The sequence below is a fragment of the Streptopelia decaocto genome (assembly GCF_964273445.1).
Source record: "Streptopelia decaocto genome assembly, chromosome: 7".
NCBI lineage: Eukaryota > Metazoa > Chordata > Aves > Columbiformes > Columbidae > Streptopelia > Streptopelia decaocto.
The window spans coordinates 11,337,990-11,409,370 of record NC_138661.1 but is presented as its reverse complement, the minus strand read 5'-3'; the positions used below and the strand labels follow the sequence as shown (position 1 = coordinate 11,409,370).

Here is a 71,381-nt window from a genome sequence, read left to right as displayed (position 1 = left end):
GGTTTTCTGCATACCAAGGCTATGCTGTGGCTTGTAGTGCATGTTGTGTCCTCAAAACTGTGTCAATAGCATCAGGTCAAATTAAAGCACATCTGTTGGTGAAAAAGAAGAAGAGTTGGCAGCGTTTTCCCAGCTAGGAGGTAGTGCAGACTGATGTGGGTTGCTCAACCTCAGCCATGCCGCAGCACGTTCGGTGCTGCACAAACCACACACACATCTCTCGGAGGAGTTTCCTGTGGGCTCGGGGATGATGTCACAGCTGTGCTGCCACGACACTCGGCCCCATCTTGGCAGCAAGAAGGACAAAGGTGTCCAAGCCAGGCTGCTGTACTTTGTCCATAGCAGTCATGTGAGGACTGCAACAGCGTCTGGTCTGGCAGGACACAGGGACCCTCTGACATCTGCACCCTGCCCTCTCCTTCCTTTGCAAGTGCTGGATTTCATAGAATCATAGAGTCATAGAATCATAGAATAGTTTGGGTTGGAAGGGACCTTCAAAGGTCATCTAGTCCAACCCCTGCAATGAGCAGGGACATCTTCACCCAGATCAGATTGCTCAGAGCCCTGTCCAGCCTGGCTTCAAATGTCTCCAGGGATGAGGCATCTATCACCTCTCTGGGCAACCTGGGCCAGTGTTTCACCACCCTCATTGTGAAAAATTTCTTCCTCATGTCTACCCTGAATTTCCCCTCTTTTAGTTTAAAACTGTTACCCCTTGTCCTGTTGTAACACAGCCTTCTAAAAAGTCTGTCCCCATCTTTCTTATAGGCTCCTTTTAAGTACTGAAAGGCCACAATAAGGTGTCCCTGGAGCTTTCTATTCTACAGGCTGAACAAACTCAACTCTCTCAGCATGGCCTTATAGGAGAGCTGTTCCAGCCCACTGATCATTTCTGTGCCCTCCTCTGGCCCCTCTCCAACAGGTCCATGTCTTTCCTGTGCTGAGGCTCCAGAGCTGGACGCAGAACTCCAGGTGGGGTTTCACCAGAGCAGAGTAGAGGGGCAGAATCACCTCCCTCTCTCTTCCAGAAGGGAAGAGAGAAAAGCCGGGTCTTATGTCTTTTACCATAATTTACTTTCACTTGTGCAAGATTTGCTGGGCAGCGACAGACTGACTTTCAGACCCAGAAGTAGAAGATTTCTCACCAACATGATTCAGAGAGTAAAATAAAAATAATTTTCTGCTTTAATCTTCCTCATCCTGCCAGCGCTAGAGCATTGCAGAAGGAAGGAAGCAGACAAACACTAAAGGAGAGTGAAACGTGCATTGCATGTGTTCATGTGAAGGGAGATGTGATGGCCTGTGGTCCTTTGGTGTCCACTACATACATTCACATGTTGAACACACCAGTCTGCCTATGCCAGCACATGTAGACAGGTTATAATTACAGCACACATTGAGGTGACATAGTGGCACGTGCAGGTAAGTAAAAACTTGGTAAATCTGACAGCTCTGTTTCCCGAGTTGGAAGAAAGTCAGTTTTGTCTCCCCAGGTCCAATGCTGGAGCAGATTTTTGATGCTGGAGCAAATAGAGGCAATTAAGTGGATCTTTTACATTATGGTTTTGGCTCCCGTGCGGCGAGGCTTTTGCAAGAGCACCTTGGAAGCCCAGGACACCCACGCACCCCAGTGGTAGCTCTGTTCCCAGCAGCACAAGCCCCGGGGCAGAAGGGAACACGATGCCAGGCAGCCTCTCCTTGTTTCACCCCAGATAAATCACAGCTTCCCGCTAACACAAGCACAGAATCAGCCCCGGCACTGCAGAATTACATCTGCTGCCTGGGTTTTTTTTGTTCTGTGTGGTTTGTTGGTTTTGTTTGTTTGTTTTGTTCGTGTGTATTTGTTAGGGTTTTTGTTTGTTTGTTTTGTTTTGTTGGGTTTGGTTTGGTTTTGTTGTTTGTTTGTCTGGGGGCGGCGTGTGTGTTTGTTTTTATTTTCTTCCTCAGGAAATGCGATATATACGCTTTCTTAAAGGGCCACGCAGCACATGTGAAAATCACTCACTGGGTGTGCACTAGAGCCTGATTCCGTGCGACGGCCCCAAAACACTTGCTGTGTGCATCGTCGGGGGAAATCGCTGCCGCTGGTGCTGGTGGCAGCCCCGGCTTGCGGGAGGAGGCAGGGCCGGGGATGCGGAGGCAGGGGACGGACAAGCGGTTTGCAGAGGTTTTGCCGACCGAGCGATGCCGGAGGAACCGGGATGCTGCCGCCCAGCGGGAGGAGACACGTAGGAGCCCGTGGGCGAAGAAGGGTGATCATGGAGGGTGGCCGGGAAAGGCAGTGCAAGCAGCCGCGCTCCCCTTTGGGCAGCCGACAGCTGATTGGCGGCAGGGTGGCCCATGGTCACAAAAAGCTGGTCCCCATGGGGGTGCCTGTATAGGACTGGACTTCTCCCGTGCCCCTGACACTGGGGTTCAGTGTGGCCTCAGTGGCAGGCCAGCAGCAGCAGGCACATGTCCCACCATACACTGCCTCACACCCATTCCTGCAAGAGCCATGAGAAGGAGGGACAAAATCTGTCAGCGCATGTGAGCGATTCATTGTGTCCTTGTCACCGCTTTAAACCAAATTAAACTCTACAGAAAAAGAGAAAATGGCATTTTTAAAGCAGCACCTGTTATGCTAATGCAATTAGGCCTCCATTATAGCCCCATACACTGAAAGGTTTCAAAATACAGCTATATAAATCTGCTTGGACTGAAATTAAGAAAAAAATTGCCAGTGAAGGGGTCCGTTTGGAAAGTGCTGTGGACAAACAGGACTGACAGATGGCTCTCAGGGCTGAGTGTTTTGGGGATACCAAAATTATACACCCGAGCTGCCCGACTGCACAACCGATGTTCAGCCGGGGTGTGAGCAAGAGCTGTTCCCACCGACCTCCTCGGCAGCTGCCTGTGCTCCCACTGCTCTGGGGGGGCTGGCACCATTTTCTACTCCTCTTCGGTTTTCCATAACGATTACACGTTTAATAAAATAAAGGACAAATTCCTAGGACTGGTTTACAACAGCGTCATTAAACAGAGTCCAGTCAGGCAGAAGAGCTGTCCGGTGTTTTGCAGCACCAGCAAGGGGTTGCAAATGCTCTAATAACTGGTTAGGAGCAACTGTCTTCAGCAGCTTTATAACCAGCTACTGCTTAACCAGTTTGCTCTAAACAATCAACATAATGATTTCTGTACTGGCCACATGCAGTAAGGTCTGACCACCCCACCATCGCCGCACAGAAAGGATGCACAACTCGCTGCAAATGACAGGAAAGACCGCGAGGGTCAGGTTGATTAATTGCACATAAAATAGTTTGGGGTAAATCGACCAAAGAGAGTGACCGGGGTCTGACACTCGCTATGAGTGTAGCTTGGTTATAAAACCTTCAGCTGCCTTGCATGGACGAGGTCCTCACCCACCCTTGTGGCAGTAGCTTGTTAGATGAATTATTTCCACACCAATGAGCCCCTGCAGGCATTCATTGGCACAATAGATTAGAGCAGTTTCAGTAGATTTATGGATTTAGGGTTTATGGAGTCATTGATATGTGAATTAAGCACTGACTGACTGAGACTAACTCTTCAAAAGGAATCATTATAATCTCTATAGAAATATAATGATTTCAGTGACAACATCTTCAATGAAACTTCAAAAACACTTATTAAAAAAAAAGTAGTACAGAAATATATATTTAAATAAAGCACTAGTTTTCGGTTTTTCCCAGCCACCAAAGGTAAGGGAAATTCGTCTTTCCAGAGGCTGGACATTAAGGCTTCATCCAGGGAGATGTTCAGTAAAAGCTGTTTCCCTCTTCCCTGGGGCATTGCTGTGGGCACCACAGCTCACACTGGTGTGGGCAATGAAAAGGTGTGATACATGCACCCTCTGGCACTGGGAGAAAACCATGGACTTGTAGTGTTCTACAGATAAGAACCAGCCTGCACCTTTCCTCCCTTCATCCAACCAAGCCTGGGATTAAGCTGGAAAAAGTTCAGCCAGGAAGAAGAGACCAAAGAGGTTTTCTACAACGCTTTACTGGTTTTTCTCAGGATCCTTGAAATTGAGACTATACTGCAGCAATGAAGCAAACAAATATTAACCTGGCTTTGGCAAAGTTTTCAAGCACTGTAGACTGGAAATTTTTGTGCAGTAAAGCAAACCTCCGTGATGGAGAAGGACAAGCTCCTGCTGATCTTCCTCTGCAGCAGAGGCAGCGCTGAGCTCCCAGCTCAGTCCTTGGCCTCAATGACACATTTGCAACAGCAGACATCTAGCTGTGGTGACATGCCCAGCAGGCAGGTGCCTTTGCTCCAGAAGTGGTTTGCTCTGAGCCATCTTATTTAAATAACAGAGTGGTGGAAGTTTGCTTGAATTGCTGCTGGCCACAGGGAAGTAGTCAGCCCTTGGCCACCTCCAAGGGGAAACTCATCCTGCTAAGTGCGACCATCTCCAGGTGATGGGGCTGGTTATCCCTCCAGCACTGATGGACCTCAGGCTCCATCCCATTGAAGCCCACAGTCACACCATGGTGAAAAGCTCTGGTATCAGGTTGGTGTTTTGGCAAGTCGTAGGGCAAATTACAGATGGAGTTGCAGTCATGGAGATAATCCATTATTACTGTCATGCACAAAGTGCGTTGGCTCTTTGAGGTCTGGCTTGGCATCTCCTGTGATAAATGGGATGAGGACACCCTGCTCAGTAGGAGAGCAGCTTCTTTCTGAAGCCAATGAGCAGTGACACTCTTCAGATGGCACTGCAGTGTGTCCCTGGTGCACCACCTGAGCATCCCCAGGAGCAGAGCTGCTGCGGGGGTTTGGGGAGCGCACAGGCACTGCCCCTGGCCTCTGTTGCACCATGCAGGGGCTGGTCCGTGCTGCCCTGGTGCCTGCAGAGCTGTTGTGGTGAGCGGTGAGCACAGGATTTGTAGCTCAAAAGACCAGTACCAGGTGAATGGGGAAGGCTGTTTCCAAATCATGCCATCCCCAATGACCTTGACCGAGATCTGGCACGCTTTGGCACAGCTCCTGGCATAACACACAGGACTGATGGCTTGCTGAAAGTGTTAAAAATTTTCATTATACCAAAAAATAAAAAAAAAAAACAATGTGAGACATCCTGCTCACACAGGCCTATTTCACACCATTTCTGGGAGGGGGGGAAAGGAAAACTTTGATGTTTATCCTTCAAAAGCACCTACAATAGGCTTTTGCAGAAGCAGCAGCTCTCATGGAAAATCCTCCTAGCCCAGCCTTCTGCAATGAAATGAGCACTCATAGTTTTATTTCCCAGTGTAATATTTACTAACCCCAGCGGTCTTCTTTCATGCCTACACAGAAACAGTGTAGGACACCATCACAAACACATCCCTGGGTCTGGAGCACCCTCCTCTCCTCTCAGCCAACACTCTTGTGGTTTGCAGAAATGCACCTGCTAAATGCTTCCACTGAAGCCTGAGGCCAGCATTCTCCCTTCAAAAGCCTAGTCTCCAAATCACAACCTGCTTTTTCCCTGCTAATGGACTTTCCAGCTTAAGGCTCAGCCCTCCCTCGCTTACCTCCTACAACCTAAAACCAGGAAGAAAAATATTGCAGGTGAAGCAATATATCTCATTTCACTGCAAACCACCCCCCAGGAGGCGATGGCTGCATTGGCCCCTGTAGCTTTGCCTCATCCATCACTGACGATGCTGTTAAAAATATCAGGCTAGATCCTCTGCTGCAATAAATCACTGCAGCTCCAGGGTCTCTTCCACCCATACGGGATGAGATTTCAACCCCACCACAGGGTGAGTGAAACCTGCAGAAAGGGAGTGGGTCACCGCACACCCCACCGAGGCTGTGCTGGTTGGGCTACCAAGGCGGGGAGTGGGAATCCGGCACAGCTTTCTGCAAGTGCATTGGAGCAATATTCCCCCCGGCCTCAGCAACTTGTTTTTCTCTGGGCACTTGGAACTGATAAAAACCTCCGTAGCTGAAATCTGTTATGTGGTCTCTCTTAACTACAACAACCCCACCATGTTCAATTCTTCTTGACATCCCTTATTTTCTAGATCTCTGAAAAGCTGATCTGACTCCCTGCACTACTGTGAAGTTTTCTGCACCTCCTCTATCATGCTTCTCTCCAGCTCTATTTCTTGTCATTTTTATGCACCTACAACTCAACAGAACTCTTTGCAAAGCCACGTGGAGAAGTGTGTTTGCACATGGGAGGACTTCACTGCTGCAAGACTCGAAGCTCATCAAAGGTAAAAAGAATTACATTAATCCCACTTTCATGGGGAACATCACCACATGGGAGATTCCTGCAGCTTCAGCCAGTCCTTGCTTTCAGCTGGGCAGGTTGTATTGGGATGACCCAATTTCTTTCACTGACCAGGCCCTTCTCTTCTAATGAATGCCAATGGAAAACCTTCATTTTGAGAATCATCCACTGCATTCATTGCATTGTCATTGACGTTTCACCCCATCTACACCTCTGTGTTCTTATATGACCTGTGCTTGGAAGAAGGGGTAAACCAGCATATAAGCATGAGCTGGCTTTGCACCTCAGGGTGATTTTAATGCTTTTTTTATGTTACTGTGAGCACTGCTGGGGCAGGGCACGTACTAAGGGCTCTGCTTGTGAGCTGGCAGAGGCTGGATGGAGTCCTGTCCCATGCAGGCCACAGTGAGCAGCTCTGCAGCAGGACTCAATAGGGACATCTCCTGGTATATGTCCTCTGCCATGGACCAGGCCCCGAGGGCGAGCAGACTGGGATTGTCCTGTCCTGAGATGCAGTGGCGGCAGTGTGAGAGCATGTGGCATGGCCAGGAGAACCAGGGAGAAACGTGCTGGACTTGAGGATGAATTTGCTGCAAGAAGGGAAAAAGAAGAATCCCTTTCCTCCAAACTAAGCATAATAAATAGAGAATCAGCCTGGGTCACCATGGAAACACCCAAGACCCCAAGACTGTCACTTTTTACCATGGTGTGGTGGCAATCTTGCATGTCTGAAAGCCTGTGAGGCAGAAGCCTCCATTCCAGTCCGGTCCTGGTCTGACTTCCACCCTCTGCCAACATTTCCAGAAATAGGCAGGTGTTTAGGGACATGGAGCTTGTACATGTTCCTCTAATCCTTATCTCACGCCTGGGTCTCTCCCAGCACCTCTGCATCCCCATCAGCCTGGCATCTGGACACCAGCAACTCCTTGCCATTAACACCTATCAGTAATTGGGCTAATCCTAAAACAATAGAGTGAAAACACTTTGACACTGCTGCATGATGACTTATAGTCAGAAAAAGGAGCTGAGGTCACACAGCCAAGCAATTGAGAACAAGCCTGTTTTTCCATTAAAGCCAGGCTGCAAATTTCTCATTGAATGTAGCTTGCAAAATTTTACTACTGGATTGCAGCAGCCACTTGCCACAAGTGTGCCTCACCACAGCTCTGAGGCACAGGTGCTTTCACCTGGATTTACTACGTTCTTTCTTACCTGTGATTTCTCAATCCATTTTTGCCTCCTTTTGTGTTTTCTTCTCCCTGGTTGAATTGTCCTGGTGGGCAGGTCCAAGCTTAGCCTGGTCCACCAGCCTGCTGCTAGCTCAGGCTGAAAGCATCAGTGTTTGAACCCCCAGACGATGACTAATCTGTTCTCACGACTGTGCCCAGAGACCCAAAAGACAGTTAAGCTGGTGCTGCTGGTTGGAAGGTAAATTCACGATGCTTCCTCCAGATGGCCAGATCTTTTCAGGAACAAGCGTTCCCATTGATGGCAGGGCTGAGCGACCATACAGAGCACCACATGAACCACCATAGGGCGCAGCCAGGATGCTGTGTGGCTGTCATTGCATCAGTGGGTGGATTAGCAAAGGCTGAGCAGGAGACAATCCAAAACACTGCTGGGCAAAAACAGTTGGAGGCCACCTACTGCAGGGACTGGCTTTTATCTCCAGTTTGCTCATCGACTTCAAACTAAGAGCACAGTTGTGAATTTAGAATGAGAAGGTTGTGCCTTCCTGCTGGCTGGGAGGGATGGAGGAGCATCATGGGCCTGTGGTGTCTGACAGGGCTGGCTTGGGTGCCCTATGGCTCACTGGGGACAGGGTGGTGTCCACGTGGTTCTCACAGCACTAAGGACCACTAGCTTCTTAGTGCAAAGTTCTCTGAACACTCACCAGCTTCATTGTGGTATTGCTGAGAAAACACACACCCATATGCAGGGCTGTTAGTGGTGGCATGTGAGTGACCAGGACTTCTTGAAGACTTTTCTTTGCAGGGGCTACGGAGAGTAGAAAGGGATAGATGTATTATAGGAGCACCCAGCTTCACCAGTTTATTGAACTTTACCACAACCAGTATTTTATTTTCTTGGAAGCCCCCTCCTGGAGTGAGGAGACCCTTAGGTTTCCTTTTTAAAGAAAATTAACACTTACAGCTAGCTTGGGAATTATGACCTTCTAGCAAAATTGAAGGAAAACTGCAAACAACTGCACAACATAGTAATAATATTCTGGGTCCAGATTCCTGGAATCAGGATTGCCCTAGTGGCATTTTCAGGAGCAAGCATGCTCCTTGAGAGCTGGTGCTAGGAGAGAAAACTGGAGAGAGCTGTGGGGATAGAGGTGACCTAAACTGGAGCGCAGGGCTCCCCTGGGGTTGTGTTTATTAGCGTCCAAGCAGGCCCTGGTGATAGCTGAGTTTTGGGATAGCTGACAGCTCCCAGGGAGGTGCAGATCAGATCCCATCCGTGTCGGACCTGCCGCCTACTCTGGCTGCACCCCAGCCTTAGCAAGCCTGCCTGTACAAACCGACACCCTGTAAATGCCTGGCAGAGGAGGCAACTACCATTCAGGACGGAAAGAGGTTTAGCTGGACTTTGTGTTCAAAGGGGCTTTCCATATCTCAGCATGTGGCTGAGTAAACAGCTCTCTCCCTTTGTCCCTTTGTCACCCTGCCAGAGCAGCAGAAGTGTTACCTGTTGCAGTTTTCCCCAGCATGGCAGGGCTGTCTCCGGCTTAAACATGGCTTTGGAAAGTGCAAGCATGAAAAGCTCAGCACTGGGCTGCCTGGGTGTGGGAGGCTTCAGGCAGGACTCCCGCCAGACCATGGGACATCCCAAAGTGATGCTCTTCGCCCAGTGTCATCAGTCTGTGCTACTGCTCTTCCCTGTTTAGTTTATCATCATTATTCCCAGCCCACATACTTTCCATCACCAGGATGCACAGCCTCTTCCAGCTGTAGGGAATTTACGAACCCCTCTGTTCTCTGAGCAGCACCAAGTCCAAATGCCACAGGACTTTATTCCATCAATCCCTCACTGAACCCCTTGATCTCCCCTGTCACACTGGCAGGTGATGTGCTTCCAGCTTCCTAAAGCAAAGAAGTGCACAGTATCACCTCCTGATTTACCCCTCTTGCTTTACACCAGGGTCTCAGCAGCCTGAGACTGCCTGCTTTGCCCAGGCAGACAGCCTGGCAAGCTCCCCAGGGTTAAATCACTTATACCACTCAATGACAAGCCAAGCGACTGTGTTTAATGCAGTATAAACCTTCCAGACTCTTGCATATTTTTGCTCCTTTGCTTTAAATTGCCTCTGATGTACTCAAATGCTCTTGGAATGGAAGGATCCAGGGCTAGTGTCTCCATGGAAATCAGTACCTCCAGGGCAAAGTGAGGAGTGCTGAGGTGAATATATAAATGTATAAATGCAGGATACAGCCCTCCCCATCACTCACCCATGCCTGTCAATCATTAATGAGACTGAGCCACCTGTGACCTCCAGAAATGGGGCAGAACGGGGTGAAATGCAGCCATTCCCATGCAGCGGCTCTGAGGCTACTTTTGAATCCCCACAACCCAGACACCATGGGGCTTTGGCCCACCAGAGCAGGACCAGGTGCCAAAATCTTCCTCCCCCTCACTGTCCTGGGTCAGGTCAGCCCAGCAACTCACCCCATTGTGGAGCTCCTGGTCTCACCTCCATCTTCATCTCTAGGGTAAATAATCAACCTTGAATACCTACAGCTTATGCAGCATTTCTCCTCCCCCTTCTCTTCTTTTAAATGCCTCAGCATACTGAAAGTGAAACAGTGCTGGAGTCTCTCCTGGAGACCAAACAGGCAAAGCTGCCCAAGGTCTTGGGCAGGTGGGGACACGTCTCTTTTTTCTACGTTGACCACCCTTTTCCAAAGGGCAGAGGAGTCTGGAGAGCAGTGCCATGCCCAGAGGGAGCCTCTCAAGCAGCGCGGGCGTTCAGAACAGTGCTCCAGCCAGCTGAGGTGGCAGAGAAGATTGATCCGGTCAGTATCTCTTCTCTTCCCTTGACCGTGGGCTCATATCTTATGGTTCTCCTACCCCGTCCCCCTCCACCACACTGCTCACCCCTTCAATTGCTGCTGCTCCTCTGCTCCTGCCACAGAGCCCAGATTCTGGTGTGAGATAGGGACTCAAGCCCCTTCCTACTGAAATCTCTGAAAAATGGGGTGCCCTCCTATCCCTTCAACTCTCTGTATGGCTGTGATGGGGTGAGCTCCTGGGCAAGGCAAGGAATGATTGAATATCCCTCTGAGAGGTGTGATGCAGGGTCTGAGCCCCACTGTGCCAGCAGCTCAGCAAACCCAAGGGAAGGCACAGTCCCTGCTGTTTACAGCCTGTGAAATAATTATGCACAAGAGAATGAAAATCTGGCCAAACTCAGATCAGGGAAGGCTGAGATGTATTTCCAGAGTTCCAACGTGCCCATTCCCAGCAATCATATTTCAGTCTCTGGCTCCTGTGACTGGGATGGACCTGAGGCATTTCCTGGGTGACCTCAGACAATAGCTGTTTCTAATGATTTAAGCTGATTGCTGAGCTGCTTTGAGCCTGCCATGGGGAAATGCAGCGTTTTCCATCCTCAGAGCTCTGCAACAAACAACATCCCCATGAGCAGGCCACAATAACTGATGTGGCGAAAGTCCTCTGCAAGGGAGGGAAAGGAAGGCAAAACCTCTCCCTCTGCCCCCTTCGCAAGCACCCAGGCCAGCCATCGGGGCAGGCAGAGTGGAGCTAGTCTCTCTGTAGCAGGGCAGGAGCTGATCAAGTGCAGGGATGTGCCTACAGCCCAGGAGCACTTCTGTTGAAATCTGAAATCTCCTGCAGCTTCCCCTGCAGCTCACACAGGGGCTTGCTTGGCCCTCGAGATACCCATTCTCAGCATGCCGGGGAGCCGAGCTCTGAGGCAGGATGAGCAATTAGAACCTTGATAGCATCCTACAGCTTCTTGTTCTGTAACCATGATGATTTGGAGTGAGGAGATTGCTGTGGGTTTGGATGAAAGGGGCTACAGCAGAGCTCAGCCACACGCTGGGGACCGCTGACCCCCAGGCCACCTCCCAGCAGTGGCAGGTCAGGGCTCGAGCAGGGCAGAAGCAGCAGCATGACCCGAAGTTGTCATATCCACATCAGAAAGCGACAACAACCCAGTGAGACTCAGGAAGAGTTATCATTCCGACAAGGCTGGAAATCTCTCTAGAAAAATGGGAAGTAAAAACATACGTTGCTACCAAGCGAAATGGTAAGTTTACAGAGATTTCAGCATCTCTGATGTTTAGTAGTTCCTTGGTGATGGAGAAATAGCTGCCACTTGCCTGATTTATGGAGTTCAGTAGAGCCTTCCAAAGCTAAAAGCAGGCCAGCACCTGGTGTCTGTAGGTAGGGAGATTGTGTCAGTAGCTACAAGCTAGAACAACTTGCTCTGTCCTTGGATTAAACACAGGGAAGGGATGGGCCAGAGTTTCAGTCCAGAAGTGACTTTGGAGACAGGAACACCCTGCTGTGAACCTCTCATCTAATTCTGCTGTTTTGTGCATTTCAGTGATTATCATCAACCTGTTTGGAAAACCTATTGTTGAAAGGTAGCAAGATTAATAGGAAAATGGAGTTAAACACAAGGAGCATAACCTCAGAACCAGCCTCTCCCACCAACAACACAGAGGAGGAAAAGATGGAGGTTGCTTCTGAACTGAGCAGCCCAACGATGCATAGTGGGAACAGTGGGTTCATTGAAAGACGAATTAAAACAGTGTTAAGCTTCCGAAAATCGAGACGAAGTCTGAGCATAGAGAAAGGAAAGGAAGGTACTGGTACTTGGAAACGAAAACAACTTTCTTGGCGATTTTCCAAGAGCTCTGAGGAGAATGAAACCACAATCTGTAATGGCGTGGAGGTGATTAGTGAGAAGACAGAAGCAGAGTCCATTCAAGGAAAACCTCTGTCAGGTAAGAAGCAAAAACATCACTGTAATTTGCTTGGCAGGGTATATGTAAACTTTAAGCAACTTGCTCTTTGCAAGTCTTGGGCCCAACAGGGATGCCGAAGAACCAGGCCTCCCATGACACAACAGAGATAACCGTCACCTCTTGCACCAACTCATTGGGGTGTTACCTGGCCCAGCCTGGGCAGGTCACCCATCACTGAGCAGGCTGCTTTGTGGCCTCCACTATGTTAGTTTCACCATATCCTCGACTTACCTACAATCAACCCATCAACCTGTTGGCTCACATGTCAGCAGACAGATCATGCATCGTGCACATCAGCCATCAATCTGCTGAGCACAGTTTGAGAACTGCTGCTCTGACAGTATCTAGAAGTGCAATGTGGGCTATTCCTATGCTGTTGCCTGCCTTGCGCTTTTGGACAATTTCTGTTCTCTAAGACTGATGGTCCCCAGACTGTGCTCTGCAGGTTGCTGCAAGGGCTTGAAGTGGAAAAAAGATAGTTTGGATGTGATCTGCTTCGGCACCTCTACCTTGGTTCCTAATCTTAGAGACTGCCTTGCAAAGGGACCTCTGCAGATGCTTTTACTCTCTTAAGCTGACTTTCCATCTGTTCTTCTCACAATAGCAGCACTGCAAGTATTTGTTTGGTTTGGTTTCCCTGGGCTGGTTGTTCTCATGCATTTTGTCAGCATTATAGAGGTAGGTCTTAGCTAAAGTATAAAAACCACCTTCAGCATAGCTCTCACCGTTCCACAAGTGTGGGCAGACTGCAATGACTTTTTTTTGGTTTGAGCACTGTTCTCCTCCACCTTCTTAAGGCAGAGGCACTACAATGAGTCCACCAGGAGATAGACTGAGGTGGGTCAACATGGTTTGACCTTTCCTCAGCCTAAATTTCTGGAAAGAAATTCCTGGTCTACTGCATAGGATGCCATGGGCATCAGATAGAAGTGCCAACTTTGTCTCACTGCTATGACATGCTCCACTGTGCCATGAATTTATTTACTGCTTCACACTGATATATTGTTAAGTTGATAAGCTGAGTCTGAGGCCATCTCATAAACTTTGCTCCTCTGTTCTCAAAGGGTCATAGATGAAGAGTAACACGAAATGTTACCATAAGCCCTTTCCACCTCCTGCAATAAACAAGCTGAGGAATTGCACAAATAAGACCCATCCTGTGCCAAATAATTTGTGATTAGCCTAGACTAGAGCAGCTCTGTCAGAAATACATCCCATCCCGAGAAAAATATGGCAGGCGATGGAGACTCCACCATGTGCACCATTAAGCTGCATAATGGTTAATTGCCTTTCAGTTGTATTCCTTCGACTACCAGCTGGCTGATCTTGTATTGCTAAATTAAAGATCCATTTAGCACCCAATATCACCTCCCTGAATAATTATCCTAGATGGTGATTAAATGGTGTTTTCTCACTTTGATAAACAGAACAGAATGTATTCCTTTAGTCTCTCGCTGCAAGCACTTGTGCAAACACAGGTTTTATATTAATTTATCTAGAAGAGACTAAGTTAATTGGCACAATCTCCCTTCCCTCTGAGTGCAGAAGCATCAGTAGCTCCATATAAGGACTCAAAGCTCTATGCATTGTATGTTGCATCAGTAGTTGGAGGTTTTTGTGTATATCTATCTTCGTACAGATACTCTTACACTGTACAGATTAATTGGTACATATGGTGTAAAATCTGTGTGCAAACAAGCCCAGTGGCATTAATTATGGGCTATGAACCGGTCCATATCTTTGAGTGCTCTCCAATTTTTCCATATAATTGTATATGTGTATGTCCCAGAAGCAGTGGCCACACATGCCTAAATAATACCTTTTCCCTTCTCAATTAATATTTGCCTTATGCCCAGTATCACAGAGGGATATCCTGTTAAGAGCATCTGTTATGATGCTGGAGATGGTGAGAGCTTCCTAGGGTCTCTCAAAAGCTAGCAGTGCTCTTGTATCTTCTCAACACACGGCAAGTACTTCTTACACTACTGGCAAATAGGCAGTGGTTCTTGCACCAGCAAGGCTTCAAAAAAGAAATGGGAAACTCAGTAGACCTCAGCCTCTTTGCAGGTAACAGTATTTAGTGACTGTCCCCCAGCCTCAGCCAACACCAGCCAGTGCTGGTAGTAGGTGCCAAAAGCAAAGGAGATAGGGAAAAAAACGTGATACCTGAGCACCAGGAGAAAGCACGCACAGGTCTGGATCCCCCTCCAGTGCACACACCTCCCCAAACCACCCAGAGACAGCAGTGCTCACTGCGTGGAAAAGCAACATCACTTGTAAAAGGCAGTGCTTGGCATCTGACTGCAGGGGTGTATACAGGCAGTGAACAGCCGTGTCACCCAGCTTTGAACCACCTCAGGCAGGTGAACTTCTCATACCTCACATATTTTGGTGTTTGTCCATTTCCTCCTGCTGAGACCACCATCCCAGAGACCCTCCTCACTCCCCAGCCAAAGGGTTATTGCAGATTGCAGTAACTGTAGAGCTGAGAAGCTGTAGCTTCCCAGCACAGTTTGGTTGTCCCAAAGACCCTCTTTTTGGTTGAGAGGAGGCTGAGGATGGTAAGCATTCACAGAACGTTTCCTAAATGTCTGGAACAGGTCAGAGGTATCTTTCAGAGGCCATTTGCTGTGGTAGGCACAGGCTGGAAAGGGTGGCCAGCCACGGATGGGCCAGTGTCTGCCTTGCTACCTCAGTCCCTGCATCTCAGGGAGTCCCGATAATGCAAATCACCAGCGACAGCCTCTGCAGTTTGCATTAGAATTTTGCTCAGTCCTCAGAAATGCAGAAGCCAATTTAGCCATGACATTAATTGGGAAAGTGTCTTAGGAAAACTTGATAAAGCACAAAATCAGCAGAGGAGGGGAGCCCGGAATTTGCCCAGTGTTACATCTGAACAGGGAATGTTCCCAAAAATTTATCAGGAACATTCCCAAGCCAGTATCCCACTCCCCTAGGGCCTTGGTATCTCTGGAGGACATATTGGCAGGTAGACTGGGGGCAGACGTGACACTTAAGTGAGACGTCTGACCTGGAAGCTCAGAGGGTCTGAGGGCTTCTGTCCTGCTGTGTTCCCTCCCACCCCTGCAGCTGGACCCTGGGGCACCCTGCCTGCCTCTGGGGCAACACGCTGAGACGCCTTTTCAGCCAGAGATGCTGGGGCCGATGCAGCAGCAGAGCTGTGCTGAGCACACAGGTGTGCTGGGAAACAAAGGTGTTTCTGTTAAAGAAAATCCTGCTGGTAGTGTGTATCACACTGCTCCTGCTTCAGCTCCACACCAACAGGGGGGCAGAGCCAGGGGAGATTTTACACAGCTTGAGACCCCGTTGCCCATGTGTGCCCCTCTGACGTTTTCCTGTAGAGTTATAATCAGGGGTTTTTTTTGCTATTTCCTACCGCTGAAACCAGCAGTTTAGAGATGTGGCTCAATTTGCAGTGGTTGCATTTCCACTGCTCTCCTCCCCTGTGTCAAACAGGAGCTGGAGAGATCGGCAAGGTCGCTCTCAGGGGCACTGTTGGGTCCCAGCTACTTGTAGCAGCCCTGCAAGCCACCCTGTGGGGCACCTTGTCCTGCTACCAACCTCTCAACCACCTAATGCCTGCTTTGTCCAAACCTCTTCCCTGATTCTTTCTGCAGTAATGGAAATCCATGAACTTATTCAGAAAAGGCAACTTCTGGAAGCATTTGCAAGTATCAAGTACTTGGAAGATGAACTTATAGCTGAACAAGATGCTGAGAAATACAAAGATAACCTCCAGGAATTTGTGAGGAAATACAAAGACGTGGATTTGCTTTACAACTCCATCACAAATGTGATCCAGTCCATCGTGTTGGAAACACTGGAGCGTCCCACTGTAGAGGACACCATGCTGACCTCCCTGGTGACTTTAATTGCCCGTGAAGAAGCAGCTCATCCTAACACAGGCATCAGTGTTCATTCTGGATCCGACTTGCTTGGCATACCCAGAAAGTGGAAGGAGGAGTGGATGGCAGCTGTCAATGAGAGCACTAGGAAGAGGATCCAGAGGGTACCCATGCCATCAAAGGAAGAAATGAGTTCTTGGCTTGTTCTCCACTTAGATTTACTCCAGAAACACCTGCGTGAAGACTTACTGAAAATCAAGTTATCAGTAAAAAAGTGTTATCCAGAAGAATACCAGGTGTGTGACACATATGTACAGGCTTTTCACAACGCCATTGCCTCACATTTGGAAGATCTCTCCCAGAGACCGCTGGAATTCAATGAACTTTACACCTTGCTTGACTGGGTGGCCAACACTTACCACAGGTAAGATGCTGTGACTGCCACATGGCTTCAGCCTCCTCCAGGAAGCAGCAGGTCCACGGGGTCCTTCAAAAGCACTGAGCTATTTTCAGTTTCCTGAGCAAACAAGAGAGATGCAGTCATAGAATAGAATCACAGAATATTTTGGGTTGGAAGAGACCTTAAAAGCTCACACAGTCCAACCCCCCTGAAATGAGCAGGGACACCTTCAACCAGATCAGGTTGCTCAGAGCCCCGTTCAGCCTGGTTTTGAATGTTTCTAGGGTTGGGGCATCTACCATCTCTCTGGGCAACCTGTGCCAGTGTTTTACCACCCTCATTGTCCCCTCTAGAGTAGAGACAGATAGCTAATCTATTAATATGTGGGGACAAAGGTTTGTGGATAGAACACTTGCTGCTTTTCACAGATCGAAATTACCCCATTTTCTCCTCCCTCACCCTGTTCTCACACGCCAGGAAGCTCCTCCTTGCAGCTCCGATAAACTTGCTCCCTTTCTGCAAACGTTTTGCCAGGTCCAGCAGCTGCATGGTGACTTTTCCAGGCACAGGGAGGGACCTCTGGGGGAGTCCTGCCTTCTTCCTGTTTAATTAAAACTGTGATGAATTTGGAAACAGGCCACGTTCCTCCCCATGCTCAGGGGTCAGAGTCATCTCAAGGAGGTGCCAAGACATCACCATGTGGGATTAGCAAGGTTAAAACAAAGGCTCTAGCTCAGACGTGTCAGGTAGTTTGATGGGAGGTCTGTGGTTTTTAGGAACTCTTAAAGCTTCCTGCAGTTCAGGGGTGACTAAAATACTTTAGGAGCTGTACAGACATATGAAGCACCATACTCAGGGCACCCTGGGTGTGTGGGAGTAAAGGCAGGAATTATTTGCAACAGCAATGAAAATTGTGCTGCTGGGCATTGCCTCCTTTTACAGCCAAAGGAGACATCTAAGATAGGCATCCGTAGAAGGTACAGGCATCGAATGTCAGTGTCCTCAGTTGTTCACTGGCTTAGACCACAGCCCGCTACCCCAGCCCCACAGAGCTCCCAGACTAAAATCCAACAGAAACACACACTGAGGTGGGAAGGAGAAGAGAGGCAGCATCCATGAGAGATGGCTCTGCTAATAAGCACATAAGAACAGCCATTTCAGACCAAAATTGTGTCTGCCTTGATAGCTGGTCTCCAGGAATGGCCTATACCAGATGCCTAAGGATGGGACAAATGCAAACTGATTGCCACCCCTCAATCAAACAAAAGAGGGAGTGAAAGCTGGAGTATTGACAGAGTCAGTAGGCAAAAATGCACAGGGAGGGGGCTGTGATGGTGCAGAGCAAGCAGCAGTGACACTTGCCCTGAGTACTCCAAGCTTGGGGTAGCTTTTGGCTCAGAGACGTTTGGACCACAGATGGTCTTTGTTTTGAACAGCCCTCAACAGATTTATTCTGTGAACTTCCCTAGTTACTCCTAAAACCTCATTTATGGTGTGGTGACCATGATGATGTGTGTGTAACTCCATAATTAGCACGGCACTGTCTGCCCAGTGTTATGGCAGGACTGCTATGGGAATGACACTCCCACTCATCACCCCTCTCCCTCATGTGTCCCTACCAGTCTCATCTGGAGGGAAATTCCTGCATATCCCCAGGCTCTGGGAGCTGTACTATACCCTAAAATTGCAGAAGAGGGGTGAAAAAATGAGTTTCAGCAGTCAAGTTCAGCATCAAAGAAAAGTGCCCCTGTCATATTTCTCTGACTTGTGGGAAAAGGAGCTTATTGAGAGCTTCCAGCCATGTGGGACACTGCTTGTAGTCACCTTGCTGGGTTGGGCTGTTTCCATTTGATTTTCCCACTCTAGAAGAACTTCATCACACCCTGGGACCCATCCCAAAAAAGAAGAAATCGTCTGACTCAAACTCATTATTGATACTATAATTCAAACAAATGGGAAAAGAACCAACCAACCAAACAAACAAACAAAAACAAAAACAAAAAAAACCCAACCAACCAAACAAAAAAACCACAAACAACCAAGAAGAAGATAGAGGGGAATAAGCTCCTTAAGTATACATTTGAGCCTGTCGTTTCAGTCACAGTTGAGAGTTTATGTTTATATCTGTGGTGTCCTTTTAAATGAGCGGCAGGCTCCTGCAGCGGCTGGGCTGTGTGCAATGCTCCACATGTGCAGATGCACCTCCCCGGGAAATCAGAACCGTGACCACGGGAACATTGACTCTGGGACACTATCAGCAGTCACCCTGCACCAGCCTGACCTTGAACAGTACAATCCTCACTTGGATCCAAACCTAACCGTGGGCTCAGTGCTGCTTTGACAATGGGAACCCTTTTCGGTGGTTGAACAGGCTGTGTGAAGGATATTGCAGCTGTGTTCCTTGCTAAACAGCTGACTGCTTGCAACTTATTCGAGTCCATGAATATTTTCTTCTTTCTCCTCTCTGCCTTCATCACCCTGCAAGATGCAATGTCTCCACGGTCCATGACAGATTGCAGGGGCTGCACATTCAGTTTTAGAGGCTAATTATGAGTTTCTCACCCTAGGGGGAGAAACACAAGCACTCCCTCCCTTTCCATGCCTCCCTGCTAATCAGCTGGCCTGATTACACGGCAATCCAGAGGAAAGTGAGTGATAAAGTCCTGTGTCAGCTGAGCGCACTTTGGAGTCAAACTCTGTAGCTGCACATCCACCCACCACCCACCGCTTCCATCTGCAGAGAAACCGCGGTGCTGCCATGGCCCGTGTCCCCGGAATGGAACTGCCTTCCAGAGGCTGCTCTGCACAGAGCAGGACCTGCTCTGCCACCTCCCCGGGCTGGGGATAACCCACGGGGAAAAATAACAGCCTGACACAAGCCATGATGTGACACCAGAGAGGAGCAGAGGAGATCAGCTCGCTCCAAAGCTGCTGCAGGAATTACCCTGAAAGGCATTTCGCAGGCTTGTAGTGACATGAATCAGCTTCAGGTTGTTTATTTTAAAAAAGTAATTTCTCATAGCACTTGTCATGTCCAAACAACTCAGAAGTCTCATGATTTCTAAGGTGGGCTGGAACCTTAGATCATTTTGATTTTGAATAATTAGGATTTTGAATAGCAAGGAAAGATTTTCTTGTTAAAGCTTGAAAACAAGCATCACAATTCAAGCTTTAAGTATATTTCTCACAGCTTAATAATTATGCATCTCATGCTGCATGAATATTCCACCACTTTACTCACACTCTGAGGCAACATAATTTGTTCGTTTGACTCTTTCCAGTGAACATTTTCTGGGTCACCCTGATCTCAAACCAGAAGTTAAGACAGAAAACCTGACCCTGCTGTTAACACCAGCCCATTGGGATAAACTGAAAAATGACTACATTGCTTCTGCAAAGGTGAGAGTTTTGACCTTGTCCCCTCCTGCCCCCAGGGAGGGAATGGGAGCCCCAGTGTCCCGGGCAGAGGTCTCAGGTGGCTGCATTATGGTTCCAGCCCCATCAGGTGCTGAGTCCTGCCAGCACCACACAGAACAGCCTTTAATCAAAAGCAGAAAAATCTTGAACACCAATTCTGGGACAAAATCAGGCCATGGGCCCAAACCTGGATGATCACAGAGCCACAGGGACTGAACCAGCCCCATGCAGTACGGCAGAGGCTTTCCGAAAGGTCACAGCTGGGCTTCGTTGGATTTAACGCGTTGCAGAGTAAGGTGTAAAGAAATTGTAGCTGCTATTATACTTTCCAGTTTGTAAGCTCCTCCAGCACATCTGAGGTTTGTTATAGTCAAACAACTTCGGGTTTGTCCCCAACAGAGGACCTCCCCATGATTCAGCTCCTCCTAGGAAGTCCCTTCTGCCTTTGTATTTCTGCTGTCCTTGGCTGGGACTCTGTCTAAAACTACATGCTTTCCTGGGTCTTTGGTGGGCTCAGGCATTTTCTTACAAACTGTTTCAGAAACAGGGCACTGCTGAAGGTGAGCCCAAGGTGCCCCGCTCAATAAAATCCTTATTGTTCCCTCGTGCTGGTGAAAGATCATTTTATTTCACCGACAAGATTGATTTATCAGCCAGGACTGAACAGTGCTGCCACTTACACAAGTGGCTGCACTGCCAGAAAAGACCAGTTTGATCTTTAATCCTGACTTCTTGCATTACCTGCACTAGAAGACTTTGCAATCGAGCAGTCAAACAGCTGACACAGTATTTCCCTGCCAGGAGAATGATTCTCCCTTGATTTGGGAGTACTTTGCTCTCACACAGCACAGCTCCTGTTTTTTCCCCAAATCCCAATCTGTGTAGACTGATGGGGTCTGGAGCAAGACCTTTGACTCTGGTTACTTTTCCATGCCACACACATAAGCCATAAACACTTGCCAACGGAGCAAAACATTGCAAGCTGCTTTGCTCATGCTTGCTTTGTTATCCTGAGCCACATCTTTTCTTCCTACGTTTAACATTTAGGGGAAAATCAAAAGCTATTTTGGAAACATCCTGAGACTGGAGGTCACGGAGAAGTGGGAGAAGGAAGTTCATCCAGAAGTGAAGGAAAACTTCTACCACTCCTCTCTCTCCTTCGATATTCAAACGGTACTTAATTAGCTGGGGCAAAGTGTGGGGGGCTCTGTGGCTCCAGGGAAATTGGATCGTTACCTTCTGGGGTGGAGGTACCGCCTCCTGCGATAATTTATGTTAGTCATGCACTGGCAGAATACATTAGAGCAGAAAATGCCATTTATTACAACTTTTAACTCTCCCGCTTGCCTTCTAGCTGCAAATTAAACCTGCTGTCAATTGTGTCAGCAACATAATAGGCAACTGATTTTAAAGTCCTTAAATCTCTTTGATTAGAAAGAGAAAGAGAAAGGGAAAAAAAAGGCAGAAAGAAAAGGTTTGTTAGAAAAACCCCTTGGTTGAAAGACCAACATTGTCCCGGGGCTGTGACAGCCGTGGAAAGGCTGTAGGCAGTGACAGCTACTCTAATTTAAATAGCACAAAAAAACCCAAAAGCTCCTACTAGCTTTAGGGACTACAGGGTAATAAATCCAGGAGGGGTTTGGATTCATTCTCCTCACTCAAAGGGTTGAGTCATTTCAATTAAATAATAACAAAACAAAAAAAAATAGGGAGAGAGAAAGAAATCAAAGAATTTTGAATCAAAGAATTTGGCTGCTGCCGTGACTCTTTTTCCATAGAGAAATATTACACGTCGTGTGATCACAGGGAAGGCAGGTCTGAATGGGAATAGCAGATGGGTAGGATGCCTCGGGAAGTGCCAGAGCAGGACTGCAGCCTGACTCACTCCGGGGAGGCAACCGGGATGTGGGAACGGGAATTAGGGAGCAGACCCTGTGCAAGCAAGATTTTGGAGTGATGCCTGACCCTCTGTGCAGCCTCCGTGCAGAAGGACACGGGGCCACTAGGGACGAACGATTATGCCACAAATCAGTTTGTGCCTCTTCGCCCATTCTGGATTATGATTTTCAATATGCCAGAGAATAATGAAAACCACCTGGCAACACACCAGCTGTTTCCCCCTTTGTGAGGCAAGTCATTTTTATTAACCAAAGCTGCATGGGATCCTTGTAAAGGATATTTCTCCTATGCATGTTCCATTCACTAGAGGTTTTTCGTGCCCTTTTCTAGATCATTGCGGAGCACATGAAGATATCTGGAGAGATCAGCAGAAGCCTGGGAATGAAAATGCTTGAGCTGTGCCTGGCAGAGCTGTACGAATTCATGCCAAGGTCGTTGCCACTCTGGACAGTACATTCTTTCCAAATGAGTCCCACATTGATAAAAAAGCAGGGAAAAGGTCCATGCACTGGGCCAGACACTGGCACCGAGCAGGCACAGGCCTGTTCCTGGGAGAATCAGAATTGCAGTGAGCCCAGTAGTGAGCAAACTGCAAAATAACTTGGAGAAATTCATAAACAGACCCAGATGGGACTCTTGTGAGTCCCAAAATCTGAGGTCAAGAAGGAGCTGTTGGCTGGAAAGGGTTGGGACCACTGTGGCCCCATCCAACCATCTGGGACCTTTGTGGCGTTGGGTGCTGGTCGCTTGCAGTTGCAGCCACGAGCAAGTAGCAGTTATGGACGCCCAGACCTGGAGCCTGCTTGCCCAAAATATTATCTAGGCATCCTAGGGTGAGTCCTGTCAAGAGGGTTTTCTCCTGCATCTTGTGGCTATGGGCAAAGAAATGGCTGGTGGGACCCTCTCTGTTATACCCGGGTACAACTTAGAGCTGGGCTGCCTTCTGAGACTTCTTAAAATGTACCCTGTGTCCAAAGGACACAGGACCCTGCCCCTTTACTGAAATTATGGGTTTTTTGCTTGGTAGTCCCCGGGTTACAGCCTCAGATCTTACCCCCTGCAACGTGTTTTGGGGATGCTCCAGGGAAGGTTTTTGGCTCGCAGAAGGTTCCAGCACAGTGACATGCTATCCAGCCTCTCCGGAGGGGCTGTGTTTTGGAGGGTTTGTGGCCATTCACCAAAGCAGCAATCCATGGAGCAGAAAGGCTGTTTAGTATGAATCAACGCTAAGCAAGACTAAAAATAATTTTGCATTAACCTTTGAAGTTTCCCACCTCCAGCAGGCGCAGAGTGGGGAGTTTGCTATCAGACATTCTGTAGATGCAAGGGTAGGGAGCCCAAATATTGCTTTCTGGTTGTGAACCTGGGGCATGGCCCGTGTCCTAAGTGTGCTAAATGTAGTGCTTTCCCTTCTAAACCCTCATCTCTAATCACCCAGTGATCTACACTTGTCTCCCATGCCCTGAGTGTAGTTCAAATCAGCTATTTGGCTTTGAGATCTGCCCAGGCTTTTAGGAGAAATGCGGTACTTATTGATGTTCCTTTCTTTTTTCTTCTCCTTTTTCTTTCCTTTTTCTTTTTTTTTTTTTTTTTTAACTAAAAAAAGGTAAAAAATGCAAGTTAGGACAGCAAGGGCTCCCAGCTGAAAGGACCCCTGAAACTTAAGCATTTTCTTAAACAAACCTGAGAACCAAGCAGCCAAGGCTGGCTCGAGCAGGTTCCTTTACCTTGACACAGAACGAGACCGCCCAACAAAGCCTGCCTGAGCACACAGCCTCCTGCCAGCGGTGCGGACACGGCTCTAATACAGCTGTCAAAACCATAACATCTGTGTTGCACAGAAAAGAGCTACCTAATGCACCACCTGAGGTTACGGGGAGGGGAATGTAGGTGTCCTGTTCACCTTCTGTTGTAAAATCAGCCCTGAGGTAAATTCTTTCCTTGCATGCTTAAGAGGGCACATAGTATATTATCTCAAAAGCCAGAGCAATGAAGGACCAGACTGGTGAGCCTGAGTACCATGGCTGCAATCGAACCCTCAGCACGAGAAGAAGTCAGAGATTTGCTGTGCTGAGTTCCCTGGCATCTCTCCAATAGTGCTGCATACCCACTCAGGCAAGAGCATCCTAAACCTATAATTATCTGCCATCTATTCCCCTCCAATGCTCACACATGTTATGACAGCTGGAAAAAACATGTCCACGTATAGAATGGACAGGTTGGGCCAGCCACCAGTGTCTCCTGACACCACCGTGTACACAGAAGATGAGCCATCTTTGGTTCCCCTGCCATTAGTGTTACCTGCGTGTCTTCTCCTGCAGGTTTGGGGAGGAGTTCGTGGTGTGGAGCATTGCTCAGAACAGCCCACTCTTTGCACCCTATTTTGCTGCCTACATCAACAGCTTCCATGACCTGACGTAAGTCTGCTTCCCCGAGACAAGCTGCTGCATTGCTGGGGTCTGGGAGGGTGGCAATATCTGGAAAGGAAACAGCAAGCTCTTCTGCGGCTGCTCCATGGGGTGCTCAGCCTCCAGCCCTTGATCCTCACCTCATGGCAAGGGGATGTCCCCCAAGAGATGCAGATAAAAGTCACTTTGCTGTGGCAAAATGGTGAAGAGACAGAGGTGGAGATGGATTTAGTGCAGGGATAGATCTAGTGCAGGGATGGATCTGGTGCTTATGTGAAAGCTTTATTTTTTTTTCAGCCTCAGAAGAGGGTTTGTTTTCATTTTTTGTTCTGGAGGTTAGCAGAATAAACCTGGCAACATGGTCTGAAGGCTGCTTTTGACACTGGGCTGGAGGAAACTCTGTGAAAGCACTCAGCCTGCAAATAAACCCCTGTCATTGCTGCTGGCAGCGGGAACTTCTAGGGCTTTGCATGTGTTAAGAATTCGTTATTTAAAGATGTGTTGCAAAGGCCTCTGATGAACAGGCATGCCCACCAGCCTTGACTATCAAAAAGTGCTTCCAGGAGAGGGACACTCTCCCCATAAGTAGGACAGTGCCAGTTGCTGAGTGTCCCAGGGTCTGGTCCATCAGTCCAGTTCTGTACCATATGGTGACCCTGCGCTTCCCACCCCACAGCTGCTCACACAGCCACTGTAGCCCTCCGGTGCCAGTGCTGTGGGGAACCAGGGCTGTTTGTACAGCACCTGCCCCAGGGGGATGATCTGCAGCCATGCAGAGACACAGCCCACTGAGAGACAGGTGCTCTTCAGCATCTGGAACCATCCCTGCTGTGCAGATGCAGTGCTTCAGAGGCCAAGGCAGGCAGCCAACACACAGCTAACACCTGGGGTCTGGCCACCCAAAGCTTGGGTTGTTACCTCCAGCCCACGCTGTTGCATCGCTGCCCAGCATCGCCTGCAGCTCGGATGCTCTATGCCAAATATTATTCAGGGGATGCAGAGGATTTTGCATTGCAGTGTCTCACTGGAGCCGACGGCTCCAGCCGCAGTGAGCACTACCGTCAGGAAGCCTCTAGATGGCACGGTCTCTCCAGCAATGCTAACCTTGCTGGGAAGCCGGCTTTCTCTCCCTGCTCCTGCCCCTGCTGAAAATTGCTCTCCCCTTCCCTGCTGGGGACTGGAGAGGTGGTGACAGGAGCAGCCAGCCCCAGGCAGGGAGCTGGCAGGTGCTTGGGTGGTGGATTGGCTCTGCTGGGTTTATTCCTGCATCGAGTTAAATATTTGTCAGCCTGGAATGATGAATTGCTGAGTAGGTGCCCTAACAGCACAGTTTTGTGGATGCTGGATGCAGGCTTCATGTGTTCAGCAGGAGTTATGGACCTGAGCCCCAGCCTGGGGCAAAAGAGATGCTACTAGGTGTTTTGTAGTCCTGCCTGCATAACCTCAGATGTATAAACTAGCTACCAGGCAGTGGCAGGAACCCACCGTGCTCTGTGGTCACAGCGGTGGATGTGGCACATCCAGAGCAGCTTAAGGACCACTAACATTTTGGTGGTGCTGCCTAACTTTCTCCCAGATCGTGTTACCCCAGGGCAGGGATGGAAAATGAGAAGAAAGCCAGAAGCTCACGACATCCCCAAAGCCCATGCGTGCTGCTGGGGATTTCAGTCGCCTCTCAGAAGTTGCTTTTTCTTACTCATCAGCATGAAACCTAGTGGAAGTACAAGCTATCCCTAGGAAACTCCACAGGTTTCCACCTCCGTAGTTCAATGTCCCCGCTGCTGCCAATAGGCGCTGCATGGAGTGAGTCAGATGGGCTCTGGGGGACCCAGGGTCAGCAGCTTTCCCTTCTCTGGCTTTATTATTTACATTTTGCTTATGGTGTAAGCCCCTAGGTGCTCTCTCAGGCACCTGTAGATCATTTAGCAGAAGTGTTGCTCAAGTGAAAAAGTAACCAGGCTGCGCAATTGCTCCGCATGATTGAACCGTCCCACCTGATGAGGAAATAGGTGTTTTTTTAAGCACAGTTACTCAGTTGTGATTAATTTTCAGTATATAGGATTGTGCAAAAAAGTCATTCTTTTGACCCCTTTAGTGTTTCCAAGAGGAAGTACTGGACACACAAATTTATGTTAAAATAATACCTAAAATACTAAACTGTCTAAAATGCTTAGGGCAGTGTAACAGTTTATATTTTAATATTAAACCACTGGTGGTATCTCTCTCTAGGTCAGGTTTAGAAACAGCGTTTAAAGTCAACACTGAGGAACTGCAGAAGATTTCAGCAGCTCTGACAAGGAACTTCACAAATATTTTTTGGAACAAATTAAGAACAAAAGCACAGGTAAGAGGATCTTAGCCACACTATTTCCAATATGTAAAGTGTATGTGCAGGACCCCTGCAGAAGCTGAGGGCTGTTGCCCTTTCCCTGTCTCACCAACTACACCTCATTTTGCAGCTCATGACGTTATGGTTCCTCCAAAATGCATCATGCTTAATATTCATATAAATCCTCCTTAATCCAAAGTGACACTTACAGCATCCTGTGAGTTTTCCACTGTTTGTCAAGCTGCTTGTTTTAGTACAATGGCAACCAAAAGAAAAGGGTATTTAGTGGCTTCCAACATCTCAGGCAAAGCAGTGGGGGGAAATGTCACCCATAGTGGAGCACTGAGGAAGTAAGTCACCTGGACAACTCCTGTGGGACATTTTTCTTTCTATCAAAATATTTGGATTTTTCAGGACTTTGTTTTACTCTTACTTATTCATAGATTTACCATCATGGCCTGCTATCAGCCTCTTCAGACAAGACAGAATTCATTTGGTAGGGGTGATTTTTCCAGTCTGTTTCCATGGTGAAGAAAGACTGTTTCAGTGTGTGGATGCTAAAGTTCTTGTATTGGCTGATAAAGCACTAGTATCAGCTTAACTTGTGTTAAGCGGCCTAAAAGGCAATGCAGTTTGTGCTTGCCAGGTGGTGTAAATGTAGATTTCTGCTCCGAGCTGGCTGGGGATCCACTAGCTCCAGCTGGTATAACACAAGAGATGGGAGAAATTAAATCTTTGGTCCCACCTCTTTTCACTCACCCTAATTCACTTTCTAATCACTGAGAATAACTTTTGGAAACCAAGACAGTCATGCAACTTGTCTGATCTAAGCCAAGCCTGCCTGGCCAAGGGGACTTTCCAGCCACTGCTTCTCTCCGAGTCTGAGGGCCAGGCGAGGAAGGAGTCAAGCCAAGGCATTGAGCAAGAGAGCCAAAATGCCGTGAGAACTGAGAGTGGCTGAGGCAAAGCATTTCTAAATAGCCTTCCAGCAGGCTGGGAGCACAGCAGGAGGGTACAAGTGGGGGAAATAATTGGGAAGGAGGTCGCCAGGAGTCTAATGACAGAGATCCTGAGAGCTAAGAGAAGAAAATTAGAAAGGGGATGTGCCAGAGAAGGGACACTTTGGATTTGGCCCTCAGGGGAGTCTCTTCCATGTGCCACCAGAAGCCATTAGCAGATATTGCTGTGTTTCTATGCAGAGGAACATTAGCTTCAGGGACCTGGCAAGGGAAATAGCCCAGTGGTGACACTTGGCCAGAGCACCTTGTACCCAGGGCAGAAGGGAAACAGTGCCATCACTCCCACATCATCACTGACCATGAGGCATCAATTGGGCATGCTCTCAGTTGCTATTCCCCCTGCCACCAGATCAGAGAAGAATAATCCCAGTGAGACCTCATGCAGACACATGGGTCTGCAGGGAGTACAGATAGCCTCCTGCAAGTGCTGTGAGAAAAAGGAGCTTTATTTCCTTGTGGAGAAGGCTGGAGGAGTGATGGATTACTGGGCTAGTTTCCAACAGACGCATTACCAAGTGATTTGTCATGTCCATAGCTGGTGCAAACCCATGTAACACCAGCATACATGGTTGCATGCCACAGCCTGTTTTAGCCATGGCTGAGTTTCCTCTGATTAGCATTCACATCTGCATCTTCATCCATACAGTGGGGATACCAGTTTATTTACCTACAGAAATGCAGCTGGTGGATTAGAGGAAGGCACAGAGCAACGAAATGAAGTGTCCCAAGTAAGCCTTTAATACCAAAGCATCTCCTGCTCGGGAGAGTGCTTTATCTGCCTGCCTCAGGGCACTCACCTAGAAATGGGACACAGGTCTCTGAATTCCCTGAGGGAAGAGTGAAACCCAGACTGCTCAGTGCTTCTGGTGTCCAACTCCTGATGTGTCTTCACACAGAGTGGGTGCACCATCAGTGCTCTGTGCTTTTTGGTTCAAGCCCCCTAAGCACGCAGATGTCTGGGTGAACTTGGCTGGTGCATCAGCTAGTCTGACTCGTTATTACCGGTGGCATCAGTGAGTGGGTCTTTTTTCAGCCACTCTTTAAGAAAATCCTGACCAAGGACTGGATTTTGGCAACAGAAAAGCTGGACTCACTGGCGTTGGCAGTCTCGCAGTTCTCCAAGCACCTGCAGCACATGAGGGAGCCCACGGGACAGGTAGGCGGCTGGTCCCACGCCCGGGCACAGTGATGCTGGAGGGGCTCCCACTGTCATTTGCAGGCTGTGGTCCAACCTGCAGACTTCTCCCCAGTCACAGGGGATGTTTATAACCACGGGGACCGCAGATGTGGGGGAGCTCAGCTATTTACCTACTTCCACGTGAGACTAAGCAACATCTTTCCTTTCTGTAGTATAAATACAGGAACTGATTTCTTTAAAGAGGAACAAAAAAGCTTTGGTGAGCATTACCACTGAACACTGTAACTCCACGAGTTGCAGGCTTATATGCCCCTTTCACATCTATGCAGTTGTGAAATAAATGGGTAGTTGACAACAGCTCTATATTTAAAATCTGAAAGCATTATCAAAACATACTTTTGAAACAACAATAAATATTCCCCTTTGTTACTGAGGAGCCAAACTGCTGACAGAAAATCATGGGGCACTTCAGGGTGAGTATTTCCATGGCATTCCCTTGGCACTGCCATCCTTGTGCCAGAGCAAGGGGCTGTGAGCCACCATCTCCCTTTGGCATAGGTGGCCCAGGAGGCATGTGCTGCCTTCAGGCATCTCCTCTATGCCCTACACTCCTGCTAAAGACCTGAGGGCTTCCCTTTCCCCCTCTCAATGCTGTGGCATTGCAAAAGAACAACAGAAAAAAATGTGATGTTTGCTTTTTTTTAACCAGGAACTTCTACGCAACACTCATAAATATGTGGTAAGAGAATACATCACACAGGTCATCAAACACAGACGGAAAATGAATGCAGAGACACGACAGCAAGTGAGTGAAAAGATGAACCAGGAAGCCAGAATCCTTAATAATACACTCATCGATCAGGTATGTGAGTTCCCTCCTGGCATCCCCGGTTGCCCCATTCCTGGAGGTACAATGTCCATGCTTAGTCTCCCGGGACTGAGTTGGCAAGCTCTGGAGGAGGGCAAGCCTCAAAAAATGTGAAAGTGCTTAAAAGAGAGCAAGTAAGGTGGTTACTGCAGGTTCATGGTGCAGACTTGCAGTCCGGCAGCTACTCTGCAGTGGTGGCTTGTGCATGCACAGCTGGCCGCTCTGCAATCCAGCATGCAGTGTGTAACACACTCCCAGGCCCACATGTGCTTTGTCAACCATGGGCTACATGCTGTAGCACCAAGCTCACCCTGCAGTAACTTGTTCCCTTGGGCCATGGGATACACCTTGTGTCCAAAGGTTCCGTGCCCTGAGCACAGCTCTGGAGATGACTCCGGTGAGAGGGTCCATCTGCATACAGGAGGGTGATGGGGAGAAAATCACAGCTGATGGCACGTTTTGTGGCTAGACATCTGTGCTGCCTTACACCAGTAACAGTGACCCACCACTGTGCTCTGCGCTGCAGGTAAAAAGGCATTTTGCAGGCCCTGTGCTCCCCTCTGATATCCCCCTATGTCTCCTCATTCACAGGGCTCTGACTCCGACTGGCTCCTTCCCGCCTTACACCACATTGCCAATATCATTGGGGAGAAGAAAAAAGACGAGATCAAGGAGTATGTCAAGGAGCTGTGTCAGGATTATCCAGATATCAGGTGCATGAAATGGCAGATGCCAGAACTGCTGGGCTCCATCCCAAACAACACCAGCTCACCCTGTGCTGTGGCCAAGCTCTTCAGGTTCTCTTCTCTGCTGGTAGCCACACATTAGAGGTCAAGGCACCAGCAACAGGGGGAATCCCACATTATTTTTCTTGATGGCTGTATCCTTTCTCTTTTTTCCTCTGCCTGCTGGATCTTATGATGCACACAAGTTACCTCAAAAGCCTTTTCATGTAGAATAAAATAATAGAATCAATAGGATAGGATAGGATAGGATAGGATAGAATAGAATAGAATAGAATAGAATAGAATAGAATAGAATGGAATGGAATGGAATGGAATGGAATGGAATGGAATGGAATGGAATGGAATGGAATAGAATAGAATAGAATAGAATAGAATAGAATAGAATAGAATAGAATAGAATAGAATAGAATAGAATAGAATAGAATAGAATAGAATAGAATAGAATAGAATAGAATAATAGAATAATTTCAGTTGTAAAAGGCCTACAACCATCATGTAGCCTAACTCCACTTCAGGGCTGACCAAAAGTTAAAGCATGTTATTAAGGGTAACGTCCAAATGCCTCTTAAACACTGATGGGCTTGGGGTGTCGAGCACCTCTCTGGGAAGCCTGTTCCAGTGTGTGGTCCCCCCCTGGTAAAGAAATACTTCCTAAAGTCTAAACCTCCTTTGAAGCAGCTTTGGACTGTTTTCACACATCCTGTCACTGGATACTATTTTTTGCTCCAAACGCACCTTGTTTCACAGTAAAGCTCCAGGCAGCTTTTCAGTGCACGACCAGTATTAGCCCAGCTTGATGATTTGCAGGCTCCAGCTTTGGAGCAAATGGTTTGATTCCTCTTCCCAGGCTCAAACCTCCAGGGCAGTTGCCATTGACACAGTTCAGCTGCAGTTTCTGAAAGGGTCTCAACACAACCACCGAATTTTGGAATAAATTACAAATTCTTTCTTTTGTACTTTCCATTTGCTGTTCCAAAGCAGCATCTGCAAACTTTAAAGCTACTGGAGAAGTAAACAAAGTAACTAGCTCTGTGCTTGGCTAAGCAGCTGTGTATCGGAAGTTACCTCCTCTACCACCACTCTCTTACCAACCATTGAGAAGGAATATCAGGAGTACAGCTTGCAAAGAAATCCATTTTTTCATCACAGTAATTTCAGAAAAAGAGCAAAGGATTTTGCACTGGTTACATAGTTCCTGCTGGATGACATTTATACAATCAAAACAAACTGTAAATTTAACAAATTGCTCAGAAGACCGGAGTGGACCTTCAAATATAAGAAACCACCAAAAAACCCCACACCAAAACAGATTAAATTGAGGAAGGAAGCAATGCCTAATTTGGGAAGGATGGAGGAGGTAAACGATGGCTAGTCAGGCATAGCTATTTAAAAACAATTTTCCATGCAGAAAAGCCAAGGCTGTGATTTGTGGTACCTTTTCACCATCAGCCTTAGGCCCAGGCCAGGTTTTAACGTTTGTCCTCCTGGTCGATCTATTTCCTGGCTTTCCGTTATTGAGTAATATTATCTTTAACAATTAAGTTTGGAAAACTAGGCGGAACCTGCTGGACCTGCATTGCTTCCTGTTCAGGTCTCTGTTAAGTCTTCCCATGAGCTCTTGGAGACGTTGCTGAATTTGTATATACTGAGATTACTGGAACAGGGTATGTTTCCAAGTTGGCTTTCCCAGCTCTAATCTAATTAGTGCCTGTCAGCTTCCTAAATATTAGCATTTCCATTACTCAACTCAAAATAATCATTAAATAAAAGGTCTGCAGCTTCTCAGGAAATCTTGCAGAAGGCATCACATGTGTGGAGATATGGAGGAGGAAATTCCCCGCAGCACCAGCAGCAGGAGGGTGTCTCATTAGCACCAGGTGGTGGGAGCTGATGCTCAGCACCTCTGAAGGCTGCAGCTCCCTGTCCTGGTGGCTCCTCCAGTGCCGTGAGGGGACATTCCCTGGCCCTCTGCCACAGCCTCGCTCTGTCTCCAGCGTGGTTGTTGGTTGCTTACCTCTGGTCTGGTTTTGCTCACCAGGACTGAGGGAGGTCTTGTCTGGTTTCTGCAGGAAGGAACATGTCCTGGCGGTCCTCACGCTCCGGGGGCTGGGGCGCACCAGGAGAGCAGCGATTTTTCGGCAAGTCTGCCACAGGCTGGAGAGCCCTGACGGCGGGGATGGCAGCACACTCTTTGCTGAAATCGACGCCCCAGGGATGATCAGATGCTTCTAAAACACAACCAAAGCAGCAAGCAGCATTGTCCCTCCTCCTACACCACCTCTACGGCATGATCCAAAATCTGCTACCCCACCTGGCTCCTCTGCAAATGCAACTTTTTGACTGTCATGGGAAAATGAGTAGTTTTTTCACCTTGCTACCCTGAGTCCAGAAACCAAATGCAATGGACACACCAAGACACTGACCTCCTGCAAGAGCCCCCCAGGCAGCAGCTCCAGCACTGAGTTCACCTTGCATTCAAAATATAGATTTTATGGCCTGGAGGCTGCTCTGTTGTTTGGTCCAAGATTGAATCTCTTTTCAGAGAACAGGAGAAAAACAAAAGGAGTTCATGCAGAGCTATATTAAGGCTTGGACTGTGCATTGCCTAATTATACAGCAGCAGAGCAAGAGCCTCCTTCTTAATTACTGTCCCTGAGCAACTGAGGGGCAGAGCTTGGGCAGGGATGTGGTAGTGCCCAAGCCTTATTTGCTCCCCAGTGAACCAGCTGGCTGAGTCGTCGTGACACAAGCCCTGTGACATTGTGACCTGATGCCACAGACCACTACCTGCCCAAGGAGGTTACCTTGGAGAGTGACCAAACCCCACAGCTGGGACACGCAGCACATGGACCAGCCTGCACTCCAGGATGGACCTTGTGGCCCTTCTGGTATTTTAGCAGATTTTTTTCCCATGTGGTCTGGCTTGCAAAACTCTTTTTGAACCAAAGGCCTGCTTATGCCATCACACCCCTTCTGTGTGGGCAAACATGTCTGGATCAGATGTGCCATGTGGAGAGAGGCTCCAAGTCCCCCTTGCCTCAGGGAAAAGGGCCATCATGCCCTTAGTCCATTTTCTTGTATGTTCAAAAGTGTTTTAACAAATCTGGTACAATCCGATTGCGGTATGAAATCTAATGTGCCAGGCATAGTGCTGCAGATCAGATCCTCATGTGATGTAAACCAGCATCATCCTATTGATGGGTATGGAACAATGCCGGTTTAACCCGCTGAGGGATCCAAAGCATTACATCCAGCATCTGCAGGGGAGAGTAAAAGAGACATCCAGCAGCATATGGCCGCACAAATCTAATTTCATTCAATCCAATTTATCCTTTAGGTTGCCCTCCACAGGCACTAATCCAAGACTCTGTACAGAGACATTTTTACAATTGATTAATTAATGTGATAGATGTGGACATGGCATAGCCTTGAACACTAATCTGTCTGCTGCAGAGCTTACAGCATCAGTAGTAAGACTCTTTCATTTCCTTTGCTTCAGCTTGTACTGGTGTCAATTCCAGCCGGTGTGAGCAGCAGGTGCTGGTGACAGGCCAAGGGAACTGGTCTGATGGATAAGAAATAGGGAGTGCACCTTCAATTTGCAGTCATCATATGAAAAATTTTCTGAGGTAGACTTGTTACCTTCACAACCAAGATGTGTTTCTCTAAAGATGGCTTTGAACAATCAGGTATAAATTGAGAGTGTGAGGCAGGGAAGGAATTTTCTGCCCTGCATCATTCTTCAAGGTAGCTCCTGACAATTCCTGCAAATCCTTGGCTTAGTGACTCTCTGTACTTACTACGGAGAAGTCAAATACCATCTGTATCTCCCGTTAGGTGTGCAGAGCTCAGGAGCACTTTGGAACACCTCTTCCCTCTCCTGGGGACACGGTGCAAGCAGGAAGCCCTGGATTACACCCCCGCAATGTGTGTGTGAGCTACATCCCCCATCCCAGCAGAGGAAGGGTATCAGCACTGAGAGATTTACATTTGATGTCAAAAGCATTGACTAAGTGGGGGAAATTAAAAGGGGGATTTCAACTTCTGCATTCTCAGCTTGAGAAATCTGAGACTGGATTTTCAGAGAAGCACGGAATTTGAGGCACACAGCAAAGTCAGCCGGAGTTTTTGTGCATCAGAAACTTCCCTTTGCCCTGTCTGCATCTCTGATCCCAGCACCTCATGCAAGGCATCTGTGGCACAGAAATTTTCTGAAGCGCACTAAGTGTATGCTGTTTTTTCAGTCTTACTATTTTGCTGTTGTTCTCTCTACAAAGCAGCTGCCTTTCCTCAGGCTCCAGCTGTCTGGACCTGGGATTAGAGAAGGCTCTCAGCTTCCGTTTTCTAAAAAAAGCAAGTTGCTACCCTGAAGTCAGGGAGGAAAGCTGGGCACGATGACTTGCCTTTTGTCGCAGCCTCCCCTGGGATGCGTGGGTCCTGCAGCCTGGCATCCTGTGAGCCAGCAGCAGGACCACAGCCTGCTTCCTTCAGGAGCTGCTGCTCGCCTGATGCTTGCTCTTGAGCGAGCCAGTTTAAGGCTAAACCCATTATGGCTCACTCCCTTTCCTGCTCTAACAACCATGCAGGCAGAGAGGGAGATCCAGGGTGGGGGAGCAGGGGTCCCCCCCAGGCAGGGGGATGCTCCCAGAGACACCAGAGCAAGGACAGAGGAAGGTTTGTGGTCCCTGAAATGAGCTGCTGCTGTCCAGCCATCTTCTGTTGAACATCCACTGTTGATTAGGGCCATATTTTACATTCCTATAAAAGAGAAGAAAGGCTTCCCAAGGCTTTTATTGTGAAATATGTTGCTCTTGTAGGAAAGTGCCAAGGAGCTCACTTATTACCCTGTTAACTCCTTCTGTTTGCTGTTTCCCTGTGGTTTCTACCATTACCCCTACTCCTGCCCCAGCACACAGTCACATTCCCCTCTGGGAGACACAGCTCACTCTTACCCTGGAGTGCCCAAACTACCAAGTGCAGATAGACCCTCTGGTGAATAAGGCTTTCTCACAAGAATTCAAGTACATGGAAGAGATAAAGTCTCTCCAGATTTAGCTTCTCAGGGGTGAACACTGCATTTCAGGAGGGAGATCTGACACAGTTCACAGCACTGTGTGGGTGGTGACAGATGGTTTGGAGGTCTCTGCTGTTTCACAATACTGTTTGTTTCTGGTTTGGGGTGAAAAGGAATGCTTCTAGCATTCTCTGTCCAAGGGAACAGTGCTTGCAGCCAGGACAACCCACAAGCTGGGGTTTGCAATCTGAGACTGGCCATTGGGAACCATTGTTTCAGCAATGGTGGAATTGTCCTTTCCTGGAAGCAAAGCACCACTCCACTGCTCCCCACCAGCAGCTGGAAAAGTTCCAGACTGCCCATCAGAGCGTTGCCAGCCTGCAGCCATTGGTCCGCAGGGAAGGGCTGGGAAGCAGCAGCGGAGATGGGCAGCAGCCGTCCAGGGCTGTCAGCTTCTTTCCTGGGCTCTGCCAGTGCCGGTGCCCATGCAGGACCCCAGCTGGGTGGGCTGGAACTCGCTGTGGGCATCAGCTCTGGCTGCAAGAGGGAAAGCAGGACCCAGGCTGGCAGTCACCGCCTGCTTCAGCCCATGCTCCACCATGAGCAGAGGTGCTGGGCAGCTACCGGGTTGGGCAGAATTTATGTTTCAGGCATTGAATTTGGCTCTTACTCTCAATTGTTAATTCTTCTGCAAGGAAAGGGATAAACTATGCTGCTTTAAGACACAGAAAACAGGTTCATTCCAGGCAAGAAAAGAATAAAACTAAGACATTGCAGTGAAAGCACGGAAGGCTGTCCCTGAGCTGAGGATTCTAATCAATCACTCAATATATTCCAGAAAAATCCTTTTAGAGCAGCAGCACTATAACGTTTGGCTCCCTGATGTGTGATGTCTTTCAGCAAAGAGCTCTCAATTTGATTAAAATATTAAGGATGTCCAGTGAGAAGTGGATTGCAATATTACATCTACTTTACGAGCTGGGCAAGGTGGCCTGGCACCACCCAGCAAACACAGCTGGGAAGATAAGAGATGCCAGAACATTATCTCATGAGTGGATGAAAAGTAAAGCTGTATTAGTTTTAGGTTTAACTGCTTTGGTAATTATATTTGACAGTTCTCCAAAGTACCAATGTTTAGCAAACATTTATCTTCTGCATTTTGCATATTTCTTCAGGAAATCTTGCCGTGATTGGATCTACTGTCCCAAAGCCAGCCGTTTTGGTTCTCTGGGCACTGGGCAGACACAGGAGTGCTATTCTTGGTGTTACTGTGCACTTCCACCCCTTAAGGACATTTTTATTTAGTACTGCTAATGATGACATAACATTAGCACTGGTATTGGCCGACCTGTCCCATAAAACCCATGCAAGTCAGATTGCCAGAGCATTTATTGGACATTAGCAAGTTTATTTACTATTACTATTACTATTACTATTACTATTACTATTACTATTACTATTACTATTACTATTACTATTACTATTACTATTACTATTACTATTACTATTACTATTACTATAATAAAACAGTATTAAGAAAAGGTAAAGATTGTTGTCAATTAATGTGTGGCAAAAGTGGATTAACTTTTAAAGAACTATAAGAACTTCCTCTAGTCCCACATAATTATTTTCCTGAGGACAATGAGCAAATGTGAACTTTGCCTCCCTGTATTCATTCCTGTCACACACAGCACTGCAAATAGCCTGTAACTCTCTTCCAATGTAGCACTCTCCATCTATATTTGTAAATTCATATCAAGTCATTTGAATGTGTTATCCCAGAAAATAAGTAACAGATCTAGCAGAGAAACCTCCAGGAAAAGGCTATTACAGTATTTTTGTTGTTTTGATACTGCCTAAGTGAGATTCTCAAAGTGCCTATGTAAGACTTTCTATGTGAGCTGCACAGAGATTACCCCTCTTGCTAAATGAGGCAGAGAAAGTGAATGGCAGATCAAAGATGAGCACTTAAGTCTCAGGATGCCCGGCCAGGCATAGTTTATGTTTGGCCATTAATGAAATTGTGCCATGGCCCGAGCTCTGTGACAAGCAGGGGCCTGGGGAGCTGCCATGGGCTTCATTAGCAGATGCAGGATTACGCTTCAGTTCCCAGGACTGTGGGGACACTGGCACCAGGCAAGACAGGACTGCTCTCATTGCACAAGTACAGAAAAAGCAAATGAAGACAAAAGGCAGAAAGGGATGCTTATATGACTTGCCAAGCCATCCCCTGCTGCACTCAGTCCCTGAAAGGGGCTGGTGAACTGCAGCTAGGAGAAAGATGCTGATGATCAGAAGAAAGCCCAGAAAACAGGAATGAGCTCCCAAACTGCATCCACAGAGAATGAGAGGTTTGCTTAACATTTGCCAGTGCAGAGCAGTGGCCTTTTTTCTGCCTGTGGACTGAAAAAGTACTTCCAGGGAAGGCACTGAGTGCGAATACAATAATCTTATTCCAGTCAGTTTAAAAATGGCTGCAAAAGGGAGGGAATAAGCTCCTCTCCTTTTCCCATGGGGGTCAGCCATAGAGAAAGAAGCTTCTGCCACAGCAAGTAGTGGCAAGTTAAACACAGCAAAACCTCCACAAGTGCTGATGGGGCTGAAGCACTGAGGACAGCATGGCTTCTGTAGCATCAGTGGCATTTAGCAACAGGCCAGACAAATACCTGTGAGAGATGTGCCAGCATGGCTGGTCCTGCTCTGCATTGGGAGCAGACGTGCTCAGTCCCTTTCAGCAGCACTACGTGTCCACACAGGCACAGAAGCAGGAGTGCATTGGTGACATGAGCCACCAGACTGATAACACATGGTGACACTGATGCTGTGGCTCTCTAGGGCTGTAGCAATGTGAGGGACCACAGGGCTGTAACCAGCCCATACTTTCTGATGCTGATATACAATGAGGAGCTGCATCCTCGGTGGCCCATGGTGCCAGCAGCAAGAACAAGACCCAGTAGCTCCTCTCACTTTCACATGAACGTATCAAACAGCTTTTTTTTCTGATGGTCATTATGGGTAATCCCAGAACTGAAATTAAAGAAAATCAAAGTAATCATAAAAGTCTGGCATCCTAAGCAAGGCACAAAATGCTGGGGATCATTTCCTGTGTGAGGGAGCTCACAACTTTACAATACTTTTTCCAAAACTTGGTGTGAATCAGAGAAACAGTGCAACACAATGCTTCTCCTCGGGCCTCTCTCCAATTCATTGTCCATCTGTTCTTTTGGTCTCAGCTTCAGTTCTCTAAGTTCTTGATGGCGATGTTCAGGCAAATACTGCTCCATCTTTCGGACCAACTCACACTTGGAGAACTATGCTATGAATAGAAGCTCATTGAGTAGGTAAGAGGTAATCATGGAATTAATCATCAGGGATTCATTAGGAGGAGCAAGGCCAAAAAAGCTGGTGGCTTTTGTCTCCAAAAGTGTGTCATTTGCACATGTGGACCATCATCTTCCCCTCGCAGCCCTGATTACATTGCAAGAATGCAATACACAAGCATTTATCTCGAGAGCCCTTTAAACAAACAGGCCTTGAGCCCTCCGAAGCATCAGTGAAAGCCCACGGTGCCTCTTTCAGTTGGTGATCTCAAGGCCAAATTTACCTGGCGCCTGTTCTTGCTAAGCAGCCATTAGTCACCCTCTGAAACACAGACCATGCCCTGGGCTGACACTTGTACAATCTTCAAGGAGACACGTGGGGAGAAATAACAACCCAAGTGGCCAGGCTCGAGTTGGCTGTGGTAAAAAGTTCTCCCAGCCAGCTCAGAAATGAGTTATTTGGAAGCACGATTGCTCATGGCTGCTGGAGGATACATGAGATACTGTGTTAGCTCAGACCTGCTGGATCTGATGAACCAGGTCCTGGCAGCATAGGGAGAGGAGCAAAGGGGAGACACTGGGGTGCAGGGAGGGGAAACACTGAGAAATAGTTTGTGCTGTGTGTCCCATACATCTCCTGCCCCTGACTTAGCCTGCAGCCCAGCCCTCCACCTGTCTCTGCCCTGCAGATGGTGGCTCTGGAACAGGAGACATCCACACAGCTCTGCTCCTGCATGCCCACCTACCTCAGGAGTGCCTCTGGTGGGTGTGCAGCCTTGTGCATCACACGTGAAAAGCCTCTCTGAAACTCTGTCTAATCTGAAAAAAGCAACTCTTTTTTTCTTTCTTTGTTAACCATATGACTTCCATTCATTTCTTCACTACCAGACAGCACAAAACCAGATTCAGCCCTGCTGCAAGAAAAAATAGATGTATAGGATTGTACTAAGCTGTGGTCTAAACTTTAACACAGTTATTCTGTGCAAGGACAAAAGCCAGTCTTGAGAAGATCCTGCACCTGCAGTGCTGGCCAGGGTCTCGGAGCAGCTGTGGCAGCCTCCAGGCCGGGCATGCCCTTGGCACAGCAGTACCCGGCGTTGCGGTGAGGGCTACGTACCCCACGGCAAGAGGGCACCTCCCAGGAGCCCCATGGTGCAGCCCCACACATGACATTTGTCGAGGGTTAAGATTGTGGGGTGACAGTAAAACCCTGGCAGATGTATTGTTAACCCCCCCCACTTCCCCCTTTTTCTTTGCCCCTCCCTCTCCCCCCTTCCCACTCAGGACAGGCGATTGGGAGGGAAAGAAGGACAGAGAGAAGAGAGTTGGAAAAATTAACAATGTTTTACTAATGCTACTAATAAGAATAGAGAAAATAATACAAAATACACAAAACCAATCTTGAAAGTCTCAGCAACTGCAGAGCCAGCAACCAAAGTCCTGGATTAGACTCTGCAGCCAACCGGAGCTGGATTCAGTCTGTCACTAGGCCTCAGTTCGCAGGGACGACTAGCAAGTCCTCTCCTAATGTCGGCCATAAGCAGAAGGGAAAAAGCAAAGGCAAAAGGCAAAAGGGACGAGATCCTCGTGATCTCCCACTTTTATATGAAGTATTCACGTGAATGGAATGTTATACACAGTTGGTCAGTTTCTTGGTCATGGGTTTCTCGTTGCCCCTCTCGCGAGATGTCCATCCATGCTTATCAATAAGTTTGCATTCCATTGCTAGGTTTACCAAAACATGGGTCTGGTTCTCCAGGAAAATGCAGCCAATACGAAGGCTTTAGCTGACAGGCAAAATTCACTGAAAGAGAAACTTGTTTTTAACAAAACCAGGACAACATTTCAGCACTGCCCACGGCGAGGGGTCTGAACCTGAACACACCATTTCCTCTGCTTTTAGGCACAGCCTTTGAGTCTGGGATTTTTCATTTCCACCAAAACTCCTTTTGCAAGTGATTAAATACAGAAACAGCTCAAAGTTGTTTCTTCTGAGCGAATTAACATTTTTTTAAGTATTTGGATGGCTTGCAACAGGGCAGGAATACTTGAATGGATGCCTAGTTTTGCTCTACTAAAGAACCAGAGCAGGAGAAAATCTGGAGTTAACAAAACTGCACACAGACAGGCAGCAGAACTCACAGCAATATTGTTCAACTTCCCAGAATTATTCACAATCCATTGCAAACAACTGCTACATCTCCACAATTGGTTAACCTTGGCCTGTGGTGTGTGGATTTAGATGCCATTGTTCTAGTCACGACATGAAAAATGAATTGCATTGTTGCTGTTACAGCTCTGTTTGTGGGAAAATGCTAGCAATAGGTGTACCAAACAGAATCCTCAAAGGAATATTCTTTTCCACTGTTAAAAAAAACCTGCAATTTTAATACTATATGTAACAGCCCTTTCAACCTCTTGTAAGTGAAGCTGCTTCTTCCTAATGCAGGCAGAAACCTGGAAGAGTTATAAGGCACACATGAGGCTCATATTTTACTACTGCATCCAAAATACTGCCTTTACATAGGCATTGCAATATTGGTTATCATATCCATCACTCATCTCTACTTACTTTAGAGTTCTTTCTCTGTTCTATGTAGGAGATGTTAGAAATACTACGACAACCTTACGCAATGCCAGAGTGGTTTAGGAAGGATACGTGTCTGGCCACCGCGGTACTAGGACAACTCCCAGGAGAGTTAATATGCACAAAGCACCAGTGGGCAGGCTCTGCCAGGGCAGGGGAAGGCAAAGAAAAAAGAAGAGCCAGCAGGATTCCTCAGATGTTTGTTGAGGAAAGAGGAATACTTTGATGCAAGGTCAGTGGGAATTTTCAGTCCTCGGGAGATGTATAAACTCATTCAGGAAAATGCCTCTACTTACAAGGAGATGAAGAGCCTCTCTCTGCTGCCAGTAAATTAGATAGCAACAACTCTGTTGATTTCAACACTGTGGGATAAGCGATGAGTTCCTTACTGAGTCAGAGGGTTTGAAACACAGGCTACTGAGTCCTCCCAGCCACTTGGATTTCCCCTGGAAACTTCCTTCTGTGCCACTAACCAAGCCTGAATTTTCTTGCACACGCAAGGACAACCCAGCAGGAGAAAGCCCGGGAACAGCAATGGGCAAACCTTGAGGACCCAAAAGGAAGTTCAAACCAGAAGAACTTGGTGTCTCACTTTCAAGACCTCAAAAAGAAGTAGTGCTTTTGCAGTTTCCCATGTGTTTCCCCCCGGTACTTTCCATCATGTGGTGATGGGGAGTTTATGGGCAGCCTTTCCAGCTGGGCAAAAAGAGACACCCCACAGCAGCACACCCTGGGGCAGGGAAGGTACCTGGGCTGAGGCAAAAACCACCACAGTGAAAAGACGTCCTGATCAGTCCCACTAGGTCTTAACACGATGCTGCCACCGTAATGAGGACCAGATGGGATTTCGTCCCATCCAGTGACCTTTGGGATCACTGTTGCATTCCCTGATCTAAAATTAGGCCTGTCACCCCTGCACACAGGCTGTGTGCCAGCCCCAGCACAGCCGTTGGAGTCTGGAGAGGACCCACCAGCTGCCCACTGGTGAGGACAGGCATGCCCCGGCCCCAGCTTTTAAACATGGATGGGCACATTTCTCCCACACCTGTGGGCAGCTGGTATTTGAGCAGCTCGTCCGACACGACTGAAGCAGCTCTAGCTGCTCCAGGGTGGTTTTGGCAGCACCAGGGTTCAGCTGGCATCTGGCAAGGTTTGTTTTGCAGCGGCTGTTGAGGATCACCTGACTTACAGACAGCCAAGTGCAAATGTTAGTCCTGAGCTTGGTTTTGCATTCAAGACCTGACTCTGCAGAGCAGGCATGTCAGGACCAGGAGATGGACAACTCATCCCTGTGCTGTGCAGCACAGCTGTGCTATCACATCTGGGAGCACCGAACCACATCACGGAGAGCACGGGTGTCTGATCCTGCCCAAGATCTGGCTTCTTGCACCATTTTTTGTAGCTTAATTGGTGAGGCAGTTCCCATTTGCCTTCCCTCAGCCCCTGGCTGTGCTGACCTTTGAGGACATCCAAGTCAAAAGTGGTCCCATCTTAGTGACCCCTTCTTAATGCAGGAGCATTGTGAGAAAAACCATGTGCATCTTGCACGAGCACACACACACTTGTCTACCCTTACAGAGAGCCGGTCCTTGTGTGTTCATGCTGCCCTCATCAAAGGCATCGGGAAGCTGTAAACAGAGAAGCAGTGTTATATAAAGAAGCAAGAGTAAGCTGGTAAAAATAAAGAACTATGGGTAGCAAGTGCTGGAGTACCTTAAAAAGAGGGTGATAAAAACAACGGGGGTTTTCTGTCAGAGGATTTCTGAGGCTTCTCTGAAGCAGCAGTGTTTCCCAGAACAGCTATGGTATAGGCAGACGTGACCCCCCTGACTGCCGCAGCCCAGAGCTCTTGCAGATCTGCTCCGAGTGCCTCATTCAGTCCGTCCCAGACCCAAGCCCAGTGCTGTGACCCCACAACATGCTCTCCATTTCCCAAGGGGAACAGGAGGGCTTGGAAGCATGAGTTCACACTTCTCTGGAGTGAGTTGTGCTGAGATAACTGGACTTTCACACTGGGAAAAAGCACTTTTCGTTTCATTCAAGCAAAGAGGAAAAAGCTACACCGTTCCCTTAGCACCTGCTGCTCCTCCCCAAGGCACCACACAGCAGATATTGAGGATGCCCGTCAGTCAAGAAGCAAGTCCAAAGACAGGGATGACACTGCCACCTCCACCTCACACAGGGACAGTGTGATGTGTCCCAGGCTATGAAGCCACTTGGCCAAAGAACTGGGAATAGCAAACTGTGAACGTCCGGCTGCCAGGGTGGGCAGGATGAGGGGACTCCACTTCCAGCACGTGATGTCTCCTGCCTGCTGTGAACATGTCAGGGACAGCTGGGCCCCAATCGAAAACCTCAGATATGGACCCCTCCTCCAAGTCTCCATGTCAGGGGAGGGTGTCAGAGCAACCTCAAAAATGCATGCCTTCCTCTCACAAATATTAGGGGGAGGGTGCCAGTGTGGCCTCAGAGACAGATGCCTCCTCCACCAGAAATATCATGGCAAAGGTGTCATCAGCCTCAGCAATGGACCACTCCTCAAGCAGAAATATCAGGGTGCGGAGGAAGACCATACTTGCACACAAGCCCTTGCTTTGACAAAGATTTAGGGCATTCCCTCAGATTTGAATTCCTGATTCATTACTCAGACATGCAGAATTTTTTATGCCAGTAGAAACCAAAGTCAGTAAAGTTCTGTATGGTTAGTTCGGTTCAGATGTGGCTGGAGAGGGCAAAACCATCATCATGTGAGGTTTGTACTGCTGGAAACAAAGTTCTAAAAAGGGATTCACACTTTTGAAGCTACCAAATCATAGCTTCCAAATCAAACCTCCAACACCACCCTCCCTCAAATAGATCTGCGTAAAAAGATGTGTATTGACCATTTGAGGAAGAAGAGAAGGAAGCCAGAACTATGAGAGAAGGATGAAGATACACTGCTGCAGTGGCTGTTGCTGCTGAACATGGTTGGTGAAGGCCATTCTGCTTGTCTTTCACATCTAGATTCATCAAAGCCTGAGCAGATAAATATTCTCAGTACAAGGCCCTGTGGCAACAGGGTCCATGTTGGAAAGGACAAAGGATTTTGCAGGAGGAAGGGAACTGTTTGGATCTGAGAAACACCAGTTTGGGTGAGTCCTTCAATACTTAAAAATATTCCATATTGTTTGGAATTAGGCTGTTGATTTAGATGTTGCTTTTGACCAGTAAGTTGCCACTAGAATTGGCCAACTTGGTTGTTCCCTTTAACCTCAGACTGAGCTATCACAGATGCAAGGGAAGAGTCTACTCACCACCTACCACAAAACGTAACCAGCACAAAGAGTTCTTTAGAAAAAGCTGCGAGCAGGCTTCAAACACAGCAGAAATCTGTCCCTTGGTCTGTTTCTGTCACCATTCTGAAAGCCAAGGGATGTTGTCCTTAAAATCACATAACTTGACACGTGTCTACAGACAAAAAGTAATTGCAAACGCAAAATTATCAAGGGTTGTGGGGCACAAATGAAAATGAAATTGGGCCAGGGAAATAGTTCATGAAATAAGAGGAAAAATGAGAGGTTACATCCTGCCATCTCACAGGAGGTGTCTCAGATTGTCTAGAAACAAGAGTCTCATCAGCCTGAAAGGTTTCAGACTTGTGTCCCAGGAGGTACTCTCCACTCAGTCCTTGAAGCTGAGCCCTATGACATCTAGACGAAGTCCAGTTAGCTGCAGCATGGGAGGTTCTCAGTTCGTTGACACATAGAGAAGCTGCAAGAGGAAGCGAAACTTCATCCTAGTGATTTTGGGTATTGTCTGGGAGGACAAGTCCTGGGTCCTCCGTCTTTGTTCACCACTACTGATTGATGCCCTTTACATGAAGCAGTCATTGCCTGCCATGGGAACTATTCCCACTGTGGTTAGTACTGTGTGGTTCAATCTGCATGGTGAACTCGGGTTCCCTCACTTCCCATTTCCTACGCTCTGTTCCTGCTGCTCACAACTACCCTGTTCCCGTGCTACAAGGCCAGTATCTGGGTATGTCACAGATCTTCTGAGCCTGCTCAGCTCTTGTTTCCATTACTTGCAGTCATCATAAACACTGGAGAGGAAGACACCTCAATCAATCAGAAGTATTTTGGTGAGCACATCATCCAAGCAATTCTTATATGACCTAAGTGGTCTGAATTAAAATGCACAACAAACTTGAGAGCTAGATCCATCTCCTCTAGACCTCCCACCAGTTACCAGCTGCTTTACCTCAGCTGCTGAGCAGTCATAGTGCCTTTTTGAGCCAGCAAGTTCCTCCACAGTTGACTGACCCACCATGTCCCTCCATTCAGGGAGAGGAGCCAGGGCTCCTCAAGACCTGGCTGCCATTGCTCTGGCCTGCAGATTTGAATCAGTCTTCAAAATTCCAACTTTCAGGCCTTTTGCTGACCACAAACTTCTGGAGAGAGATGGATAAACGTGGCCTGTGTGACCTTTTGGTCTTTCACCCCACAGTTTAATGAGGACCCCAAATTCTCTTCTGTTTGCCCTGTTTGCACATGCTCCCACTTCTATCAAAATATCCCACAGTGAGCAGAAATAAAAGAGGTATTTCTGTTCACAGAAGCAGTGAAGAAACCAGTTAGGAGCAGCTCAGGGCACAGCAGATGTGGTCCCCATCATGTGCTCCTTCATGTGCCTCCTCCAGCACTGCAGAGAGGTCACCCACCAGGTGACCTTCCCTGTCCCCTTCCCCAGGCTGCTGCACACCCCAGCCCACATGGAAAAGCTGCTGGACATTATCTGACCCTGGTTTTCCAGTTCAATCCCACAATGAGAGTATTTTCTGACTCTCTCAAGCTCTACTTTGGGCTGCTCTACTTGGGCTTGTGTGCCCCATCAGCTTCAGGAGATGGTCCCCAAATTCCCAGTGGAAGGTGAGACAATGGTGCCTGACCACCCGGAGGGCTGCTGCCAAGCACCTGCACCCAGACCTGCTGCTTTTCTGTCACTGAAACATGCACAGCTGGAGTCACTTGGGACAAATGAGTTAAGCTCACGGAAAATCCCACAGGAAAACTAATAGTTCTCCTGTCTGGTAATAAAGGTAATTATAACAAGCTTGAAAAATAATCTCAAATAGCATTCAATGAATAAGCATACTGAATTAATGGATTCCAGGAAGAAAACCTTTATCCTTACACAATCTGCTTTTTGCCACACCTTTAGCTGGCAACAAAGGATAACAACTCCTTGGCAGGCTGAAAGAGGAAATTTAAACTTCCCTTCAAAAATAATTTCCTTATCAACACCTCTTGTTTATAGTCTCTTAATGTTTACAGGTAAGACAATCTTTCATTGTCTAGTGCAAGGGATTCACACTCTTTTTTCTTTTTAACAGACACACATCCTTTTTGTAGGCTTCCGCCCAACTAAATTTGGATACTAGGCCTGCTAGTGGGAAATTCTTCAATGCTCAGTATAGAAGAGGTGAACAATCCATGCAAGTTCGCTGTCCAAATTTAAGGGAGCATGTGCAAAATTAAGTTACAAATCTCTGATATACATCTTGCTTTTAAGTGTAGATTGCAGCTCATAAATATATTGTGGGTATTGTGGAAGTTAAACACAAAACCCTGGGTTTCTCAAAATGACAGACTTAAGATAGCTTCTTAGCATGAACTGTGAACACAGAATATCACTGTAGCCCTATGCAAAACTCTCTGAGTAGTCACAGACTACAGAACAATTCCTGTGCAGCACTATAAGGTGTGCATCCAAGGTGCCTGTCTCAGATATCAGCTGCATCCACAATGCCATGATCAGCAGGAGGTGCAGTGATAGGTTTGTTTCAGGTAAATAATAAGGGCACCCGATGGATGACACCTAAGCTCTAGGTTTTTAGTTTAAGGCACAATTACAAGATGCTGCTTCTCTCCCCGTCTGACAGCAGAATTGCCCTGGACCCAGTGAAGTTAACTTACAGACGGTAAAGATGAGGCCCAGCAACAGATCCCACTATGTGAATCTACTTTGGATCCCATGTAAATCATTCTATACAAACATTCTTCCAAGAAGCCAGCCAAGGATGCCTGTAGATTTGCAGCTGCATTTGCTCACACCAGCTGAGCATCCACTTTCCCACATTGCTGCAGGAGCCTCCCACACTCAGGGTCTCCCATGTTAAGCCAGGGGTGAGACACTGGTCTCACAAAACAGTAGCATTGCAGCTGAGCCAAATGCAAACCCCTCATGAATATTCAAAGAGATGTTTCAGTGGGACTGAGACATGTGTCACTGAGGCACTTCCCACTGCAGATTTGCAGCACACCTGGGGACAGATACCACTGTGTCCTGCGGAGATCGCATAGCCAAGGGTGTGACAAGCGAACCCGTCCTCCCTGCATCCAGAACAGCATTCTCTGCTTTCAGACAGCCACGAATGCTGCCTGCCCAGCCATACCCAGAGCTGTGAGTGTGTGTGTAAGGAACATTTAACAAAGAACTGTTGTTTTTACATAACTGAAGACCTGGTGCCTGACCCCAGCAGGGGGGAATGACCAAGAGACATCAGACTATGAATCCTTAATGTAAAACACAGTCTTTTCCTGGAATATATACTGACACCTGTATAAATACTGATACCTGTATTTACAAGTTAATTTAGGGGGAAGGACCGAGAGACATCGGACTATGAATTCTTAATGTAAAACACAGTCTCTTCCCAGAATATATACCAATACCTGTATACATACTGATACCTGTATTCACAAGTTAATTTAGGGGGAAGCATAGCCAAAGTACCAGGAATCCATATTGATAAGGGCAAGGGTATTGTATGCGTCGGGGTAGTCTGTAAATCCTGAAGTACCCAACCAATGGGGAACAGGGCAGGGAAATTGTGGCTAGGATTTTGGGGGGTGGTATAAGCAGGGGCTTTTTGCCTTATTAGGTGTTCCTACCTTTAGGTAGAACACCCAGTCTTGCAAAATCGTTATTAAAATATCTTTTGCTGAGAGATCCTGCCTGGGCCTATTATATTTGCAAAATAATGGTTTCCTACATGTGTAATCCCTGGGCCACACCAGCCTCCCCAGTGCCTTCCAGGAATCACGTCCCTTTGTCTCCTGCACAAAAGGGTCATTGGATGCAGCATCAAGTTCACCTCCAGCTGCACCATACTGCCTCAAAACTGGCTGTAACTGCAGATGGCAAAGCTTACCTCTCCCCTTCACATTGCCATTGGAGGAGGCAATGATGCACAGAGCAAATTACTGCACTTCATGGCCAAATCTCACATGGTTTCATATTTCCAATGATTTTCAGACTGATGTGGCACCCGGCATTTCTGTCCCATGATGGTGGTTGTCTCTGGCCACCAGTTGTCAGGGCCCATGGCAATCCCAGAGGGGGACCCTCTGACCAGCTCAGCCACTGGTCTGAAGCCAAACAGTGCTTTCCAGAGGCCTGAAATCATGGGTTTGCTCATCGGGGACGCCCCTCTGCTTCTGCCTTTCTGTTTTGGCAGATATTGCTGGGGGAGGGAGGGGTTCCTATTACCACGGTCTTTTTGGGGAGTGGGTCCCAGAGAGAAAAGCAGCAGTCCCGGCGGACAGGATTCCTGCCAAAAGGCACAGACCAGGAGAAGCATGCCCGCTCAGCCGGGCACCTCCTTCTAGTAAAAACATTGGTCCTAGCCCATGTCTGCTGCTGGGGATGCCCCCGCACTGGGTATGCATAGCCCCAATGAAAAGTTGCCCATCCACACAAATGGCATCCACAGCACGATGCAAGCTCATGGTTCACTTTAAGTCTCTAAACCTTTTTTTTTTTTGCAGGATGTATTAGCTCAGAGCTACCAGATATTAAACAGAAGTTGTCCTGGGCACAGTAACCAGGCACTGGGACCTGCTGGCTGACCCCTCCCTGCCCCACAAGAGATTCCCAGGAAAGGAAAGAGGTCAGACCCTTCAGGACTACAACATTTTGATTTTCTCTCTGCAGGGCAGCTCTTTCAGCCCTGATTTCACCCATGTGTATGCAGAAGATGCTCCACATTGAGGCTGTCTAGGCAGGGGACAGTACAGCCCTGGCAGCCTTCATGGACCCTCTGCAACAGCCCCCCACAGACATTGCTGTCACCCAGCTGTCCCCTGGCCTTCCTCCAGCCCTGACGTGGCAGCACATGTGCTTCCCCAGTGTAACATGCTCACTGTGCCACCACGTCCAGTGATATTGGTGCCTGGGAAATCAGGAAAACATCCCTTCTGCAAGGGTCAAGGGTGAGGAAGGAAGCCCGTGTCTCCTAGTCCCTAGATGGTGACTCAAACCATCATAGCAAAGGTGCTTGATGACATTAGTGTCTCCTGGAAGCACCATGAGTTCCACTCCAGGGAAGGCACTTGACCTTGGCACAATGCAGAACTCCGATACGGCAGGTTGTGCTTTCAGGCATGCGCCCCATCCCTGCCCACCCTCCTGCCCATGGCACTGCCTGCACAGGCAGCACAGCTTTCGGAGGCATCTGTTCCATCCCTACCACTGGGTTTCCAAGATTGCAATGGGGGACAGACACATCATATGTACAAATTCTTGAGGCAGTGAGGCCGGGGTGCCCGACCCACCGGTCCACCAGGTTTTGACACTGGGGCTCAGCCCTTTAGCGACCAACCTGAGGCAGATGCCACCACCACGGGGGGCAGCTATTCCCCCCTCCCGCGGGGACTTGTTTCCCGTAGGAGGGGATATTTCTCTTCCCTTTGGCCTGAGCTCATATTGGGAGGGGAGGTGCAGCCGGAGTTTCCCAGCCGCCGGGTCCCCGCCTCCGCGCCCTCCCCTTATAGCCGGGCTGGCCCGGGGCTCCGCAGCCAGTGCCGCCCGCCGCCAGCGCCGCGTAGTCGCCCGGGACCCGCCGCAGAGTAAGTGCTTCGTGCCGCCCGTCCGTGCTGCCGAGCTCGGGGCTTTCCCCTTCCCCTCTAGGGCCGGTGTCTCTCCCGCTTCTCCCGCGCCTCTGCCTCCCTCCCGCCTCACTTGTTGCAAGGTTAGCGAGCGCCGAGGCTCTCTGATGTGTCTGAGAGAGGGCGAAAATAAGTGGAAGGTGCTAAAGGATAGATTCCCGGACAAAGACACAGGTTTCAGCCTCACTTTGTAACTGCCAGAATAGAGAATAAATCAAACTGATACGAGAAGGGCAGCAGCTCCAGACACATCCCAGGGCTGGGCACTGCAAGAATATGTCTGGCAATGGCACTGTGACAGCTGGGTCTGATTTCTGTTGCTTATCCCCCAGGTTTCCAGGCACGAACGCAGGCTGCAAGCGGTGACTCCTGTTACCGCCCTTCCCAACCCCTCCCCCAAAATCCGAACAGAGGTGTTGGGCACCAATGCATCCTAAATCCAAATCGGGACCAAGATCCAGATCCAGCGTGCCACTTCCCTCCCCCTTCTCTCCTGGCTTTGTCTTTCAGAGGGAAGTGGTTTTCTCCCAGATCACAGGAAAATAATTGGATTATGATTCACTCAGCCCATATGCACTGGAAAACCATGATTTCAGTGCCTGGATCCTGTACGGTCCCAGGCAGCCTCTGTACCCTGCACACTGCCGGGGTCACCGTACTGAGCTGACACGGTTCTGCATTGCCATGCTTGCCGTTTTGTGGCTATTTTCTTTCCCAGTCAGGGAAGTCCCACTGCCCCTAGGACCTTCCTTTTCTGAGAGCACTGAAGAGCATGTTGAAATTCCCTCCTATCCTTGGGCAGCTGCCCCCCATCCATCGCATCAGCTCCTTGGGCACGAATGGAAGGGTTCCACCTCAGGGTTGGGATCCTTGGTGTGTTTAACGTAGGGTTTCATCTTAAGATTGCTGCAAAGTAAGGAAGAGACTTGCTGTGACTGGAGCATATGGCTGATATAGAAGCTGTGGTCCCTCACCATCACCCAAGTTCAGAGCAGAAAATCTGAAGAAACAGTCATTCTCTAAATTACCCAACTGCTTGCTGCTGCCGAGGGACTTTGAGGCTTGCCAGTTCCAATTGCACCGATCGAACAGGAGCAGAGAGCTTTGGGAAACTCAAGTTCGAGTTTGTCTCAGTCACCTTCTCTTCAAAAAGAGGCCTGGAAAACCAAAGAGTATAAAAGTACTGGCAGGGGAGAGAACTCCAGGAACTCTAAGTCTGGTTCCTGGGGAATTTGTGTATCTTCTTGGCCACTGTTAAGTCTAGCAGTGAACTTTGCAAACTCCAAGCCTGAATAGTAATAGGAAAACAAAATCCTGGACAGCAGCAGCTGGTTTCTCCTTCAGCAGCAGCAGTTCAAAATGATAATACCCAGATTTGAAGCAAGAAGAAAAAGGAGCATATTACACCACATTTTATCTGCTTTTTCCCAATAATAATAATATATATGTGTAATTTTCTCTTCTCCTTTGCTGTTGAAAAAATTCTCACTAACAACAGGAGGTGCTGGTTTACAGGACCATTTTCAGTTTGCTTAAGCAATTTAGGGAAACCAAATTCTCATTTTAAAATGTGGCAATATCTGTGCCGTTCTCAAGGCAGGCAATAAATAACATGATTTAAGGCATCTCACACCAGTTGAGGTACCCTGGGATGGATCCTCTGCCTGCTCTGCCACTACCATTCCCCTAGATCCCTCGGGTCCCCTGTCACCCCCAGCCTCATGTGGGTGCCCAGTAGTTCTAAGGGGCATGGATTGAGTCACCAGCCAATGCTCTGCTCCTGCCTTGACTTCTTTACTGGAAACATAGGTTTTTCTTTCCCCTCAGCTTTTGACCTCATTATAAGCAGAGCTTGTCCACCATCGGAATGGTGCTGGACCACATGGAGTGGTACATGTCCCTTAGGGGTCTGCAGACAAGAGCATGAATTTGAGCTGCACAGTAAAATTCCAAGGTGGGGGTGTTGGTGGCCCAGCTTGTCTATGAACTGTTATTTCCCAGGCAGAACCAAGTGGGAGCCCCCAGTGTGTCCATTCAATACCCAATCCAGCTAACAAAAATCAGGAAAAATCCCCACCTCCTAGGAAGGCTTCCCAATGTGCAAAGATCAGGGCTGACATCTCTGTAGACATCTTTGCTTTGACTTACGAGCAGGTTATTTAGGTGTTACTGCACAATTTGAGATACACTAAACTCAGATTGGCTGCATTGCTTTACTGCTTCCAAAGGTGGTTTGATTCAGTGCAATTTTCTCATGTGGGTAGGGCTGACCCCACTTCCATGGGGAGTGAAGGGCAGGGGGATGGACAAAAAGGCTAATGCAAATTCAGAGAACAAACTTTGGATTTCTGAGAGTCTGTGGGAGAGTGGGGGATTTCCACTAAAACAAGACATAAATCCTTGTGACCTAGGATGTCAGCAGGCTGGAGAGGGCTAAAATTCCAAACAAATGCTTGTTAATACTGGCAGCAGCTCAGGAAAAAGAAGTCGAGAAAAAGATCAGCAGAAATTTCAGAATAGGGATAATCGGTAAACCTCTCCCCTGAGTGCTCGCTGGCACACCACGAGCCACCCCTCGTGAATAAGCTCATTCCTAAGCATGTTGGCTTGAAAGCTGTTTCCTTCAAGGAGGAACATGAGAAAAGGGGAAGCCACCGTACCCAGAGGTCAGGATGTGTCCTTTTGTGTCATGGCTCTGCTCCAGGTGTTTACCTGCCCGTGCTGCCCACCCCAGAAAGGCTCCAGCCCAGGGGGTACACACCATGATTGATACCATTCGGAGAGCTCGCTGGGTCCCTCTCCAGCCACCAGCAGCACCTCTGTCCTAGTGGTACAGGACCTTTGTATAGGGTAGCAGAGGATGCTGTGGGAGCTGTGCTGCTCTTCTGGTTGGAAACCAAAAATAATTGGAGCTAAAGACTCCCCCACCACAAACTATAGTGCCATATAATAATGAGGATGATGATGATGATGGTAACTGTAAATTAACAGTAAATTAGTAATAATAAGTTGGGATCTATGTCAAGTCTTCGCCTTAAATCATTAAACCATTAAATTCCCCAAGACTTGAATTTGATCTCTGTGCCTGGGAAATGATTCAGCGTTTCCCAAAGTATTAACTGCTAAAATAATTAGGAGCCTGCTGGAGCTTTAAAAAGCTTTGATTTATGAGCAGAACACAGGCATACAGCAGCAGCCTGTGGCCAACCAAGCCAGAGAGACACAATGAACAATGCCTGCACAGCATCTCCTGCCTGTGGCCTCCAGCAGTAATGGGTGCCATCTCCTTTTATCTCAGTATTTCTTGTAGAAAGTCAGTTTTTTCTATAAGAAAGTTTCTTACAGGTGTTTCTTACAGTAAGTGCTTGGCCATTTTGTGATAAAAAGAAGATAGGGAGGAGGAGGCTTTGGTGCCACTTGCTGTAAGTGAGACTGAGGCTGCATTTCAAGGCAGAACTGGGAGCTGGTGTTGACTGGTATTTCCTGATGTAGATACAAACATATGCAAACCAGCACTGGCAAACTGATAAACACTAGGCGAACATTCAAGCCGGCCAAATGTGAGTACCCATGGCAGCTATTGCATTGACAGCCTTGGTCAGATGATTAACTGCTTTGGTGTTTATTAATTCAAGGTGAAAAAGCACACCCTGACACGCCAACACTGCCAACAGTTCTCCTGCTCCTGATGTGCAGCCCCTGGGTAAAAATGCTGGAGCTGATGTTATCTTTCTTCTAATTTGTCTGTAGGACTATTTTTTGGCATGTCAGGGCATAGGGACACACTGCAGACAGGGGCTCGGTGCCCAGGCTGCAGCCTCCAGCAGCACATGCCCATCTATCTGCTTCCCCCCTGGGGACCATCAGCCCCCGCACCCTGCCCTTTCAGAGCATTACCAAGACAAAGTTCTACCAGCTGTTAAAAACTAAGCTTTCAAACAGCTTAATCATTCCCTCATGGATTCTTTTATGTGTAGTGTCATTTCAATGGTTCTCAAAGATACATGACATTCATCTTAGTATTGAAGAAAAAAAAACGTTCTGAAATCCTCCTTTCTCATCATCATTCATCAAAACAAAAGACCCTGAAAGTCACTTCAGCTATAGGAAAGAGAGGGTTACTTTATTTGTTAAAAAAAAAATAATAATAATAATAAATGCTTTGATAAATGCTTTGCTTTGAGTAATAGGAGAGAGAGAAAGGACTCGGCTGAGTCTGTGCTTGAACAAACAGGAAGGAAGGGATTTGGCAGAATTAATCTAAACACAGCATCTTATTGGGAAATGAGCCTAGGAGAATAGCTCTACAACAATTAGGAAAGTCCCAAAGGCTTACAGAGAATCCTTGCTACCATATTTTTTTTTTAATAGAAATGTAACAAAAAGGAGCTCTTTGCCACTGTTTTTAGGATTTTAATGGGGCATCCTGACTCGAGTAGCTGGAGTGAAGTGCAGGGACTTTTCTTCCCTCCCTCCCCAGTAAATGTGCTGGGGAAGAGGCAGGTGCGCAGCTCCAGCCATGACTCTACCATGGGGCAGCTCCGGTTCTCATCCCCGCTTTGCTCACCCACACCACCAGCCCCACAGCACTGGGGCAGGAGGGCTCTGCAGAGCAGCGACCTGACACAGAGACCCAACGCTCTCAGCTGTGACTGCAGTCCCGCTCAGCCGCAGCAGCACCTCAGGTTTAGCGTCGCCCTTTGCCCCAGGTCACGGACCACCAGTTCAGCTGAGAGCCAGCCAGATCGCGCACACCCGCACCCCTTTCTCTCCTTCCCGAATGAGTTTTCATCTTTGTTGTCTTTTAAAAACAATAGCATTGCTAATCCTGAGCATGCCCTGGCAGCCAAAGCATGGCGAGGGGCAGCTTTTAAACCACACCAGATGAACTGCTTTCTGAACCACCCGGCTGCTACCACTGACTTGAGCTTCAAAGCTCTGCAAGCTGCCAGGAGCCAGCAGGAGGAATCACAATTAAAACGAAAAGCCACAGTCTTCCAACCAGTTTGCCTAGAAATAACTATCAGAGTTTGTATCAGCATTATATGAATCAACAGTTTAATCCTAACAAGGGTATCTGAAGATCACCACGTTGTGGCTTTATAACTGAAGCCCAAATTCTTCCTTTGTTTACAGGCTAATTCTTCTGCCCTTACGCAGTACAAGTTAGCCAAAGCTTGTCTCACAGATCTTCATACACAAGTGCACTGGTCTCCCAGAAAGTCACTTAAACAAGGATTGAAAACTATGAGTCACTTTATTTATAATAATTAAATAATCATTATAGAAATTAATATAATTATGCAAAGAAATCTATAACAATATGTAAATAAATAATGTAAATAAATAATTCTAAATATAAATTCTAAAAAAGATGTTGTTACATTTACAACTTTATATTGTTAATTATTTGTAGTGCAGGAGCATGGGAGTCTCAGTGGTGGAGCAGGACTGTGGCAGGAAAGTGTCTGTTCAAACAAGGCCAAACCACCCCGATCCTCATGCCTTGTTCATACTTGCTTCTCAGCCACGCAAGGAGCGTTCTGGATGGGCAGCAGCCCTGTTCACTGCTTTCATTTAGCAGCTTTGGGAAAAGTCCAGCCTGGTTAGTCCCTGCTATTGGGGGTCCCTTACTCCCTCCACTGCCCCATTTCACTGGCATTTCTTTCTGCACAAGCCACGTCCTGCACTGGAGCCCCACATCTCAACATAAACAGACTGGGCAATAATTGGTCCCAGGTGTGTGAAAACACCCAACAAGTTGGAATGAAGTTGCAAGAAGCTGCGCTGAAGTTGCCTTGTTTGGGATGCTGTAGACACCCTGGGAGCATTTTAAAAACGAGATTACATAGACTGTGGGTGGGTTTGGGGGGTCTGAATGCGTCCTTGAGCTTGTGTCTGCCACTGTAGAGATGCAGACAGCACACAGAGTGTTCAAACCGTGTTTCTGACTGATGTCTTTGGCCTGAAATAATACGCCTAGTGATGTTTGTATCAGGAGATACTGCTGTGCTTCCCACAGTCCCATCCTTTTAACCATGGTTCTCACATTCCTGATGTTTCTGAACTCTCAGCCACCTTCTCTGGGAGCTAAGACTTTTATTGCTGATTTCCATGGAGACAGAGTTCAACAAGCAGGACTTTTTCTCAGCAACAACTGTTGCGTACCTGGCTTGGTAGGCTTATCTCATTTTCATGCTGTACTTGCAAAGTCAGTGTGCATGGGTGCTTCCACAAACAGATTTGCAGCCAGATGAGCAGAGATCAGCAAAACTAGGCCCTAAGAATGGTTGGAATTGATCCTGATGCCATATAAAATATGGGAGTTTGGTGGCTGCTTTGAATAGGGACAGGATGCTTGTCCCACCCCACCCGTATCATTCGTGTGCAGTATCCACGCTCATGTCTGTACTCCCACAGCTCTCCAGTATCCAGAAAAACTCAAGGTCTCAAATCAGACTATCTGCATCACCCTTAAAATCACTCATCGATTCTCTCTAAGTTATTGATTAAACCAGAGAGCTGCTTCCATGCTCTCAGTTACCTGAGGTGATGTTGCTCAGGAGCTCTCCTGCAGCGCTGTGCTCATACCAGACCTGTGTAATGCTCCCCACACTGCCCACACAAGGACAACTATTCACAGATTTATTTTTTGTTTTAATGAGAAAGCACACTGCCACATTGTGCCATGGTAATTTTTATGCAAACTGTTGTAATCTGATCAGATTTTTTTCTGAAATTTACAGGCTAGAAGGAAAATGATGAAAATGTTACCTTTTTTCCAAAGTGGTCCTATTGGAATACGCGATGGCTCAGAGGGTTGCATTGGTGCAAACAGGCAGCTTGAAAACCCTTCAACATCAGTAGCTGAACCTTCTGGAGACGAGGTCTGGTCCAAGGACCAGGAGAAGATGAGTGAAAGGCCAGAGGGAGCTTGCAGACCCTCACGTGCATCTTCAATCACGAGCAATGGGAGCTGCACCTCTGCTGGAGACAGCCTTGAAAAGGGGAAGAAAGGAATAAAGGGAATGCTCACAAGTGCACTCAAGAAGATGAAAAAGACCAAGCCACGCAGTGGTAAGCACTCCTTCTTGCACCACCCCATAGGCCATAGTTATCTCAAGAGGGGCTGCACAAAGTAGTGAATTGTCCCCTTGAGAAACAAGGGCACTGACAGATCAAAGTGACTTGGCCGAGGACCCTGAGGAAACATGGGCTGAGGGGGACATGACGTCAAGTCCTGGTCCTTTGGTACTAAGGGCACACTGGTTGAGGAACTGCCAGTTTGAAGGTTTTCTGTCCAAAACAAAACTTATTTCTACCTCTTATGGGGGCACACGGGTGGGTGGCTGAGAAACCGAAGCATCCCTCTTTGTTCCTCCATGAAACCACCACCCTGTGAAATCTCCTCTTCCCCCAGGGACAGCAGAGAGCAGCGCACTTAGCTCTTTCCTGGGGCTGATATCTGAACATACAACTCCTCCAGCCACAGGCACTGTCCCTGCAGGGTGCTGAGAGAGGCAGAAAAATACCTGCTCAGAGAAACCCAGAACTGGAGATGAAAGTGCCCCTTGACACTTTCAGGGCTCACCTGCCACCTCAGGTGACACATCTCGTTACTTGGTTCATAAACTTGGAAAGTTATACTTTAAAATAAGTTCATTTTTCAGTCCTACCTCCTTTACTGGGGACTTCTTCCACAGCTTCAGTGTTTTAGTACAAATTATCTAATTTCCAGGCAAGTCTTTACCTGGCTAATTGGCTTCTCTTTCTCCATGTGTCAAATGTTTCCCCTAAGTGGTGGTTTTCCTTCTCGGCCTTGAATTTGCTCAGCTAAATGAACGAATGAGTCTACTGAAAACAGGCCCTTTGTGCCTTTGTCCGTACTCCTGCATTGTCCCATTCCCAAAGTCTTCTTTTAATAAAGCAACCAGAATTGCAGAAAATATTCCAGATCAGATACCAACAATGCCTGGTAGAACATGTTATTAGTATCATTTTCCAATCTTAGCTGGACCTTCCCCACTGGATACATCCTCGAGTCATATCTGACATTTTTGCCATCATCTCACAGTAATGATTTACTAATTCTCTAGGCACCTCTTTTTCCTCCTCCATCTCAAGCTGATTCACATCCGTTCTGCAGCAGAAAATCTTATTTGTTGCTAAGTAACTTTTGTTCTATTCAATTCATATCTTATACTTTGTGCTATTAAATTTCAGTCCATTTGCTATTCAAGTTATCCCATTGTTCCTGTGAAATACGCCAAGCCCTTGGTTTCAATAATGTCTCCCAACTTTGTGTAATCAGAAGATGCCAATAGGGCACTCCCAGCTTTTGTGCCATGGTCTCTGAGGAGAATATGAAGTAAGATGAGTTTTGTAGATAATGTGACTTTCTCCACCCAGAGTTTTCCATACAAACCTTACACACCTAACAAAACTAATTTTGGGATATAACTTCTCCAGTTTAACTAATAATCTCCCAGATTACACCATATTGAGTAACTGGCAGTAGCTCAGATGAGATAGTTCAAATATATTTATTTTGCCACTAAATATGTCCTCCAAAAATAATTTTTTTAGCTACATCTTTCTGTCTACATTTTTTTCTAAAGCCATGCTTCTTACTTGAGGTCATATTAATGGTAAGTGGGATAATAAATAAATAAATACCCACAAATCTACATTTTGGAAAAAAATGATGCGTAGGACATGAATACCTGTCAGTATGTAACACACTGGTGATGGCTATTCAAATTACCATTGCCCCAGTTAGAGGCAGGCTAGGAATAATCTGATCTTTAAATAAATAGAAAGATTTTCTATATGGTAAAGGAGCCTAAGATGTAGCATTATAGAAATATAAACATGGATTTTTAAGTATTCCAGAGACATCATTTCATATAAAACAGAAATTTAAATCTTCACTTTTGGGTAAAGAAAGGCTGTTCTTTTTTCACCAGTCAAACAAGTCATGGATCTCCTTGAAGAGCACAAGCTTTTTGATGCTGCTCAGCACCTGATTGTCCTGGAGAAGAGCCTGTCTAGCAAAAACGAGGAGGGACTGAACACCAGCCTGCAGGACATTGAGTCTGTCTACGAAATTCTGAAGCATAAAGTCTTCAGCATCTTGAAAGACTCCGTACTGCTAGCGAAAACAAACCCCGAACTGCTGCAGCAGGCAGTAGAGGCACTGAAAGAGCAGGAGAAAGAAGATCAGAACTACACATCAGAGAATCCACCTGACCAAAACCTGCAATTTAGACCAAGAAAATGGAAAGATCTTTGGATGGCTACAGTAAAGGAGTCGGTAGAGACTCGAATGAAAGACACAAGCCGCACTCCTAGAACTGAGAACCTCTCTACAGTTGGCCAGAACCTCCTGCACATGGGAAAGACAATGAAAGAAGATTTGACAGTAGTTGTAAAGTATATTAAACAGCTTTATCCTCCTGAGTTTAATGTGTTCAGCACATATGCAGAACTCTACCACAATTATTTTGCCTCCCAGGCGAAGAAGAATGCTGAGTCTTATCTGGAAGACAAGGATATTTACCTTCTCCTCTCATGGGTGCACAACATTTATCCAAAGTAAGTGAGGCTTTTGTACATGTTTATCCCTGGTGATCAACACAGGTTCACTGCTTGCAAAACCAGACATTTGCTTGATTTATGAATTGATATCGTTGTGATGCAGTCTGGTACCCGGCTAGGTCTTGGTGTCATTGGTGTTGTGCTGGTGTACACCACTTGGCCAGGAGAGTCAGAAGGGACATGCTGTAGGCTGCTAGTTTGTAAACCAAGGGCTGACCCTACCATGCAGGCTCCTGGGCAACAGACACACACACAGATGTTTAGGGCTTCAGTTGTGGGGTAAATTGGGCAGGTTCATTGACCTGATTTCTCTTCCAGTTGCATAGCTGAACTCATTCTTGGAAAATTTTGAAATTTCAGCCCTCTGGACCAGAGGGCAGCCAATAAATTGAACAACCTGAGACACAATTATCCTGGGCACAGAGGAGGTTGTTTAGGCATCACCCACAGTTTGTGTGCTCCTCCAGGTTAGGAAACCAAAGGGTGAGACCCTGTGAGAGGGCATCATCAGCCAAGGGTTACCTTTCATCCTCACAAGCCCTGTGTGTTGCAGAACTGAAAATGTCCCTTGTTGTGGCTTATAGTACTGGGTGGAGAATTGAGGGCTCTCATTTCCTGGGTGAAAACCAGTAAACACACTAGCAGTGTTTTTTCTGCTGTCCCAAAGTCATTCAACCTTCATCTCCATTTTTACTTGTTTCAGTGACAGAGTATAATGAGTCAGTGTTGATCCTGGAAGTTTTCCAGAGCCAGTCGTGTGCTCTAGGTCAGGATATTCAGGCCTGAACCAGCATGTCTTTGGAAATCAGTAGCTGTGAAGAGCAGGGCGCAGCCAGAGCATAGAATCATAGAATGTCCTGAGTTGGAAGGGATCCACAAGTATCATCGAATCCAACTTCTGTCCCTGCATAGGACACCGCAAAGTTCACATCATGTGTCTGAGGGCATTGTCCACTGGGGACAGTGTTGGCCAGGGCTGGGGCTGCTTTGCAGGATGTTCCAGAGGGCAGGTTCAGGGACCACCTCTCTCCGTGGCCAGCAGTGAAGGGAGCAGCAAGGAGCAGCACTGGATCAGAAACAGCCCATGTGTGGGAAGCATGGTGGTGTACCCTCGTGGAGCTGAACCATGGGCAAACATGGGAATCAGGTCATTCCCAGGGTTATTTTTTGCAGCTTCCAAATCACCAACCCCTACAATTGCTGGCCCAAGCCCCCCATAGCTGGCAGGTCCCTTCCCTCGAACTGCTCAGGAGCACCCAGCTCACCAGCATGGAGGGGGGGACACGACAGCAGGGTATGAAGCCACCCACTCCGTTCCCAACTAGCCACAAAACACCAACTTTTCATCTGATCACCTCCCTATATTGACAGAGAGAGGCTGTGATCTGGGACCAGTCCCTCCTGCTGCTCTGGGTCCCCCGTACCCAGCGCAGTGGTCGGTCCTCAGGAGGTTGACAGGACATGACTCCATTCCCCAGGGTTGCTCTGGGTCCCAGCCTCACAGGTCCCACCCCTGGCACAGATTCAGTTTCTCCAAGTCCTGCCTGGGCTAAGGACAATGAAAATTTCCATCTGTTTTTTTCACTGATATCCTCAAAAGGTGTTAGTGATTTGCATCTACAGCTGTCTTGAATTATACTGCCCTTGGAAAATATGATTGTTTGGCTTTTTCATTCCAGAGATATGAGAAAAGATCAAGCTTTAGCAGAGGAGTTGGAAAAAGTTAAGCTTGGAAGCCTTTTGCCATCAAATTTGAGCGAAGAGCTTGAAAAGAAATACCTTGACAGTGAAGAGGTGAGAAGATGTTCAGTCCCTCCTCTTCCCTTTAGTGCTCCCACATGACTCCTCGGAGCTCTGACTTGTCCTGCACAGTTCTGATCTGTGAGCCACACACCCTTACAGAAAGAAGCAAAGCAAGAATGCTTTTGTTTCTTTTTTGGGGACAGGTCAGCTTTCTGCTAGATGGGACTTGCTGAGCAAACTTGTGGTTAGCTCAGCCTCCTGCCCTGGGAGTCATCAGAAAAGAACTGCTCTGTTCTTGCAAACCTTCTGGTAGGAGAGTGGGAAAAAAATCAAACTACAAATCTTTATGGGTAACTTCCCACTTGTCTATTTAATCCCCAGAGGGATTTATGCTCCCTCGCACAAATGATGGGTTCAGAATTACTTCTGATTTCTGCAGCAGTGCCAGGCCTTGGGTGAGCACAGAGCAGATCTGGTCTTGAAAGATCTGTCTCTTCAATGGAGAATCACCTGGTCTGCAGAAAATAACAGTTACTCTGGTTTTTGCATCACTCTTGCCTTAATGGAAACAAGAAGCAACTTTTACAGTACTCCCATAGCTTAGTGCTTTTTGGCATTTGGGGCTGGAATTCCTGGAAAATGAGAAGACAAGTTCCAGGTTTAGCTGTAGCCCGTGATGGTTTGCAGATGGGAGAGGTGGGTGTGAGAGCTGCAAAGCACTCAAACAAGGCCCTTGGTGATCGGAGTTTTGTGCCAGCCACCATACAGACCATCTCCAGAGCCTTGCTGCACAGTGTGCATGCACACAAGAGGGGTCAGAGCAGAGAAAACCACAGAACATTTTGTTTCACTCTCCAGAGTTCATAAGACGTCAGAAGTACTCATGCAAAACGATTGCAAAACCAGGCCCAGAGGGCAGCGCTGGGTTTACACACAGGCAACAGGCAGGGATGTAGATCTTGATCTTCATTCCTACCCTGAAATATTCAACTTGCAATTGCATAGGTGGATATTGTGAGGGGGCTGTCCTTGCTGCCACGACCTTGTGGATAAGGCATCTCCTAACAAAGAGCTTTTCACAGCCAGGGCCAAGGAAAAGGTCTGCTCAGCCAGACAAATGGTGGGTGGGTGAGTAAAACCTGCATAAGGCAGGAACCACCACATCCACTTTGTGGTAAATGCTGTTGTTCTTCCTTCCCTAAAGGCTACTATCAAAAGTTCACTGAGCAAATGTTTAGATAAAGAAATCCAAAGATGGAAAGAAGACAAAGAACCAGAGAAACTAAATGGACATTTTCAGAGCGAACTACTAGCAATATTTGTTATCCAGGTAATACATATATATTCAAAATAAGCAATTGCATCCTGTATGGATTTAGGATTTGAGATTAACTATGGTCAGTGCAGGAAAGCAAAAGGCGAAGTCCCTTGTATAGGGCAGTAGTCAAGGTGGGTGGCACAAGGGAGCCCAAACCCATGGTCTGCCATGGTCCTGGTCTACCATGTGCTGGAGACAAACAACTCTATAACCAAAATGAGCAGGAAAGCTGCCTTCATTTCTCCCTGTACAGTCTTTTCTGCACCTCCAGCTGAAGCCAAGCCGTTAAATATTGGATAATGTAACAGTGGAGAGACGAGAGACAGGTTTAGCCAAGTGAGGAAGCAGCGCAGTGCCCTGGCCCCGCTTGCTCCCTGGGGGACTCTCACAGGCAGAGATGCTCCAAGTGCTCATGCCCTTTCCTCACACCCAGCATGATCCCTCTTCTGGCAGGAGAGGATTAGTAGTTTATTAAAAAAAAAAAATAAACCCTTCACATTTTGAGGTGGTGCTTAAATTGTTTGGTCTTTTTGTTGCTGTTGGTTTTGGTTTTTTTACTGCAATCATATGATATTCAGCAAAAAAAGCAAAAGAACCCAAGTGTCACTTTCCCCACTTTCTGAGATATTTAGTAGGCTTTCTTTAATGCTTGTTTCTTCTTCACCTCTCTTCCTATTTCAAAATAGAGTTCAAAACTGGCTTGAGCACACCAAACAAGTATAGCTGCCCTGCACAGTCCCTGGCTCAGGCCCCAGGCAGAGATGCAGAAGAGCTGGGCGCAGTTACTACGCTTAAGGATCTGTAGCTTTTTTGTCCAGCAAACCTGGCCTTTTTGGAGTATTTAAAATTGACCTTGTTTGTTTGTTTGTTTGTTAGAGTATCTACAGCGGCCAGAAGCGAGCCGAGGACATCAGCGCGGCAGTGGGCGAGGAGCTGTTGCATCGCCTGTCGAAGGAGCTCCCTGCCTTCCTGAGAAGGTGCGGTGAGGCAGCACCAGGCAGTGTTGGGCAATGCTGGGCAGCATCAGGCAGCACCAGGCAGTGTGGGGAAGCATCAGGCAGAGCTGGGCAGCATCAGGCAACAGGGCTGGCAGACCCCCCCAGGGCAGGCACTCACCCTCCTCTCCTCTTCCCATCTCCCCTCCAGCTACAAGGATGCTTTTGAAGACTTCAAGGAGAGAAGCAAGAAGCACAGATACTATAAGCCCATACTGATTGCAAATATTAACAACTGCTGGAATTTTAGGTAAGGGGCCAAAACAAAAGGATTTGCTCCTTCCTCTGCAGGCAACAAATAGTAGTATGATAGGGGGGATGTCCTCCAGAGTGGGCAGAGGAAGGTTTGTCTGCCTGCAGAGGAAGGTTTGGAGACCTCTGAATTTCTGTCTCTCTCTGTTTTGAGGACAGATTATTCTGATCTTGCTGATATTTCCTTGCAGAGACTACACAGAGAAAAACATGCCAGAAAAGGATGACAATAAAGCCAGTATCCTCAGCACTCTCGGTGACATTGAAAACAGTGGCTTTGACGTGCTGCTTCAACAGCTGTTTGTGCAGCTGAAGGTACCATATCCACAGCCCACACTCCCTTCCCCATGGCTCAGCATGTTCTCCTGCCCTCCTCTCAGTTTCCCAAATCTCTGATTCAAATGCAGCAAAGTTCAGAAGGGCTGTGAGGCAGGTCACCTCCCAGCATCAGTCAGAAAACTCTGAATCACCTTGAACTGGTCCTCATGCCTGCAGGCAGACCAGGCACAGCTACAGAGGCATGACCATGCAGAGGAACATAAAACCTGCTGATCACGTCTAAGATAACTGCAGCAGGAGGGAGAGTCTTCAACCTGCAAGTGTTTACATTCCAAACTGTGGGAAGCAATCACAAATGACATGAACTGCAATTACACAGCTTTCAGCTTCTTCATAAAGGTGGCCTGAAAGGCACTTTCGGTTCCTTTCTTTTTAAGTTTTTTTACTTTTTAAGTTAAGCAAGTGTGGTGGAGGGGAAGGTGTAGGAATCGGGAATGTTCAGCCACAATCTCTTCTGCTTTCTCTGTACGGACATTTGGAAGGCATCTGATGGACCAGGGCTGCTTTTTTATTGTGCTTTTTTAATTTTTATATTTATTTGCTGTGGGAAACAAAAATTATGATTGAAAATATCTCTGAATAATTCATATTTTGTCCTGATGGTTCCATAATTCTTTAATTAGACAAAGTGGTGTGGAAAAAAAACACATTAAAAATGTGGAAATAAAAAAGGCATCTCCAATATGAGCCTTTCAAGTCCTCAAGTCTTCTTCATTGTGAGGAACCAATAAAGGTGCACAAACCTTATGCAGCCTCCTCTTCCCCTGCCCCCATAAGTCATTGTCACACATTCCTACACAGGACTGCACGCTGCACTGTTTCTGTGTAGAATACTGTACATATAGAAATGTTAAATATACATGTCCATAGAATTTGCTTTCAGGGAACTAAGCAGATTTTCCTTCTTTCAGCCAATGTTTAAGAAGTTTACAGAAAATAAGTGGGACTCCAGCAATGAAATTATGAATGAGATAATTAAAACCACCAGCAAACATATTTCAGACTTCCGGACCCTAAAGGATCCTTTCTACCATGTAAGTCCAACAGAAATATCGGAGGGATTCTGGGATGCCGAGGCTGCATTTTCAGCTCTGATCCTCCACAACTGGAGTTGCCTTGGCCTGTGTTAAGCTGGCAAGCTGGCCTGGCATCAGAGATTACCTAGATTAGCCATATAAATCTTACTCTTCTCCAGCAGAAACAGTCTGCTGTAGCTCTGCTGCAGCATTGCAGAAAAAAACACCCTTGCTGTAGAGAAAGTACCCTAGGGATCACCCAAAATTTGGCTTTATTTGTGTACGAGTTTGGTTTAGCAACATTGAAACCTGGATGCAATCGTGTGGTTCTGTCTTATGGCTCCTTTGATTGCCCTAAGGACTGGAGGAGATGGATGCAAGTGGGACAAATCCCAGATGACCGAGCCACAACCACATTTTCAGTGATGCTGGAGTATATATGAAACATCGCCATGTAAAAAAATATTTGATTTCCTGCCTTTGTCTTTTCAGTAGCTGAAACAAAATTATGATGTTTTGTCTATTAGAGAGAGGAACAGGAGGAGCAGCATGAATTCCTGTTTCTGTGGAGTACTGCTACTTCTTCTCTAACATGTTAGATGTTTTCTGTACTTTCAACTCTTCCCAGAAGGAAACAACATTTGGAAATTTGCACAGTTCATCACTTTGAATACAAAGAAATTCTCGGCATCTAGGATGTCCCGTAACCAGTCATGGGGAGGTTGGCAACCAGCACTGTTCCTCACATGTTATCAGCAGCAGGCATTTGGTGTGGCATGTTTTACAACATCCAAAACGTTTTTGTCCTACATCCACACACACAGTTTGCTTTGTCCACAAGCAAAAGATAGATGGATGACCCCCATCTCCTTCCCAACAGGCTATCGTTGAGAAGATTCACGCCCGTTTGGTTAAAGAGTACATTGTGAGGCTGCTGAAGAGGAAAGTCAGCCTGAAAACTCCAGCACAACAGCAAAATCTGGCCCAAAACATCTCCAAGAATGCTGCTGACCTGGAAGCCTTCTGCACCAGCAATGTACGTGAGTGCTCGCTGTGTCTGCAACAGCACGGGACACGGGCACACTGAAAAACAGGAAAATAAATTTTCTGGGACCTCTCATTAACCTTTCCAACTCAGCTTAATTTCCTGGAAGGCAGGACCTTAGACAGAAAGAGGTCTCTGAGTGCCTGTGGGCAGAAAGGCTCCCCTGCCACCAACCTGCCCTCCCCTGCATGGAGAGCCATTCTTTTGTCTTCCTTTGTCCCATACGCTGTGGTTTCCTTTTGAAGATTTATATTAACAGGGTCAGTAGATTAAGCTTAACACTGTATTTCTTTGGTTTCAGTACAACTTGCATAGAGTCTGGGCTTTGACTCTTCCCCCTTGCTCTTGATTTGCCTTTCTCTGCTGCTTTTAGGGCAGGCAGGGGCTGGAATGGATGGTGCTGGGTCTCTGATACACGAGGGTCTCCTCCACCAGAAACCTTTGCTTTTTCTGCATGGCTGAAACATCCTTCTCTGTCCTCTAAGATCACCTCCCTCCTTTCATGCCTCTAAATTTACCTGCAAAGAAGCTAAGCCAAGCCTTATCTTTCACCACCCACCGCATGTATATTTGACTCTAGAAGGAACAAGCCTGAGCATCACTCGGTGTGGGCAGGAGGTGCCTTAGGAAATCCAACAGCCAGAAAACAGGTCCAGTTAGGGCTTTTATGTGAGTGGGTAGGGAGAGGATTTTGGCAGCACCTGGACATGCTAAAGGCAGGGATGTGTGCAGAGCTGGCAGAGCACAGTGCTTGGCAATGAATTACCTTGCCCATCAGTCTTCGTGCACACACCAGGCAGCATAGAAACTCAAAGAAAGGAAAACATGATGAGACATGCAAGAGCAGAGAGAGTCTGTTGAGGTGCGTGCAGAAACCTGTCTTATCACAAACCCTACACCAGTTGTGCAAGAGGATTAAAAACCACCACAAAACTAATCCAGTTTCTCCAAGGCTGGCCCAAGCTTGAAACATCACTGAAAACAATGAGACACCTGAAATTACTGCCATGTCCTTCCCCATCACCAGAAAACAGTCTCAGGAGCCTGCTTGGCAGCACCCCTGGTGAAATACAGCTCCTGGGCTGGGTGGAGGTTTGCACCTCCAGAATACCCTTGTGACCACTTTCTTTTCTGGCAGGGGTCTCAAGCCAAGTGGCTGAATTCAGCGCTCCCCAAACTGGCTGAAATAATCCGACTTCAGGATTTAGGCGCTATTAAAATAGAAGTTGCAACACTTGCCACAACGTACCCAGATATCCGGTAAGAGACACTGAAACAGATTTGCAGATACTTGTGTGGAATTTTAATTGGGCCAGGAAACAGTCAAATATGGGTATAGGTGAGGTTCATATAGCCTGAATCTGTGAAAACGGGTGGGGCCTCCCTGCCAGGCTGTGGCAATCCCAGTGTCATTGGACAACAAAATAAACTACTAAAAAAGCCTATTTATATATTCCAAATTCCAGCCTGATTTTCTCCTTTGCCTTGGAGATTCCCTACCCCAGACCTCCTGGGACAGTGCTGGATCCCGTGTAGCATCACCAGATGCCAACTGGGGACCTCAGTGCTGCTGCAGGGTGGGGGTCACGTCCTGGCACAAGGGACCCAGCACTCGGAGATCTGCCAGAGGAGATAACACCTGCCTGTTTCTCTTCCACAGCAAAAGGCACCTGGAAGCATTCCTGTACATCAAAGCCAACTTGTCACGCAGTGAACTCAAAAGCATCCTGGGCTACTTGGCAGACAGCACAGCATCCACAACACCCGGGGCCTCGCTGTTCTGCAGCATAAACGTGTCCTAGGCCAAGGCACCCCTTGCCGCCAGCCTTGTGCCAGACTGTGGGCTGAGCTGGGGATGGAGACCATGCCTGGGGCAAAGCACAGCGAACACTGCCACCTTTTCCTACGGAAAGTACTTTGTCCTAATCTGATGTTAAGCATCTCTATGGGAATCACTGCCCTCCTTGCATGGCCAGGAAAAGGGGACACCCGTGGGAGGTGCAGTGCTTGCAAGGACCAGGACTGTTCGTCACAGCAGTCACAGACTGCCACCAAGGTCTCCTTGGTGCCACCATGTTCTCTGCCTGGACACGTCCCTGGTGCTCTGACCTCCGTCTACCTCACAGGGTGCCGTGAAGGCCACCTCGCTGACTGCCCAGCTAGCCCAGATTGAGCAGGCACCTCCTGTGTAGCTTCTTGTCTTCTAAGGAAATGGAAGGAAACAAAAACTGAAGCCAAAATTTAGAGATGTCAGAAGCGTCCCATGTGAGCATGCTTGCACCCTATCTGCCTTCTTCTGAGCCGGGCAGGGCTGGCTGCATTAGGCTGATGGGACACCTACCAAGTTTGGGGCCTGGAGGAGTGGTTGCTCAGCCATGGCAGGACTCCTGCTGTCCCACTGCTCTGCAGCACCCCCAGATCTGGGTTTGGAGTATCCCCAGCTGCACGCTCTGCCCCATGCTGCGACATTGCCCAGGGACATTGGGATTTCCAAACCGGCCCTGGAGAGCCTGGCTGGTCCCACAGCAGTTGCCCAGCTGGGCAGCTTGTGCTTCCTTGACCTCCGTGAGGTGGGAGCATCCAGGCACCCAGCAGCCACCAGCCCCTCTGCAGTGTCCCCTTGCAGTGCATCTGCCCTGGGGCAGGAGCAAGCTGGCTGCTGGAATGGATCGTACAGGCTAAGCCCCAGCACCTAGTGAAGCACTTTGGGTGCTCTTAAGCATTCTCTATCGAGACAACGACCTTTCCAGACCCCATTAGCATCACGGCTTTGAAAGGGTGGTGGAACTGGTCTCAGATGCCATTAAAATGTACTGAGTGCCTTGTATACATCACCATTTCCTTCCTCGCTCTTTCCCCTGCTGCTGTGAGGTAGATATGATGTGAAAACACAAATGGGTCTGTTGTGAAACTGTTTTGTTTTATAACCCAGTTTTTTGGGAAGCAAATCACTTGCCAAAACAACGTGTTTAGTTGAAGACCTTTCCCTTCTGCTTTTCTCTGTTTCAACTTCTGTATCAGGCTATAGAAAGTTGTTCCGAAAGGAAGACATATAATGACTGTGCAAACCATGTAATGTATTTATATGCATATGCAGTATACCACTGGTGTATTTTTGCATCCAATTTTATTTTTTCTCAGTTAGAGACATTCATTTGCAATGTTTATATTTAAACAGTATTCAAATATGCTAGAAAAGTGACTCATTTATTCTGTCTCTGGCTGTTGTTTACTGCCTTGCCACATGTAGTCCAACGTACTCCTTCAAAGGGCCAATTCTTCCACTCCTCCCAGCCTGCTTTGGTGAATGTCACCCATCAGTTCCAGGTAGGGAGGGTCCTGCTGGACCCCAGACAAGCTGGAAAAGCAGATGTACCCTCTGTTTGAGCTGTCTGTGGGTCCCATAGCCTGACTTTCCTTGCTCTTTGGAGCAAGGACTGTTGTATGAACTGTGTTTATGGTATCTGGTATAACAAGGTCCAAAATATCAGCCTCTAAGCACTACTGCAGTCTTAATGTTGAATAATAAAAAGATATGTATTTGAGATACATCTCATCCTTACTGCTCTGGCATCCCCCTTTCTCCATTTCTGTTGTCTCCTCCTGTTCATATGAGCCTGTAGCAGATGCAGCCCACCAGAATTTGGCCCCAGCTGGCCCTGCTGACCCCCTTTTACCCTCATAGCAGCCGCTATTAAACCTCTGGCTTTGCTGCTGTCTGTGGTGAGATGGATGCAGAAGGAGTCCTCTGCTGACAGAGTATGTGACAAAGCTGTACACTGGGTGAAAAACAGTGCTTTGATTTCAGTCTGCTGCCTGGCCATGGGTACTGCAGACCTTCCCCTCCTGCAAGCACACTCACACTCCCACAAAACTTCATATGCACACATAAGGTAAAAACTTATTACACATTATTTAAACACTTATCTCAGCTACAGTTTAAAGCCAAATGATGACTTCTGACGGTGCTGAGCACTCATGACAACTGTCACCTATTGTGCAACATTTCATTTGCTAATTAGTGAAAGGTCATGCTATAAATAATTGCATTTTGATTTAGAGATCTGTTAAGGACCTACAGAAATGCATCATACAAATGATTATGCTGGTCTTTAAAAAAAAATATTCCAGCTAAGTAAGTGCTCAGAGGAAAATAGCGAATCTATTTATATATCATAATTAGGATGGGTAGGAGAAAATGGTTTTCATTCAAATTTCATGTGCCATATGGAACTGCATTGTACAATTGTCTTCATCCTGCTATAAAACCCCAGCTTTCAGCTCTAATGAGCCCGGGAAAGTACCGTATTTATCTACCTGTATGACTCGACATTTACAATGGCATTTATTTATATGTGGCATATTACACATAGCCAGGTATTTTCAGGAGGTTGCACGAATGTTTTTTATAACAGTGTTAGACTAATACTGATAAATAGCACTCCTATAAACTAACTAAATGAAATTTTCTGAGGTCAGTGTGGCTGCATTTGCTTTATCATGCAATCCCTGCTGATGTTGATGTCTGCTCCTCCTTGGAGGCAGAGCACCTAGCCAAGATGAAAAAAATCAATTCAGCTTTATAAAACAATTATGAAAGCTGGTTCCTAGGCACAGTTGCTCTGTCATTGCCAGGTCACCAAGTCAGTTTTCATCAGTGCCACCAGCACATCAGCCTGCATCAGGCATCACATTGGACATGGATTGAGGACCCTACCCATCCACCCCACCAGGCATTTCCATTGTTTGGTAGAAGACCTGCAATTTGCAGGGCAAAAGACACAGGGAAACAAAACACAGCATACCAGAGGTGAACCAAGGCATCACTTGCCTCCTCCACTCCTGCAGGACCCATCTGCTGCGCATCAAGTCCCTGATGACACCTGATCAAC

The 71,381-nt window shown here is 47.4% G+C and overlaps 2 protein-coding genes across 2 annotated transcripts; both read left to right on the top strand.

The window, feature by feature from the left end:
• Positions 1 to 11,882: 11,882 nt before the first annotated feature.
• Positions 11,883 to 32,780, top strand: EXOC3L4 (exocyst complex component 3 like 4; the record flags this gene model as incomplete). Its single annotated transcript, XM_082058069.1, has 11 exons — positions 11,883 to 12,225; positions 15,885 to 16,536; positions 19,794 to 19,911; positions 20,977 to 21,102; positions 22,159 to 22,259; positions 24,150 to 24,245; positions 26,466 to 26,580; positions 28,618 to 28,740; positions 29,432 to 29,584; positions 30,182 to 30,303; positions 32,406 to 32,780. 11 exons carry the CDS (start codon positions 11,883 to 11,885, stop codon positions 32,566 to 32,568), a joined length of 2,112 nt encoding a protein of 703 aa, XP_081914195.1. The 3' UTR covers positions 32,569 to 32,780.
• Positions 32,781 to 50,099: 17,319 nt separating this feature from the next.
• On the top strand, positions 50,100 to 69,695 carry LOC309442421 (tumor necrosis factor alpha-induced protein 2-like). Its single transcript, XM_082058274.1, has 12 exons — positions 50,100 to 50,145; positions 56,931 to 57,261; positions 59,151 to 59,778; positions 61,461 to 61,575; positions 62,729 to 62,854; positions 63,719 to 63,819; positions 63,989 to 64,087; positions 64,281 to 64,404; positions 65,340 to 65,462; positions 66,325 to 66,480; positions 67,628 to 67,749; positions 68,150 to 69,695. The coding sequence occupies exons 2-12, from the start codon at positions 56,943 to 56,945 to the stop codon at positions 68,289 to 68,291; spliced, it is 2,055 nt and encodes a 684-aa protein (XP_081914400.1). The 5' UTR covers positions 50,100 to 50,145; positions 56,931 to 56,942; the 3' UTR covers positions 68,292 to 69,695.
• The last annotated feature ends 1,686 nt before the right edge of the window (positions 69,696 to 71,381 follow it).

Coding starts and splice junctions, on each gene's coding strand:
- LOC309442421 (XM_082058274.1), top strand. CDS start 56,943: ATGATGAAAATGTTACCTTTTTTCCAAAGTGGTCCTATTGGAATACGC. Junction 63,820..63,988: donor CTCCCTGCCTTCCTGAGAAG/GTGCGGTGAGGC, acceptor TCTCCCCTCCAG/CTACAAGGATGCTTTTGAAG. Junction 64,405..65,339: donor AGCTGTTTGTGCAGCTGAAG/GTACCATATCCA, acceptor TCCTTCTTTCAG/CCAATGTTTAAGAAGTTTAC.